Raw genomic sequence first — 72089 nt, forward strand, 5'->3', positions numbered from 1 at the left:
AACTGGATTGTCAAGGTCCTGTAGTAGCATAAGGGGAGGGGGGACCACTAGTGGATTGATGAACTAAGCATGGTGCTTTGCTTGTTTTCCCTGCCATAGTAAAGGGAGGATAATGACTGAAATGAAAGACACTGAACAGGTAGTCAACCACCATCAGATTTTGGTTGATTCATCATGTAGGAAGACCACTATCAGATACTTTGTGACTTTGCTATTTTGTATATATTTTTGGTGGTTATTTTATTTAGATTGTTGCAGTGACCCATGTAAACATGGTTGCACGCAAGTGGGATGTGCATAAGTGTGTGGGGGGGGAAGAGTGCCTGTAAATGCTCACAACCTTTGCATCTACCTATATATTATTCACAGATGTGAGCACATCCATATGCTTGCACACACAAAACATGCATTAATTATCCTACAAAAATTGTAAAGGTATAGGCTTTGATATTACAGGCCCCTATTTTCCCTCACCTGAAAACACATTCTTACAAACCACTCCATAGTGTTCTTGAATCCTCTCTCTCTCACATACACGCACAGACACGCACAGACACACAGGTACACACACCATTTAAAGAAAACAGTTTAGGGATTTGGTTCAAAAAATAAGGACAATTAGGAAAGAACGACTCTCAAGTTCAATCTCAATTTGAAGTTAGAGAAGCTCATGGAGACAGTTGGGTCAATTTTTTGTCCAGTCAGCTCTCTGTACTACTCAACCAATCCTGATCCAAAAGTATTGCTATGGCAAACAGGTCCCCTCCATGTGTCTCCAGGCCAACAACAACAACAAACAGAAGTAAAAATTTTATATTGCTAGGACTGCTAGCTACTTAGCCTCAGTTGTGCAGATTCCTACTCCCTCCTGTTATCATGAGGTCAATCCAACCAGAGGATATAGCCATCGGTGGTATACCAGCTTCTGATATCCTTTCGGAATCAATACATCTGTTCTGGGGGATATTCAGAGCAGTTTCCATTGATATGGCTTAATTTCTTTTTCTTTTTCTTTAAATCTTATTCTTTCCATAGATGTGTTTTTTCATGAGGAGACAATGCCACTCTGCATGTGTGTAATGGCACACTTTCTTAAATAAGTGTTGTACTTGTGATGAAAACAGCAAGGTTAAACTTTTCAGCCCTACCAAGTCGAAATGTTGCCAGCCAGGAGTGGGAAGAAATGTGCATTCATTTCCCCGGTGAATTTCTGCTTATCTGTGTTGACACATAAAAGGGCATTAAGGCCTTTGAAACGTAACATGAGAAGTGGACAGAATTCTTGCAGACAAATTTGAGGAGCAACTGATAGTAATTTCAAACCTGATCACACTTGGAGTGCGGGGGTCATAATTCACCATGATGAAAAGGCTTTAATTTTATTTAAGGAGTATGCAAAAGTATGTAATCAATATACAAGCATTATCCTAAAGTGGATTCAGTGCCAGTGTATTTCTCCTTATACCTCTTATGAAGATGGACTTCAGCATCTGAAGGATTGGATGATGTGGACCTTTTCAGCTTAGAAAAAGGGTGAGTAGGGGAGACATGATGGAGGTGCTTAAAATTATTCATGGTACAGAAAATGTGGACAGAGAAAGGTTTTCCTCCCTATTAGAAACTAGGTTCATTCCAATGAAGTTGAAGGTTGGAAGAGGCAACACAGACTGTGTTTTTTAAAACTATGGAATACATTGCCATCAGTAGAGGTCCTGGGGGTCTCAAATTTCAGTCACACCTTGTGAGACACCAAAATTCGGTGCCCCCACCTCCCACCTTTCATTCTATGTCATAGTTGTGGTGTTGCCTGTGGCATCTTTGAGTCTCTCAATCTGATCGCGCTCCCCTAAATCCGCCTCTGTTTCCACAAGTTGTGGTGATGGTCACCAACTTGGATGGCTTTCAAAAAGGAATTAGACAAATTCATGAAGGATAAATCTTATCAATGGCTATTAGTGCTACCGTCAGTATGGTAAGCCTCTGAATTCTAATTTCTGGGAATCACAAGTGGGAGAAGGCCATTGATCTCCTGTCCTGCTTATGGGCTTCCCAAAGGCACCTCATTAGTCGCTGTGAGAACATAATGGTGGAGTAGATGGGCCTTTGGTCTGTCAGCGCAGAGCTCCTGTTATGTTCTTATGGGGGCAATGTGGTAATCATGGATTTGACAGGATTCAGTCTGTCAACACAACTGATCAAGGCATCTGACACAATACATTTGTTTCTCCAGAATACTTCCAGCAATTTGTCAGAAAAGTATTTCCAAAGCTGAACTCAAACTGCTAAACTCATTTTACCTTTTAGAGAAAGCGGTCCACAGTGCTACGGCAAAATTGAAGCTGCTGCTTAGAAACAACAGCAGGGGACATTAAACACAATTTTATAGTCTGGTTATTGCTGGACATAACTATGATTAGTTGGGACCATCAGCACAGACTGTCTCGCAACCTGAGGTATTGCTGTCTCAGGCAGCCAGGTACCAGGGAAAACAAATACCTCCGCCTCCTTTGGGAGGAAATGTAGCATCAAGTTAAATTTCTTTCCCTGAGCTAACAAAGCCAGGAAAATGCAGGTTGGAGCAGAGGAGGGAATCCACATAATTCTACAGGAGGGTTTTCTTTTAAAAGCTGTGTGCCAAGGAGTTAAGTCTTGTCTAGGCGTATGAATATTCATGGGGATTCAAATTAAAATACAATTAAAACAATCCTGCTGCAGGTTATCACTGTTGTTGACTGACTGGCAGTCAGTGTGGACAATCCTTACATAATTGGACCAGTGGTCTAACTTAGTATAAGACAGCTTCCTATTTAGCACTAATTCAGCTATTTGCTTCAGACTCCTATTTGACTTGTTTCCTTCAGACTCCACTGAGGGTTTACCCTCACCAGAACCCGGACAAACACTTTTTTATGCTACTGCTTGAACTTCCTAAATGTGTGTTTTTAAAGACTTAAAAATCCATGCCAGAAGTATTAATTCAAAGCATGTTCACTTGTCTTTCTAAAGTCCGATTTTATTTCAGGTAGAACACTCTGAAGTGTTTGTGCAAAATGCACCTAAACAAGTCTATTTCTGATTTCCTGCTTATGCTTACTTTGCAGCTGAATTTTTTAACACCTCTCTGAGCTTATTGTATGCATGTGGCCAGGAAAAACTGGTGTTTAAAATTCTGTCTAAAATAACCAGAGTAATAATATTCTTCAAGCTTTATGTCAGAACTTGCAGAACACATGAAAGGGCACGGGCATCAACTGCAGGGGGCCCTGGGTGCCTGGGCATGTACAAAATGGTAACTGTGGGAGCCTGGCCTCTGTCCATTGCCCGCAGCCCATTGCCCTACCTCATGGCAGTGACTGAGCTGGGGCTTCCATTGGGGCTTGCTGTGGCCGCGGACATGCACCCATGGTACCCTGCCCCTGCCTGGAAGCCTAGAAGCGGCAGCGGAGAGCATCATCATTGTGCATCATGGTATGATGTCATCACATTGCACTATGGTGTAACGTCATCAGGTCATCATGTCGTGCTGCACTGTGATGTCATCACCTCACATTGCAGCACGCAGCGCTAGGTACCCACGATCTGGGGCCCAAGCTGATGCCTCTGGGAGACACTGGGGTACGAAGGGGGACGGGGGGAGCATGCTGCACCAGGTACCATTTGGGGAAAGGGTCTATCGTGGCCACTCCCTCCCAGGATGCTACGTCCTGTGCAACCTTGGGACACGTGCCACGCCCCCGCCTGTTTTCCGCTCCGGGGGCTGCAGCATGTTGCTCCGCCACTGCTGGGAAGGAGCCAGAATACACTGTGATTTTGCCACACTGAGAATGATTTTCTGAGAATGAAGGGTTTCCTGAAAGGATGGTCTCTCAGTTTAAACTGCTATGCTGTTCACTGGTTTTGAATGTGCCTGGCCTGATTAGAAAAATGATTTTTCAGAATTTCAAAGTAGTCCTTCATTCCAAAGATTAACTTGTAGGAGAGAAAATACCTAGCTTGTTGATAGAAGAGTTTCCACGGTCTTTCAAATGAGGAACCCTTTTATTAACTTCACAATAACGATGAAACAACTGTCTTCTAGGGCTTTTCACTGTATGCTTATGTCACTGTAAATAGCAATTATCACATGTGTGGTATCATGCATACTGAACAATAGCTTGAAAGGGTACATTTGCCTGAATGCAACACCTACTCATGAGAATTGAATGTTATCACTGATGTTTATTAATTAATTCATGGTGTGCTCTGGTCCATGGGGTCACAAAGAGTCGGGCACGACTAAACAACTAAACAACAACAACAAATGGTATCTACAGATGGAATCTCATTTACTGCAGTTGATTAACTAATGTATAATATCACTGCTTCCCAATGAAAGGCCATCCCACATTATTGCCAGTAATTCTACATCTGAATTGGCTCCCAGCTGTGGTGAGTCGCTACTAGAGAAAGGACCTTGAAAGTCATAGGATTTGAGAGAGAGGGGAAATGACATTCCCAGGGGATGGCAAAATAAAGCATCCTGTAACATCATCATCCCAACCAGAAGTTGAGCTGGCAGATATATATCTCTCCAATGCCACCACATGAGATGGAATATCTATCCAACCGTTTGTTCCTGCCAAGGCTTGCCAAAACGTCTGGTTTCTGATAGAATAAAAAAAACCTGTGCATCTTGCATCTGCTGTCCTCTCCCTAGTTGACACACAATGACAATTCAGGGTCCTGTGGATTGAAATGATAGATTAAATAATTTGAACAGAGCTCACATCGCACAGTGCCAAACCTTACTCACTGTTTTTCATTTACCTCAATAGTCAGGCTTCCTGCAGAAAAGTCCATACCCCCAAACCAAGTCCTCATCTCCAAATGAGTCAAATGTCATGCCAATGAGACACAAAAAGTGTCTTCACTTTATATTTATGTCCTCTCACTTGCATATAAGAAGAAACAATTATTTCTTACCAGTCCCTACTTCCACACTCCAAACCGGCACCTGGCTAAATACAAATGAGAACATATTTCATAGTAAGTACAGGTGCAGGCAAGATGATTTTTTTTCTTAAACAAAGCAATTTTAGACTCCAGATGGTCCAGGAGGCAACACTAATGGACTTGTTTGAAGCAATTAGGTGCTTTTGACCAAATCGCTGGGAGATGATTCTCCATGCCAGGAGGGAAATATATTTTGACATCCTAAGCCTTTTCTTTCCCTTCATTCTCATATGTGAGCTTCCAATCTGCTGGCCTCAAAATATATACCTGCAAACCCACAAGCCACCTTCTTGACAGCTGCTCAAATAACAGAGAGGAGGTGATGGAGAGGGAGGGGGGAGAGAAAGATGCCCTGTTCTGCATTATCACCCACCCGGCAGTTTTGAAAGCCTGGTAAGTTACTCATACAGTGTAGGGGGGGAAATGCCTGTCAGAGAGGGAGGGGGCGGATGGACGGAGAGAAGTGGAGAGGAGGGAGAAAAAAAAGAATGGCTCTTAAAAGTGCAACATTTGCAACATGCGCCTACAAACTAAAGGGCCAATTAGGATAATAGGTTTGAAATTGTTTCAGTGCAGTCCTAAAGACCAAAAAAAGAAAAAGAAAAGGGAAAAAAATGTCCTTCAGCAATGGGCTTGGCATTGTTAGGAAGAGTCTCTGGATAAGGAACAATGCATTCTCTCCGACCACATTCCTCTCCTTCTTCCGACTGGACCATACATTATTAATGAGCCCCATTTTCCGCTGTGAAAGGCCTGTTTGAAAAGCATTAACATAGACTATTGGATGTGATTGACACTGTCATCCCTTTCATTTTTTGCTGTTGGCAAGAGGTATCCCTGTAGATTTATGTGCATCTGGACATTGCTAATATTCTCCTTGTTATGCTCTCTGGGCAGCTGTGATATAGACGTTTTTGGCAGGGATTTTTTTTTTTTTAAAGCTACCATATTGTCATTCAGGTAAAGAAGGCAGGGTTTTATTTATTTTTATTTTCTCTTTATCAAATATATTAATACCTAATGGGCAAAGCGTGTGATGAAAACACACACTTTGTTAGCTGCTGTTTCATCAGGATCCATAGCTATTTCCATTGGCTCTTTCCTTCCAAGCAGGAAAGAGAGTGAAGACATGAACTTACAGTTAGTCCCTCAACTCTGGAATGAGCTTGGGCTCCTCCCAGTTTTGCAAATGACAGGTGTGCACATCTGTGAATTGAACACCATACACCCATCAATCTTGCCTTTTCATTATGTTTTATGTTGGCTGCTCAGTTTTGATTTTCTTTTTAAGTACTCATTGTAACTTTATACCAAGATAGGTTCATTTATTACCTTAATTTTTAAAAATCAGAGAGACCTTTTAAAAGTAGCAAATTGTCCTAGGGTCTTGGGAGTGGGGAGAGGGTTTGTGTGTGTGTGAAATTGCAATCACCGGCCAAGGAGTAATGTGCAGAGATTCCCTAAAGATGCAGGCTTTTTTCTGGTAGACTTTGACTTTGAAAATGAAATGTTTGTTTGCCTTAAGTGTGACAAAGGCACTTTGAAATAGAGCTCAGTGATCTGAAAACATTTAATCAGTCTTCATCCTTTGAATAATACGTATTTTAAATGTATTATTTTTAAAGGGACCAACTAACCTTTCTTTTCTTACCTGCAAATTGCAAGATTGATATTAAAATTTTACAGGTATAGATTGCAATCTAGCCCAAGATGGTTATGACTAAGTAGAATTAGACTTCATCATGACAAAGTCCTATCCCAATGCTTTGAATGCAAATTAATTATGACTATGGCCCGAATCAGAGGTTTGCTCCATGGATTCAGAAGGTGCATGGAGGGGGGTGTCTAAGGATTCAGACACAGCTGGCTGACTGTTCAGCAACATTCACCAACTTCCTTAATAATCTGGGGGGGGGGGAATATAATGCTCAACTAAAAATAGACATTGAATGAATACTCTGAGCTAGGCCTGTATTGCTGAAGTCTTTGCAGACCCTAATTATGTGACCTGTACAACTTTTCTTCTCTTTGTTAGCTCTGTTATTGCTATTCTCTCCCTTTCCTACCTTATTTTTCTTACTGTCTTTCTGATACATCTCCTACCTCTGACAGGTAGCATTAGTAGCCATTAGAAACTTCCACTAAACTTCCAGGTGTTGAAAGAAGTACACACAGCATGGCTGTTCTGGTCATATTAGGGACACATTATTCATTTGTGCAATGGATGTACCAGCCCTGTGTTTGGGCACATCAAACTCTTTGTTGGAACAAACATATTCAACTCCACCAGTTCCATAATAACCTATCCAGAGACTCTGGCACAAGTGAATATGGCTGTATGCTGCCTATAATGAAGAAAACCAAGGGATTGTCTGTTGTTGCAAATAACCAAGTGTGTTAAATTGCCAAGATAATTGATTTGGTTCTTGTGACTTAACAAAAATGATTTGGCACTGTAAATGTTGCAATGGAAGTCTTTCATCCCCCAAAGAGATTATGTGAAAGAATGCAACTGTTCCACCATTTCGTGTTCAGCTTCATTGATATGAAATGATTGGCTTCGCTTTTAGGATCTCTTCATCTAGGAAGTTCACAATTTTGGACACATTTCTGCAGAGCCATTTGCCCAGGCCACATTATCCAAAACACTTTATTTCATCTTTATATTAATGGACAGTGTCCCATTATTTCTCTCTCTGTGTTATGTTTAGCTCTTCTTAGGCTTTATTATTCCTTATGACTAGTAGAGGCAGCAGAGTAGCTGACAGTCAGCAGGTTTGCACTTTTAGTGACACATTGTTCACTACCTTCTTGAGAGGTCAAGCCCGTCTTACCCATGGCAAACCCATTGTCACCCAGGCCTGGCAGGCAGCATTCAAAAGCCCAGACCTCTCCTCCTTGGAAGCAACAAGGCATTGCCGCCACTCCTCTAGACGCCTAATTACACCAATCAATCATGCAAAAACGGTTCTCATGGCTTTAAATGGAGAGGTTAAATCTCAGGAAGATACTACCAAAAGAGAGGGAAGGGGAAGAACTGGAGCTGACTTAGAATTTCACACAAGAAAAAAAGGGTGGGGATTTATAAACAGAATCCCAGTCATAGAATAAAACAATAATTATATTTCTCTTCTTAACATCACCTTATCCTGCCCTCATACAGTGGCTGGGTTTACGCTGGCTCCCTGATAGGTTGTGATATTAATTTAACTCCCCATGTTTGAACCTTGGACTGCTTCTTGTGTTGCCTCTAGGTCCAGACTTTGGACTGCTGAAAGATTGCGATTCTAGGACCACTGCTGTTACCTGTGAACTGCTCTGCCTGTGCACTACCTGAAGCAGGATGCATAGTTGGGTGTTATGTGTTGTCAATCCATGATTTTGTACCATAGTAGTGCTAGAAATAACTTGGTCCATAGTTTTAATGGCTCAGTCAATGGACACAGGAGTTATCTGTGATTTAATAGTAGTTAGGGTGGGGTCCATTGAGGGGGAAATATGCATTTTCTAGAAGATCCATTTTGGATCCTTGTGTGTTTAGAACAATTGTGTTTTTTTGGATCCTTGTGTGTTTAGAACCTGTGGCTATATTGGGCAAATTGCATTTAAAAATGTGTATCTTAGGAGATATCTTCAAAAAATGCTCATGATTTTTCATGAGCACTTTTAAAAAAAAATAACAAACTGATGTGGAAATGTGGAGAAGTGACGTTAAAATTGAAAAAATAAGAAAGGGAGCAAAAGGAACATTGACTGAATTGTCCATCCCTAACCACAACCTTTTGTTCGTGAATTTAAACAGTCCTTGAGAAGCCTGTGGTCGTCTAGATGTTGTTCAGCTTCAATCCCTTTTATAGCCAGGCAAGATAAGCAATGGTCAGGAATGATGGGAACTGTAGTACAACCACATCTGGAGGGCTGTAGATTGCCCGTCCCTGGATGAAAGCTTGTAACTTCACTGACTTCCTCAGATCTAAACATCAATAGCTTCTGAGCAAGATGTGTTCACATGATGAGTTCATTCACATCTTCCCCCACTTCCATTCATGTATAACATGTCTGCGTCTTAGCAGTGGGCATCTTACAATACTAGTAAAAGGAGAATGCAGGTTCTTAATTCTCCACCACACCTTTCTTCCTAACACTAAGCAATTCAAAATTCCAAAATCTTAAAGTAAAAACTTTAAAAACAAAACTGCAAAGTGTCATGTGAGAGATAGCAGCTTTTTAAAAAACAACAACAACACATGCACACACAGAGAGACAGACAGACAAAGAGTGATGAAATGGTTTCTGTTTCTTTTTCCAGCCTGCTGAGTAGAAACATTCTAAATATCTGAAGCAAGCTCTAAACGGTTCACCATGAGGCTTCTCTCGATGACTTGGCTATGAAGCAGTAAATACAGCATGCCAGAGAGGTATTCCTGTGGCACTTACCTTATTTCACTGCATGGTTAGTCTTTGTGATGTCTGTAATCGATATGGCACTGTTGACAATTTGGATTGAAGTGGAATAAGAAAAAGAATATTTCCCTCAAGACCCTCCAGAAAAAGTAATGTTTGAAGGTGTATGAGGTGTGCCGGATGATTGCAGTCATATGCCTGAGGAGATCTCTAGGAATGGCAAAGCCTGGGAGCAGAAGTATTCTAAAGGCTGTGAAAAGAAAATTAAGGGGAAAGAGCTGTTGTAATCATAATAAAAAAGCAGCTACTTGCCTGCTATTTCTCTCTCTCTCTTGACTATTCAGTTTCTTTTTAGAAGAAGTAGGGGTAGGAACAGAAAGAAATAGAGTGAAAAGCGCTAACTGTTGTCTACTGTTATTTATTTTAAGCAGTCATTTGCAGGTCATGTGAGTGGAATAAAAAATATCACTCTGCCAATCCATGCCTGCTTTCCTCTTGCCAGAGATAAGTTTTTTACTTTTTAGTGTGTGATTGAAGTCTCTACTTTTTGGCAACAGATGAAATAGTCACATACAAGTAGCTACTCTGATATTTAAATTGCAAGTATAAGCTGTTTGCAATTTAAATATCAGAGTATGATACTGAAACAGTGCTGGTACTGCGTACTCCTAAGTACCCCAAAAGGGACTGCATAGGCGATCCAATTGACATTGTGTCCAGTTGACTTTCTAAAAGCAGTTGATGATATTCCTTACCAAACAGTAAGCTTAATACGAGCAGAAGAGGTCCTCTTATGGAGCAGGACTAGCTGGAAGCAAAGAATAGGATTAAATTGACAGTTCTCTCAATGGAGGGATGTAGAAAGTGGAGTCCCAACGGTTCAGCACAGAGACCTTTTGCATAAATGATCTAGAATAAGAGGTGAACAGTGAGGTAGCCAAATACGCTGGTGAGATTAAATTACCCCTGCTTATAAATGGAATATACTCTAACATGGTGGAAAGGGTGAAATGGCTGCTGAGTAATACTGATGACTTTGTAACTTATAAAGTAGCATTATATGCGCTGGCAGCTAAAAAGATCAGGAGAAAAGAGCTAGATAAAATAGCAGTCAACTGCAAAGGAGATTTGGACATTTAAGCTGGCATATTTTACCTGCGATTTCCCTGCTATTCTAGTTTATGCAACAAATAATCTCTAGGAGACTTGATGTGGTAGTGCTAAATGTTTTTTTAAAATGTCTTTATGGTTATTGTTGTTTTTCCTTTTGTTCCCCCATGGCCTTTGGCTAGTACAATAAAGTTTATGAATTGAATTGATATTAAATTGTTTAGGGTGGCTAAAACAAAAAAAGATTGTGATGAGCTTTGAAGGAATCTCTTCAGATTGGGTGAATGGACAGGTGGCAGATGCAATTCAGTGTATGCAGACATAGGCTGATGTGCATTGGGCCATTTTTTTTTTTCTAATTTCACATATACACTTGTGGAGTCTGAGACGCGCCATCAGGGACAACTCTTTGGGTCAAGCACTCGGACACCCACCCACACCTGCACTTACTGTCCTTTTGTCATCAGGTGACATACTGTAAGTGGTTACCTTAGATGGCTCCTCTGCCATGGACTCTCCGCTGAAATACATACCCTGCCTTACGGCCACCACAAGCACAATTTCCCAGTGGGAATGATGAGTTGTTATGAGTTTCAAAGCAACATTTTCAAAGATTCTTCAAAGTAACATTTTCTCAACACTAGTCTACTCCTATCAGAAATATTTACTATTCTTCACAAAGATGATTCCTCCTCATTTCATTCTGCTTTATCAGACTTGTATGTCTTTTTTTAAAAAAAAATGTTTAAAAATGATGTTCCATCTTCATTGTCCTTATTTTTTCAATTCTGTATGGTGCAGGCTGACAAACAATTTTTTTCCACACAATGTTTCATGTTCCATTAATTGATGGCCTAGGCTTCTTCCTTTACAATATATTTCAATTATTTCCCCTCTAACTGTGGCTGATAATCAGTACATCATCTCTTTAATTTTGGCTCAATGCCAAGTCACACATTATGGGTAACACTGATGTTTGTGGGTTTTCCCCCTCTAATGAAAAGTAGTGACCTTAAGTTCAGCAGAGTAGCTGCCTAACTCTTTCGCCTCCAATTGGCTTTGTTTTGTTTTTTGTATTGCAAATTATGCTTCTACAAGCTGCATTTATCTCTGAAGAGGAAGAAATACTCAGACCTGTATTGTTTCTGCTGCTGTGGGGAAAGCATTGTGGGGGTGATGTTGAGTGAATAATGGTTTGGAAGGACCTGCCCTTTACCTGCTCCTGACTGTAACCTGCCCTAGCTGCTATTTAAGAAGCTCTTCCCTAAGAAGGTTGGAGAAAAGCTAGACATGACTCCTTATAATGTGCAACTACATTCAGAACAGATCTCTAGGCAACAGATGTGCTTCTCCATTGGTTTGTCTGGGGCATGGATGTTGTTATGCTGTTGGATCTTGAATGGCCAGAGTCACCCAGTGATCTTCAAGGTTAAGTGAGGATTCGAACTCTGATCTCCTAGCCCAACACATTGACCACTACACAGCACTGGCTGTCTCTCCAAGTTACACTGTGCCTCTGTACAGTATTGGTGAGAAAGGAATTAGGCCAGAAGCTCCACCTGCTTCTCATATTTGGTAACAGTCTTGATCTTCTGTTTCAATTAGCACTGCAGCAAGAGCACTGTGGGATTTGATTTGATTTACTAGTTGCCCTTCATCATAAGGTCCCAGGGTGGGTTATAACAATAGAATATGCAATTATTGGTTTTTTAATAAAAAAACCCATTACAGTTTATAAAACATGTAAAATTGTCCCAATTCAGCAAAAGAGGTGGGTCCCACAAAACACATTGTCTCAAAGGCAAAGATGTACATTTTCAGCATATGGCAATAGCTGTGCAATGAAGATACTTGAGGCACCTCTCCTGTGATTTACTTGATTCACCTCTCCTGAAAGCCCTCTTCTGTGCCACAAATTACCAAGAGAGTCCATTCTGCAAATCTTAGTACCCGAAAAGGTCTATAGGGATGGAGACAGTCTTCCAGCTATTTGTGGCCTAACGTGTATTTTTATTAAACCGGTTTACTTTCAGGTTCACCCCCTAGAATAGGCTCAGATGTGTTCCTGATGACATCATTAGCTGATTGATAGGAATTAAAGGGCAGGGCCAGTAGTTACGCTGCAAGGTCGCTTTCTGCAAACTTACATGAGTGGACCTAACAAAATATGCATGGAATTTTGGAACAATGTTACAAGCAGTACTATCATGAATAGATACTAAAATATTCGGGAGAACAATCTAAATAATTTGTGCCAACTCTTTTGCATTTGCATCTCACATGCAGAAGAAGGGAAAGCTGCCTAAACCAGTTAAGCTGAAATGCTTGGATTTATAGTTCATTCACCCTGTTTGACTTCACCGGGGTTAAATCATTATAGCCGAAGGCATGCCAAGTTATAATTGTCAGTTGACGTGTTGATCAGGCCTTTCGGTTTTCTTTACTAATCCACAAAAAGCTGATTAAAAATTAAATGGAAAAGAAACAACCCTGCAGAATTTCACAAATGAGAGTGGGTTCACTGTATTGTAAAGTGTTGTGGGAACCAAATGAATGAAAAAAGGAAGAAGGACGGGGCTGTCACTTCATATTTATAGATGCTGTCACAGCATTTGCAGTCAGAATAATGATATCACTGGGCATGATTACAATGACACCAGAAAGATGGTAATAGCTTTTGTGGTCCCTGATGAGAAGGAAAAGGCGAGCAACTCCTCATCTCCAGGGAGGAAGATGTTTTCCCTTCATTGACTTGCCAGGTTGAAGAGACAGAAGATCCGCCTCATCAGTAGATGTAATTGTTACTTTGGATGCGCTTGTTGTTGTTCATTGCAGCCTACACCATCCCATCTGTCTTTTCCCCTCCTTTGTCTTAGTTGCTCTCTTTCTTTCCCCTTTTTGCCTCAATAGCACAACACCATCTCTATCCTGCTTATGGATGGTTATGAAAAGTGGTTTGACAAAATGAAACAATCAGTTAAAGGTTTCCTCTACCTTTCAAGGGGAGGGGTGAAAGACCAATGCAAAATAGGATTATGTGACCTCTCCAAGCCTTCCTTCAATACTCTGTGATATAATTAGCCGTCAGATGTCTTTAGACTGTACACATACCCTTATACGATGGGTTGGATCCAACTTCTTATAATGCACTTTGCCACATTCTGTAGGGGAAAGTACCTCACACCATTTTTCTTTCTAAGAGAATACTCCTGCCTCATGCCTGTCATGGATCTTAAACAAATAACAATTTGTTATGCTGGCTGTGTGGCTGATCAGAACTGGAGTCCAGGAGAAAAAAAAGAGGATTACTGGTTCCTTATCTTTGCCAGGTTTCCTGCTCTTTGATTATGCATATCTGCTGCTATATATATAAATAACCACGATCGTCAGGAGAAGTAGCACACTGGTGGCTGCAAACCCGACATCTACACAAGGCTAGGGAGGAAAAGAATGAAACCTCCCTCCCTGTCTGCTTTGATCCCAATAATATTCAAGCCCTGCATCGATAACTAATTAAAGAAAAAAATGTAACTGTGGAGTTTCACATGCTGGTGCAACCCACAGCCTCTGGGCATGTTTCATGATCAGAAAGGTGGCACAGGAAAGGTAGTATGGAAGGATTATTTTAGAAGACATTATTATAGTATGTTCAACACTGGAATGTTTTACTGAAGTGAGAATTGAGTGGCTAGACTATGGTGGGTGTAAGAGAATTGAGTAATTATGTATGTGAGCATTGTGTGTTGAAATTAATTTTGTGTAGTGTGAACATGTATATAAATGATTTGGGTTATTGTATTATGTACTTTTTGTAATATATATGAAAGTTTTATGATGCTTTCAGTTGCATTTTGGTGGTTCATAGTAGGTTTTTATGTTTTGTATATGATTTGTTTTTGTGGTACTTAACTGTTTTACATTGTTTCATAGAATTACAGAGCTGCCAAGTTGGAAGGGAGGTGCATTTAATTGTGTTACTTAAAATATGGAATTTGTAGTAATAGTAGTAGTTGTAGTAGTGTTCAGTTTTGAAAGTGGAATTTGTTTTGTATGTCTTTTATTGATTCCATATTGGCGGGATTGTAAATTGCATAGAGAAGTCTGTTGTAACATGAAATGGTATATAAATTCACTAACCAACGAAATATATGTTGGACTCCAACTCTCATTAACCAAAACCAACATAGCCAGTGATCAGGGAAGATGAGAATTGTAGTCCAACAACTTCTGGGGGGCCACAGATTCCCTAGTCCTGTGGTAGGGCAATCCATACGCAGATGGCAGGGGAGTAGAGCCAGCCAGTGCCTGGTTATATTGTGCTTTAAGCAGAACATGGAGCTTGGTTCATAGAGTACCAGGAAGTGTTGGAGTCAAGGCTTTGTCCTATATTAAGTATCCTTAATTGTGCACAGACTGCATCTAGCAAAGCCTGCCCTCATGTGCAGAATGCACTTATTTGGCTCTGAAATGAACTAACAAAGTGATGGCAAGGAGTCAAAAGAAGCAGAGATGCAGTAAAGCAAGACAAGACAAGACAAGAAAGGAATAATGCACTGCATGCACCATATTATGATAAAAGTACAGTACCAATCCAGGCTCACTTTTGGATGCATGATGCACACAAAAGAGAAGCAGCAGTCTTAAGAAGCCTCTGAAAAGAAACTTCAGTCTTATGAAGTGGTATAAATGCCACATTTACATAAGTGAACTGATCCTGCCTCCACAAAAAGTTGCTGACTTGAAGTCTTTCTTAAAAAGCATTTTGCTTTTAAATTAGATCTTGTATTGAGTACTAATGTGCTGCTGTGCATTTGTATAACACTGCCAGCAGTGTATTTATACATGAGGAGCTAAATTAAAATTTAATACTGCTAATGTTAAGAGGCCTAATTTCAGACCTTTTCAGGTTAATTTGGGATTATATGTGGGGGCAAAACACAGGCGTGCACACACCGCCACATTTTCCTGCAAATATTCAGTGTACATTCGTATCCACATGGTTTCCCCCACAACTTGTAGTGCACCTGCTACATTCTGGCAAAATCTCAAATCCTGAGGATAAAGGTGGATACATCAAAAGAACAATTTTCTGCAATGCCAGATATTTGTCTCCACTCCCACACCCACCCACATTTTCTTCTGAAATGCACTTAAACAGTGGTCCTCTCCAGATATTGTTGGGCTATAGCTTCCATCATCTCTGACAGTTGCTGAGCTGATTTTTAATTATTCATATCAGCAGCTTAGACGTGGTTTAGAAAATAATAAAATAAAATAAAATGGCATATAAATCTTGTTAAATAGAAAAGAAATAAAATAAATAACTTCCCCCAAAGAAGTGCGTCCTACCATGCAGGTCTGGTGGCCCTTGTATATCATCTCATTCCTGTGGTTAAATACAATTAGACAGTGTTAATACAGTTTTGGTGCCTTTTCATATCTCATTCTTATCCTGCTACATTAGCATGATTAAGCTCAAAACGTGTGCAGCAATCTGACTGGAATCATTGCTTTGTTTTGTTTTTCTCCTTAAATATCTAATAGTTACATTTATGGGAATTAGTTAAAATATGTTTTAAAATGTATGCAGAGACATTATTTTGTGGAATATCAGCAATTTGCAATTTCATCCTCATTTTAGAGGTTTTGAAATGACTTTTTGCTTCATAGCGCATCCTTATCTCTGTCCTCATTTAAATTGTCCTAGATCTACAATTTTACTGTTGGCAGGAGTGTGTGTGTGTGTGTGTGTGTGTGTGTGTGTGTGTGTGTGTAAACTGCTAATAGCACACTTGCTGTGCAACATTTTAAGAAGCACCTCACATTTTAAAACCAGAAACCTCCCCCCTAAATAAATTCACACTTGACTCAAATTTTAGGTTTGGTTTTTGGCAGAATTTAGGCCACAACTTTATTGATTACAGAAAGTGACTGGTTGCATAGGCTCTGGTTCAACTAGCTCCCTGCCATGCAGGTAGCGCTGACCCAGGGCACCAGCATAGGTCAGCCAAGGGTGAACACCTGGATAAGCGGAAAGCCGGGCACGGGCTATCTCCACCACACAAATGTCCCCCTGGACTCAGGCACGGGCACAACCCCTTCTCAGGAGTTGACCAAACCATCGAATCCCTGGATTTCTTTAACAGAATACCGTTCACATAGGGATGGCGAGAGCGTTCTCCCATCCCTATCACCTGAACCAGAACCTATCCGCAACCTTACAAGTTGTGACGATTTGCTACGCAGCAGGCGAAACCCAAATGGCAACAACCAATCAGCCAAGTGGGGAAAATTCCTGCCGTGCCCCTGTCCCAACGACAGATGACACACAATGGCATAGCAAGGTCAAGCGCAACAAACCCTAAAAATAGGGAGAGGTGGGCGGGTGTTCCGAATGCACGTGCCGAAAGAGGAAGCTCTGGGGCACATGCATGGGCATAAATAGGTCCTTCGAACCATTTAGACTGCGTCCCATTGGCCAGATTGCACCCAGCTTCGAGGGACCTACCAATTGGGTGTTGTGGCTGTCCAAACATACCCACCCACAACACAGGGTGTCGGTTGTCCAGGTCTCACCGCAATACGTGCCCTCTTTAAGGGAGGACCCTTTATTACTTATACTGTACAACAGAGTCAAGAAGCAGACAAAATAGTAGTCACATGAACCTAACAGTGAATATCTTTTTCTCTTTTTTACCATTTCTTTATAGAATTAATTTTAAAATGATATCAGGTTGTATTATCTGAGTTATTATTTATAGCAGGGAGGGGGAAGCTGTGGCCTTTCATTGCTTGACTACAGCTCTCATTATTCATGACTGGTGGCCGTTCTGGCTGTGGCTGATGGGAGTTGAAGTCCAACAAAATCTGGGAGGTCACAGATTCTCTATTCCTGATTTATAAGAAGCTTCAACTATTCTAAGAATGCATGGGCATGAGGGTGGAAATCTCAAATACCTAAGACTACTTCCCATATTTAAGCTTTCAGAAATATTTACACTGTCTTTATTTAAAAAGAGAAAGCATTAACTAAGGTCTTTTAACTAACATTCTTGCAGTTCTCTTTTCCCCCGGTCAAAATTATTTATGCTTTACTTCTAGAATATCGGTTATTGGTTAGCTCTCCCTTTCTTTATGTGTTTGTGCATTTTCTCTCTCTTTTACCAGCAAATATATTTAACGGAAATATAACTTTTACTTCATTGCTTCCTTTTGGGGCTTTGGCATGGAACACATTTCCTTACATTCCTCAGCTTTTTTATTATCTTCTTGATAGCCATCGTGCTTTTATTTAAGCCTGAAAGGATTAATTTTGATTCCTTTTCAGGAGCTTAAAACTGAGGATGGCTTTTTTCTTCTTCTTTTAAGCCTATTTGAGGTGGAAAGTAACAACAGACTTCTTTCATCAGAAATGTTGTGATTTGTTCCTTACCAATCTATGATGATCCTGAGCAATTTAATCTAAATAGACTTTACTACTTTCACACATGAATGGGCAACAATTGCCTCTGAGGTGCAAATGTGATGAACCGTTGACCGTGTCAGTCAAAGGCAAAGGATGCTATAACATATGCAGCGAATGTAGAGCTAAAGGGTTACTGGCATTTATAAAGATATTGGATGTTTTTTTAAAAAATAAATAAATACATAAACTGTACATGCACCATGATCTTTTCTGTAAACCAGATAGTGAAAAGAGACATAAAGGTAATTATTGAAAACCAATTGCATAGAACTGCAGAACAAAAGCCATTTCCTTTTATGATGATAATTGAACAGGCTGCCTCAGCTTAGTCGGATAAAATGATTTCAAGCCTCTTACTTTGCCTTGATTAGGAGTTTCAAGATGTGATGTCTTAATAAAACATAATGTACAGACCTAACAAAATGCAGCTCCCCTCACCACATTCAGTATGCAAATGCTTTGTTTCTTTGGAATTTCACACCAAACTGTCTCCACTGAGCTTTTGAAATGGCCTCCTTCTCAGTTGCATTTTTTTGGGGGGAGTGTAACACTCAGTAGGCATTTCAGATAAATTCAAGAATCAAAATTATTTTTAGGAAAAAATACGGCTGTTCAAATGTGTGTGCCAAAGCCTTTTAACATTAACTGCAAAAATGACAGCCGCTGAAGGCCGAAGTAGTAGTAGCAGTAGAAGAAGGAGAACAAGAAGAGTTTGGATTTGATATCCCGCTTTATCACTACCCGAAGGAGTCTCAAAGTGGTTAACAATCTCCTTTCCCTGAGGCTGAGAGACTTCAGAGAAGTGTGACTAACCCAAGGTCACCCAGCAGCTGCATGTGGAGGAGCAGGGAATCAAACCAGTTCACCAGATTACGAGACTACCGCTCCTAACCACTACACCATATTGGCTCCCTGCAATATTGCAAGTACTGCAATATCTTCCCAAAATTTGTTGGCTTTGATGGGCTTCCTTTGTAGGAAGCTTTGTCATTGGGGCTGTCACTGTTTTTAACTATTACAGGATCTTCTGTAATTTACATAGACCAGTAAAAGGACCCCCAGAAGCTCTTTTACTGATAACTCCGAACCATTATGAGGTATAAAAAGACGTCACAAGAATTAACTCTTAAAATACATTTTTTTTTAGCACCACACAGTACAATCCTTTGCTCACAAGCAAGTCCCATTGAGTTCAGGGAAGTGGGCAAAGTGTTTCAGCCTTAGAGTATAATTGAAGCCCTACCTAAAAGCCAGATGAAGGGCTTTAGAAAGCAGCAGAAATGCTACAGGGCTAGAAAAGATGGAGGTCCACCTACAGAGCACCCACATTTATGCAACCAGAGTGCTCCTGGTACGCAGGCATCAAGGGCTTAATGTTGTGGGAAGCTAGGCATCTTGAAGACAGATTGGGGATGGGGATGGATCTGCCAAACCCAAAGCCCCTCGCTTACCTCTCACACACACAAATGGAAATGCAAGGATGCTACACAAGTAGCTTAATTAATCCCCTTCTATTTTAGTCAATGGGAGAGGAAAAGGAGGAAAAAACCCTACTGTGTGCCATGGCGACAACAAAATGGGAAGGTGATGGCATTGATTTCCTCACCACCACCACCACCAGTGCCATGAAAAGGTAGGATTGCTCTGTTCATCTTGACTATTTACAAGAGCAGGGCTGTGAAATTTCCTGTGAAGTCTGTCCCTGTCCCTGTCCCTGTCCCTCAGTGGGATCTCCCTTTCTCAATCTCCCTTCCATCATTAAAGTAGTATTTGAGTAGGAAATTATGTAGGAAGGCCTTCTGTCAGGTATGGAGGACTTTCATCATCATTGCCAATGACTTGGAAGGACAAGTAAATTGGAAACCAGAGGAGTTGACTGGTCTGACCGGCTTCTCACCACCTCATATGAATGGGTTGCCACACTTTCCATTACTTAAAGTTGTGTCAGTCATGTGTTGTAATACTGCCATATAAATATTTCCCTGATTGCAATTGCAAAAATATTTCCTTAACAATAAAGCACTAGAGAAGCACCTTTGGGTACCATGTGAACACATTCACTCATGGTTGTGACTTGGATAATCATTTTCGTTTGGCCAATTTCTGCTACCAGTTTTCAGCTGAGGGGATCATGATTATAGAGGCAGAAGTGGAGAGTTCATATAAATAGTAAAGCATATATACCATAGATAAGAAATTTGACATTTATTTTAATATGCAATTTTATTTTTACTACATACAGTATTTCTAAAATTCCTTTTTAAGCTTTTTTTAAAAAATAGACTTAATTTGTTTTTAATATTTGGTTTCATTGGTATTTTAATGTATATTTTATGTTTTACATATTTTACATAAGCCATAATTCTAATATGTATTTTATATTTTATATACAGCAAGGTTTACAATGCTAAAAATCAAGGTGCTACTGCACTGATCAACTATCCCCCCCCCCCACTATTGAGGTTTTGTTATGGTTGAAGGATTCAGGCTTAAAAATTAAATGAAAACCCAAATTCAAAACTTTGTATTTCCTGCCAAACCAGAATATAGAGATATTGAGAAAGAGAGTATCCCTTTTGGTTCACCCTGCTTTGTTTTTGCCTAAATAACAATGATTTGGAGCATCCATTGGCTTCATAAAAATGGTTACTTTCTATGCCATCCTCAGGGGATTTCTGATCCAGATACCATTTAATCCCTACTTAAAACCTACTTATATGGGAGATGCAGAACACTAGTATCATGCAGGATGGTACTGCACAGATGTTGGCTACCGATAATGATACTACTTTATGCAACAATGGCATCACAGCTAAAATGAACACATTTCCCTTTTTGTATTAGAAATAGTCCTCTTTTTTCACACAGCTAGATGTGTGTATTTTAAAAAAACAAATCTTTTTTTCTCATTTTTTTTACAAAATTACCAGTATCTGCATATGAACCGAGTTATATTTTTAACTTTTTTGTTACAAATATCTGTTGATGTGTTCATGTCATTTTGATACTTTTGTAAAACTGAATAAAAACATTTAAACTTAAACATTCCCATTAAATTCTATACAATTTATTTGTTTTTATTTGCTAAAAAAATGGGAAAGAAAAAATGAGCCTATACCTTCTTTCACTTCTTATTTTTTACCTCACCTGGAGTACTGTGTCCAGTTCTGGGCACCACAGTTCAAGAAGGACACTGACAAACTGGAACGTGTCCAGAGGAGGGCAACCAAAATGGTCAAAGGCCTGGAAACGATGCCTTATGAGGAACGGCTAAGGGAGCTGGGCATGTTTAGCCTGGAGAAGAGGAGGTTAAGGGGTGATATGATAGCCATGTTCAAATATATAAAAGGATGTCACATAGAGGAGGGAGAAAGGTTGTTTTCTGCTGCTCCAGAGAAGCGGACACGGAGCAATGGTTCCAAACTACAAGAAAGAAGATTCCACCTAAACATTAGGAAGAACTTCCTGACAGTAAGAGCTGTTCGACAGTGGAATTTGCTGCCAAGGAGTGTGGTGGAGTCTCCTTCTTTGGATGTCTTTAAGCAGAGGCTTGACAACCATATGTCAGGAGTGTTCTGATGGTGTTTCCTGCTTGGCAGGGGGTTGGACTCGATGGCCCTTGTGGTCTCTTCCAACTCTATGATTCTATGATTCTATGATCCAAAATTATTTCATCCATTTCATTTTAAAGGCTCCTATATTTGTAACTGCTTCCAGTCTTTTCCTTTGCTACTGGGCCAGGTTCACAGTTCTGGCACTAGTGTACAAAGCCATAAATACCTAAGCCTTGGCCTAAACCCAGGATATATTAAGGCCGCCTTACCCTGATATCATCCAGGGGAGCACTATTAGTGTTCCCCCATGGGCCATTAACATGAGGAGCTGTGCCTTCATTGTAGTGGACCTAACTATTTGGAACTTTATCCCACTGCTGATTTTTTAAATTTTGAGTTGTTAAATATTTGAGGTTTGATCTCTGTTTTAAATTTTGTATGTTGTATAATTTATATTGTTGTTTTCCTCTTCGAAACCTAGCCGGTGAATAGTGGCATGTAACTGTTTAAAGACCTAAATAATCCACAAAAAATTCCACTAATATATTTATTTTTATGCATAATTCCATCTAAAATGTGCCCTTTTTGCACTGCGAAATTCAGAGAAGTGTGAATTTTGAATGATGGGTGTATTTCAGTTCTCATATTGTTTTGGAAAGTGCAGTTGAAAAGAGTTTGGAGGGCAGTCTATGTGAGTGATGGTTGGGAGAATGGGTGCTTGTCATAGTACTGCTGTGGGTATTTCTATTTGACCAGGGTCTTGTTGTATGTTGGCTCTGAATCTGAATGGATTGAGTTGACAAAATTATTATTGAATTATTGTGTGTGTGTGTGTGTGAGAGAGAGAGAGAGAGAGAGAGACAGAGGGAGGGCGAGAGAGAATGTAATAATGTTTGACTTACTTTTTAGCTGATGTTCTGCCAGTATTGTTCTACTGAATGTAATTTATAATTGTTTTATTGACTTTTTAATTATATGACTTATGCTGTCACTACGATGTGCTGTTGCTTATTGCCTGTAAGCCACTTAGGGATTCGTTAAGTGGGATGTGGCATACAAATACATTCAATAAATTAAAGATGGAAATTAGAAATGGGAGGGAGGGTCTGGATTGCTTAGACTCTAGTTGACACTGAGTTACTTAGCATTCACAAACTTTACAGGAAATTACACAACTCTTGCTCCTTTGAGCAACTCAATTCTCTTTTGCAGGATCTTGGCAGCATGGATGAAAAGTAGGGAGTTGCCCTGTCCTCAGCTAGTTGTGAAATAACTGTAAAGATCCTCTCATGAGGCTCACTGCTGTTTCCTTTGGAATCTTTGCCACTGGTGGAGAGAAGAACTATTTGAGTGAGCAGAATACATGGGACTTTAAATATATATTTACTATACCTTTCTATAAGATATTGCCACTTCAGCTCAACAGCATACAGTCAGATTGCACCCTGAATCAAGTGTCATCTTCATTATTATTAATTTGCTCCTTAAAATATTTGAATAAAGCTAGATAGAGGTTCACCTTTAAACGTGAAATGTGAACTGAATCCAGATCTTACACAACACGGATGTTTATTCAGAAAAATATTTAGAAGTGGTTTAAACTGGTACTTGTTGAAAGCAAAATTTTGCCTAAAAACACAGAGATATCAGTAGCAGAAGACACATATCTTTCTAAATATATAAACAACTTGAGAACAATGATCTGCTCCATTTCCTCTAGTGGGATCTTAAGATTAATTGGGACAATAAAACTCTTAACTGTTTTACTGCATGAAAAAAAAAGATGTTCAAACCTCAACAACATCAAAGCGATAGAAACTGGGCTATGAGATCGTATCATCTTTCTGGTGTTCTTTTCCTTTGTACTGCTGACCAAAATATATATGGAAGATGAAGAAAAAAATCAACAATGTTGCTTCCTATTTCAGTGCTTTGTGAAATATTAGTTAATATTGCACTGCGGTATACTTCCCAAATGGATTAAACAACATTAAGCTTCTTCCGAAAGCAATCATTTCACAGAGGTTCAAAAAGTAATGCTGGCAGTAGCAGAATCTGCTAACTTCAGAATCAGTTTGCCTTTCTGCTTATAAAACAGTTCTCTTATATGTTGTGGATAGGCTCTGGGACCATTAAGATATAGCTGACGGTCCAGAAATTGATTGGTAATGCTCTAGATTAGTACCAGTCAGCTAGCAGACAAAGGTCCAGTTCTACAGCTTCAGCCATGGAACTATCTTCAATAGGATCTTTCTAGGATCTAATGATAGTATGTCCCCCTACCACAGTATAAAGATACAAGACAGTACTTGAATGGAAGGGGTACAACCATAAGAATCTACAGTGAGCATCATATTCATGTGCAGGTCTCCCTCTGCCTCTCTGTTGGACAATAACAAAGTGCTTCAATGGATTGGCCAAAGGGTCATTGCAACCAACTGGCCGAACCATGGCTTTCATTGTCTGCTCATGCTAGATCCCTCATTGTCTTACTCTTAGGATGAGCAGACAAGAAAAATATGAGCATGGGTACGGGATAGAGTCCACGATGAAAGGTCAGTTCTCTTCTTCCTACCCCACCACCAGGAGCCAGCCAGCAATGTCATGTAGGTTGGGTAACCAGGGTGTTCACCAGGGTATCTAAGTTATCTTCTTCCCTGCCTGTTGTCCTTGTTTGCTGTGACCAAGGTAAAGAAGAATAAGGTAGGATTTTATTGCCAGTTAGCCTAACCAAATTAATGTCACACCCTCACATGTCATGGTATGGGTGAAAAAAAGTGAGCCCCAAAGGTCTATTAGGGAAGCAATCCAAACCAATCCTCCATATGCAAATGATGACTGACTAATCTCATGCTGTTACATTTGTATGGGGGTATGGTTTCTACCACTACTTAGAAAGGTATGTGACTATCCCCCTGCTTGTTCAGTTGTCCCTTGCCACTGGCAAGATGCTGGAGTGCTTCCTCCACATGCTCCCATTATGGCTTCAAAAGAGCACATGGCAAATTCAGCCCCTTAATGACTGAAGAATTGCCCATGCCTGCACATGACACCATATATTCATCCCACTCTGCACACAATTTTCCCCAATTTCTCAAAAGACAAAGCAATACAATTTAACAGATAACACCAAATTTGTTTCATTTCATTTCATGGCTTGCTTTCCAAGTGCCCCAAGTGTTTATGCTTAGGAAGAATAATGAAATTGCTCTAGATGCCATAATTTCATTTGTCATCTTAAATGGAAGCTCAAGTGTTTAAGTCAATAATTGCAATGTGGCTTAAACATATGTATTCCGGTCCTTGTCACATTACTTGACATTTTAGCAGGTTGCCTGTAATTATCAAGATATAACCTTTAAGATCTATATTAAGATTGTGAGATTTGCAGCATTTCCACTTTTGTTTTTTTTTTGTTTTTTAAAAAGACATGTCATTTAGCCTGCACTTCCCAGCCAACATTTCAGAAACAAGAAGATTTAATAAATGTTGAAGATATACTGATTTACACAAGTTGATGGCTTGGCAGTTAATCTCTGCCTTATCAATTCTGTATACGTTCTGTTATCTAAATCTTTCCTTTTCTTCTTTAAAATTATTTATTTAGTTTTCTTTAAAAATTAAAAGAAAGAAGAAGCTTGCAGTGAACACAGTTAACAAACATGGAGTGTTAAATATGTATTTTAAAAAAGCAAAGAGAAAGGGACAATAAAGGATTTTAAAACGTGTCTGATACACAGCAACTATTATTATTTTGTAGTGGGGCATCTTACAAAATATTGCCATTGTTCGGAGAAAGCAATGAAGTCTTCTTTAGTACCATTGCCCTCCATTGCCCAGGCAGGCACATTATGTGACCCATGAGAGCAGCAAAATAACCAGTCTGTAGAATGGTAGTGGGATAAAATCAGACCAAATTTTTATTGACAGCAGCAGGCAGGGCAAGGGTTGGCATGGCATTGAGACCCAGGATCAGTTCATCATTCCACAAGCCCCATGTTGATGGAATGCATCTGCTGGTTTTGGATCACTCCAAACCTCTATAATGAGAACTAGCCAATGTTGAACCTTGCCATGGTGCAAGCCAAGCTTAGGTTTGCCTTATGGGGCCCTCCTATACTATGTTGATCCTGACCAATGCCATTTCTGTCCTCATACAATGTTCTTCTGCCTAACAAAGGAAAACCATAATTTCACTGAGGGAAAGGTGGAAAAAAACCCCAACCAAGTGCCAATCAAGTTGGGGGGGGTCATTTGCAGCCCTGTCAACCAACGACCCAAAATTGCTCAGTAAACTCACTAACCCATAAGTGGACAGGCGGGAAGCTCTCAAAACAAAATGGCTGTGAGCTCCAGGGGAAGCAGCCTTATATAGACTTCCCCTTCCCTCTTCAGCAAGAGCTCATGGGACAGATTTTTCCCACAAACCCATCACACAGAGAAGATATTGGGCGAAACCTTGCCCAATATTTTGCTGCAATCTATGGGCCACAGTGCTGCCAGACAAAGGTGTCTCGTGCTTATTGGCCATGGAACGGGCCTTAAAATGTTAGTTTTCCAACTTCTGCAACTTGCTAGACATTAATCAATCACGCTTTTGGGCTCCATATCCCTTCCCCATTATTCAGCACATACATTTATTGGCTGCTGCAGAACATTCCTTTCCAACACGATAGGTTGGATCCCAAGTAGAATTTTTTTTTTTTTAATATTTTTATTAAACAGTTTTTATAGCCACACAAACAAAACATAACAACGACAAATACATAAACAAACAATAACAGAAACAAAACAAAAAACAAGTATCATTTCATATCCTAATTTCTTAAACCTTTCTTCCTCGACTTCCTCATGCCTCCCTTTTCTGTATTCCAAATTCTAATCAATTACTCAGCAAATCTTCCCTTATTTTACTTTAAATTTAAGCTAATCTTCCTTATTCTCCTTGTCTTAACCATTGCTAATAGTAACCATTTACTTTCCAGTCCAACATCATTCTAACTTTCATTAATTTTGTAGTATTTCTTTAGATAGTCCTTAAACTTTTTCCATTCTTCTTCCGCTGCTTCTCTTCCCTGGTTTCGGATTCTGCTCGTCATTTCTGCCAAGCCCATGTAGTCCATCACCTTCATCTGCCATTCTTCCAGTGTGGGTAGATCCTGTGTCTTCCAGTACTTTGCAATGAGTATTCTAGCTGCTGTTGTAGCATACATAAAGAAAGTTATATCCGTCTTTAACACCCCTTGGCCGACAATGCCCAAGAGAAAGGCCTCTGGTTTCTTAGTGAAGGTATATTTAAATACCTTTTTAAGTTCATTATAGATCATTTCCCAGAATGCCTTAATCTTCGGGCACGTCCACCAAAGGTGAAAAAATGTACCTTCCTTTTCTTTACATTTCCAACATTTATTATCAGGCAAATGGTAAATCTTTGCAAGCTTGACTGGGGTTATGTACCACCTGTAAATCATTTTCATAATATTTTCTCTTAAGGCATTACATGCCGTGAATTTCATCCCGGTGGTCCACAACTTTTCCCAGTCAGCAAACAAAATATTATGACCAATGTCCTGAGCCCATTTAATCATAGTTGATTTAACCGTTTCATCTTGTGTATTCCATTTCAGCAGCAAATTGTACATTTTTGACAGATTCTTAGTACTGGATTCTAACAATTCAGTCTCCAATTTTGATTTTTCCACCTGGAAGCCAATTTTACTGTCCAATTTAAACACTTCATTTATTTGGTGATAGTGCAACCAATCTCTCACCTTCTCTTTTAATTTCTCAAAACTCTGCAATCTCAGTTTGTCCCCTTCCTTTTCCAGAATTTCCCAATATCTTGGCCACTTCGACTCCATATTTAACTTTTTAACTGCCTTAGCTTCCATTGGCGACAGCCACCTTGGGGTTTTGTTTTCCAGCAAATCTTTATATCTGACCCAGACATTTAATAGTGCTTTTCTGACAATATGGTTTTTAAAACTTTTGTGTGCTTTAACCTTGTCATACCACAAATATGCATGCCACCCAAAAATATTGTTAAAACCTTCCAAATCCAAAATGTCTGTGTTTTCAAGAAGCAGCCAATCTTTTAGCCAGCAGAAAGCTGCCGCTTCATAGTACAGTTTAAAGTCTGGCAGGGCAAACCCCCCTCTTTCCTTTGAATCCGTTAATATCTTAAATTTTATTCTGGGCTTCTTGCCCTGCCAGACAAATTTAGATATGTCTTTCTGCCACTTCTTGAAACAATCCATTTTATCCATTATTTGTAATGCTTGAAACAAGAACAACATTCTTGGCAATACATTTTTATAACAATTTCATTTTTATAACTGCAATTCGACCTAACAAGGAAAGCTTCAAATTTGACCAAATCTCCAAATCTTTTTTCACTTCTGTCCAAGTTTTTTCATAATTGTCTTTAAATAGGTTCACATTCTTAGCTGTCATATTTATACCCAGGTATTTCACTTTTTTAACCACAGTCAACCCCGTCTCATTCTGAAACCTTTCTTTTTCAACCTGTGTTAAATTTTTCTCCAATACCTTAGTCTTTAACTTATTCAATTTAAATCCTGCCATTTGACCAAACTCTTGAATTATTTCCAAAACTCTTTTCGTACTAGCTTCTGGCTCTTGTAATGTAAGTACTAGGTCATCTGCAAATGCTCTCAATTTGTATTGTTTAGCTCCGACCTGGATCCCTTTAACCAACTGGTCCCTCCTAATCATATTAAGCAAAACCTCCAGGACCGATATAAAAAGTAGTGGGGAGATAGGACACCCCTGACGTGTCCCTTTTTCAATCTTGAACTCTTCTGTAACCACATTGTTTACAATTAATTTTGCTTTCTGTTCAGAGTATATTGCACCTATACCATTTTCAAACCCTTGGCCTACCCCCATCCCCCGGAGGTTCTTCAACATGAAACTCCAAGATATATTGTCAAAGGCTTTCTCAGCGTCCACAAATATCAAAACAGCCTTAGTGTTTATATTCACTTCCAACTTCTCCAAAATGTCAATTATATTCCTTACGTTATCCGACAAATGCCTTTTTGGGAGAAAGCCCGCTTGGTCCCCATGAATCTCCTCCATCAAAACTCTTTTCAATCTCTTTGCTAAAATGTCAGCAAAGATTTTGTAATCCACATTTAGTAAGGGGATGGGTCGGTAGTTCTTAAGTTGGGTCTTTTCAGTCTCTGTCTTTGGTATAAGTGTAATGTAGGCCTCCCTCCACGTATCGGGTGCCTTCCTCCCCTCCATGATCTCGTTGCAGACTTCCTTCAAAGGTTGTATCAACCCTTCCTTCAAAACTTTGTAATATTTGGAAGTCAGTCCATCAGGTCCAGGTGATTTGCCCAACGTCATGCTTTGAATGGCATCTTCTATTTCCTGTGCTGATATCTCCTGGTTCAAAATAGTCTTACTTTCCTGCGAAATCTTTTTCAGCCCATTTTTCTCGAGGAATTATTGTATGTCCATTTCTTTCTGCGGCCCTTGTGTGTACAGTTGTCTAAAGTAGCTCTGAAAACAGTTCCTAATTTCCACTGGGTTACATATGTTCTTTCCCTCCACTTCTATGTTTGTTACCGTGTTGAGTTTTTGTCTCTTCTTTATTTGCCAAGCCAATAACTTGCCACATTTGTCTGCAGATTCAAAGGTCTTTTGTCTCATTTGTTTAATTTTCCATTCTATTTCTTGATTCATCAGTTCCATGTATTGTGTTTGATACAATTTAATTTCTCTTAAAATCTCTTGCGATTTTGGCTTCAATCTTAGTTTCCTTTCCCCTTCTTTTATCTTTTCCAAGATTTTCTCTTTCCTCTCATTTTGCTTTCTTTTCTTTAATGTGTTTTGTTGTATCAAGAACCCTCTCATCACGGCTTTACTTGCGTCCCATACTATTCTTTTTTCTACTTTAGTCCTTAAGTTGATTTCAAAATAATCTTTCAAAGTTTTTTGGGCCTTCTTACAAATCTCCTGGTCTCTAAATAAGGTGTCATTCATTCTCCATCTGAAGGAGCCAGTTGTTGTTTGCTTCATCACCATCTTTACTGCATTATGGTCGGAAAAGGTTTTTGGGCAGATTTCCACTTTCTTTATATTCGACGCCATACTGCTAGTCACCCAAATTTGGTCAATCCGTGTCCATGTCATTTTGGCTTCAGAAAAGAAGGTTCCCTCTCTTTCTAATGGGTGTTTTGTTCTCCAAATGTCAATCAAGTCCATATTGTCAGTCATTTCAAAGAAAGTTTTTGGTAGTCTTCCATCTTTTGTAACTACCTGTCTTTGTGCTTTATCCATATTTGTTGAAACTACTCCATTCATGTCACCCATCATAATTAAATTGTAATCCATATAGTCCATCAAAGTCTCATGCAACTTCTTAAAAAATTCTGCTTTCCCTTCAAGTAGAAAATTGCATTCTTCGCAGGAATAATCTGGTGAGTAGAGGGATATGCTCAATCCAACCCTCTACCTATCAAATTAATACTTTCAAAGTCCAGTTTGATTTCCTACACTTATAACCATATGCTAATATCTAATCACTGTGAGGCAGTCAAATTCTGTCAGATGAACAGCATCCACCATTCCCCATTTTGAACTGCCTTATGTAGCTGGAATCACAACTATGTTGCAGAGGAAGATGGATTTCAAAATGTTTAACTAAACAGTGTTAAACCTATCTGTTTAGTTATTTGCTTATTGTCAGGGAACTGCCATCGGAAGAACAGGAGGTGAAAGGGCTCACAGAGGTTGGGAGAGACTTATCAGCTGAGGAGGGAACCAGCAGGGGGAGAGAAGGAGCTCCAAGGGAAAGTGAGTCGGAGGGATGGCTCAGAGACACTTCCAGCGAAAACAGTGGGGAGGTTTCAGGACCTCCTATAGGGACACCCACTCCTCGCCGGAAACTGTCGCGCCGAGAGTCCAGAAGGCGCGTTTCCGTTAAGGAGCTTTTATGCTGGAAGAAATTCCGTAAACGCCCACTGTCGGATTCTACCAGCGACTGACGGAGCCATGCTTAAGGAGCTCCGTTACAGACAGAGGTTTGTGGACTTAGCCAAACTCTGAGGGACTTGGAATTTCACACACAAGCAGCTCATCATCCCATCACACTTATTTACATATATTACACTTTAGGGCTTGACAGTGTGCTTCTAGAATACAGAGCCCCCTCCTCTCTAGTGTAGTTTCCTTGCTGCCAAGATTAAATATACTCTATCAATCCCTGTGAGTGCATTCTAGAAAGAACATTCTACTCACACATTGCTTATTCTTCCTTTCCTGGAACAGAAGCAAAAGACCTAAAGCTGACAATGGACACTCTGGCGTATGTGCATAGGGCTCTTCCATGTGAGGGGGAATCCTATTTGGGCCAGGAATCCCCTTCATGTGGAAGAGCACTGCAGATATACTTCAGTACTCTTGAATGTGCATCTCTGGGAGCAACAGTGATCAGTGGCAGATACACTCACTTGACCACCGCTTTGTCTCACCCCTCCATTTCTCTCTCTCTACAAACCACAGAGATGGTGGTAGTAGTTCAGGTAAGCACCCTTGCCCCACCAACCAGTACTGTCTGGGAGGCACATTGTTGGTGAGTGGTGGAGGTAGACAGTGTGACCCTGTGAACTTCTCACATGTGCCTTGAACATGTGAGGGTGAGGGTGTGCGATTATGCCATGGTTTCTGTAGAGTGTGGTGGTTACAGGGTTAATCTTCTGGTGCTTCGTGTCTGAGGGAGGGACTTCTACGGGAAGTCAGGATGTCACGTCACAGTTCTTTGTTCTGTGAATCTGGTTTCGATTTCAGTCGGAGTGTGTTTGAGCAAGGAGAAAGATGTCTGAAAGTTCGGACGGTGTAATTTACTGCTTGTAAATAATAAAGCTTCTAGACTAGAAGAATCTGTCTCTGGACTATTTCACTCCCTCTTCTCCCACACAACAGCAACACCGCTGCATCTCTGCTATTTCTGCCTCAGGTGAAGTTTTTCCCAGAAGATTGCACTGAGAGAAAAGCAGTGTTTTTACACAGGGAAGCACACTGGACAGGCAGAAGTCCAAAAGTTTCTTTTCTTTGTTGTAGCATCTCTTGTTTTTCTCATTGGTCACTTCCCTAGGGCCATTTTGTATGTGTCATTTCATTTTAGGTGCACAATTTTAATAGTCTCATTTTTGTAACTATTAAAAGAATAAGATCTTTAACTGGACCTTTTTCTAAGGATCATCATATGGAAAGCATGTGCCTGGCTAATTTAGCTTCTAATAGATTTTAGTCTGAAATGTTGATTTCATCTGATTTGATACAAAACCGGTTCCAGAGGTGAAATGTCTGGAACAATATTTAAATAGGGTTGGATCCAGCATTGTGAAAGTTAAGGTTTGAGTGGGGGAGGGGGCCTTTTCTCCTCCTCCTACAATCCACTATATCTCCATAGCCTTTCTTCAATGTAAAAGAGCCACAGCAAAGGCCTGCAATGTAACAAAGTGGTAGAGAAGATTGGCAATGCCCCCCTCTGAGGGGAAAAACCCACAGATGGAGGCACCTTGCATCACTCTCAACATTATTTTTTTTGGAAACTTTACAAAACCAATTGATTTCTGAACACATTGGATTATTTCCAAGAGTTACACAAACAGGAAGTTGCCTCCTCCCTGTTCTCAGGAATTCCACAGCAGGTCCCTGTGTGACATCTCAGACTGTTCTGGGAACTGAAATGAGGAATATGATATGGGAGAAGCCCTGTTGCATGAACAGATTTCTGCTCATGCCATTTTTGGACGAGAATCATGATGTTTTAATTTATCCCATGTTTTCATGTTTGTTTGTTTTCCCCCAAAATATATTACCTTACCTTGCACCAGCTGTTTCATCTTCTTTTAATTATTCATTGGAGAAGTTCCAATAAAATACAAATATCTTGTTGCTCCAGTTTATACCAAGGATCACTTGCCAATACATCTTCTCATCTAAGTAAGTTGAGCAGCTTCAAAGGGAAATGAAATGTTGACACAGGAGGGACACTATTTTATCCTTTGACATCATTTGATAAATGCTCTTTGGGGGTGCTTGCATGATTTCACAATACATATAAGTATGAATACGAACATTGCTCATTACTGCATATGCCTAATGAAATGAGTAAAAGTCTCTCTAGGGAAGATTCATTTAAGAGCTAAATCTGTGGACACAAGTCTCCCTCAGCCTCTTATCCTGAGAGTCCTCCATGAGGGGTGAAGGGTTGCCCCTTCCAGCAGCAGTCTTCAGCAGGGCCTGAAATATTCTCCTTTCATTGCTGGCTGTTGTTTCATCATTGCCTTTGCAGTCAAAGGTAAGGAGTTTGTGCTTTTTCACCTTCCCTTTACCTTAGCTTGTTAGTGTGGGACTGGGGATATTATGACCATTGGAATTTTTGGACCTGAAAATTTTGCCATTACATGAAGGGAATGTCCACCCATACCTTTTTGTTTTGAAAGTGAACACAATATCTTTGCCTATCTCTAATTGTACAAAATAATGCTACACTTTGCCCATTGGCTGCTGCTGATCAGTTTCACTGGAGGACCGAGTTTTATTCTTGTGAGGCAGGGAGCAGGGTGCCTCTTTCTATTCTTAAAACTTGTGTTATTTGATACTTTCCAAACCTCTAGTAAGGAGGATGACTTCAATTATATTTTATATTTTTGTTAAAAATAACTGTATCGCTACATTTGAGTTCTTATAATAATTTTTGACTGAATGCCACCCATCCCTAATGACAATGTGTAATTAATAAGTTAGTTTAAACCATTGTTGTCACCCACCCTGAGCCTGGCTTTGGCTGGTGAGGGCAGGATATAAATATTTTTTTAATATTATTATTATTATTATTATTATTATTATTATTATTATTATTTTCTATCCTGGCTTAAAATTGCTCCTGATGCTCTTTAAAAGCACACACCAAGGGATTAGATCAGCCTTTGCCAATTTGGTGCTTTAGACTACAACTCACATGATCTCCAACCAACATGGCCAGACTGGCTCAGACTGATGGGAGATGTAGTCCAAAACCAGGTTGCCAATGACTGGTTAAGATGTTTTCATCTCACCAACACTTTCCATGCTGAAGGCCAACATTCCCACAGTTAACCACTTTTGAATCCCCTTGCCCCCCTTCAATGTTCCTTTCACATCTTTGACTTCTCAGTGCCACACTTCCTCCTGCTTCCAATGTCTTTAAAGTCTTGTTCATAGTCTTTAGCAAATTGCTCTTCAAGTTTCTCCTCTCCTTTTTTTGCCTTAACATCCGCTTTTCCAGAAAATATATTCTGTTGCAGGCAGACGTCATGCCTGGGACTCTAACAAATTTCTTTTCTAAGATGGATCTGATTCCGCTGGCATTTCAGACAGATGTTTGAAGGTATGTAATCCACCAAGCACTGAAGCCTTGCTACATCCATTCATTTAAATAATGAAAGCTGTAAAACAGTGGTATGTGGTAGATTGCACCCAAAGACATTAATCTTCGATAGCAAACCTTCTATTTTAGTGGGCTGAACACACACACACACACACAAAAAAATGAATTTGAGAGAGTTTAATGGGTTCTATGTGGGATGTCCATAAGGGAAAGGAGAGGTGCATATGTGTACATGGAATCCCTATTTAGGGAGAGATATCCCAATTTCTGAGAAAGATAAGAGGAAGGGTTAAAAAGAAAGCATCGGGGAGAAGAAAACCAGATAATAAGTTCGGAGTATGAAAGCCCAGCGGCCAGCCAAAAAGAGAGGACTGGAGGATAGCACAGATGGGTGGGGGGAATAAATAGACAGGGGCGTAGTTAGGGAGCAATGCAAAATCGAAAATAATTTGATATATTCCTATGATGAGAAGGGAACCCAGAAAGAAGACTGAACAAAGTGGAGGCTAAGATATATCTAGTGTAGAAAAGCTCCTAATGGGCATTAGCTCTAAAAAAGAGGGCTGAGTGGAAGGGATGCTAAATGACAAACAGCAGGGATCTATCAGCAGATATCAAAACACACTTCTCCCACTGCAGAAAGGCAGGGTGGTCATCAGGGGTCTCTGGCCAATCAGGACACACTGACAAGTGACTGAGGATGTTTCCCATAAAATGCAAATGTAGACTTAATCCAACTACTGGTGGAAACTTTCTGAAGCAAATCTACCCTTTGTTACCCCAAGCTAATGAATAGGTAAATAGACATGTGGGTGTCAATGTCTGCATTAGCTATCACAAGCATTCTGGGTATTAGTATTGGGTTTGCACATGCTATTCAAAGATTCATTATGCACCTCTGCTGTTGTGGGGAACATATTGTATACTGCAGTTACTATAGAAAGTATTAACTTAAAACAAACATTGCTTTCTCTGATTTCTTGACAGTGGCACTATACTCATTGCTCAGAGCAAAGGCAAAATTGATACGTCATTTTGGCACAGATTTCCAGCTGAATCAAATTTTTCTGTAACAGTACGGTATTGTTACCAGACAGGCATTCAGCAGCTGTTATGTGGCTGGGACATGCAGTGCTGTGGCAGGGCTGCAGTATGCAACCCCACAACTCCATCAGACATACTTTCCTTGGTGAAGGAGGTCCCCATGAACCCCACTAACGAAAGCAAAATTGCATACTGGCAGATGGTCCAAAAACTGATGCCAACATTGTGTGAAGCACCCATGGTGAAGAGCTTATCATGACTGTGAAAGGAGTTTCTCAAAACTGGAACATATGAGTCCATAGAAGGTAAAATGTCATGATGAGACCACCACCAGGACTTTAATAGAAGAGTATTCTTAGTGGTGCTAAGAGGCTCTTGAAAGAATGTGTGAAAAATAATCAGAGTATGTTTTGATTTCAAAGCAACAATTTTTATATAGGCTCTCAAACACTTTAATTTACAGCAGCATGAAACATCCCTAATTTGTACTTTTAATTTGATACATTTTGTTCCATATGTGCTCTTTTGTTATTTTGCTAAAGAACAGTACAGTCTTATTAGTTAGACTTCCAATTAAAATAAGTTAATGTGATTATTTACAACTGCCTGTTCCCTTTATGCTAGTGCTGTGATATATTTATGAAAAATGTCCTCTGTGTGCATAATTATGCTACCAATTTTCCATATATATATGTGGTCCAGTATTTACTTGCCTACAATTTAGTAAGCGTATTACTTTCCTAAATACTTCAGATTTACTGACAAGCTGTCTTTTTTCTTTTGTGTGGAAAGTGAAAATATAAATTAAATATTTCCAGTAACGTTTTAAGTCTCATTGCCTTTTTACTGCTAAGTAAATGTGCCATGGTTGTAAAACTTCTAAACATGTTGGCCAGGAAGAAATCATACTGGTAAATGCAGTGCTTTTTTCGGGGGGGGTACCCCTAAACATTTTGTGAATCTAAGTTTGGCCTCGTTGAGGGGCAGTATTTCAATATGAGTAGGAAAATGAGAGTACTCCTAAACATTTTTTTAGAAAAAAGCACTGGGTAAACAAGTTGCCCTCCCTAATATTTGTAACACAGCAAGTTGTGAAATACTGTTACCCAGCTTCCATTTTTGTTGTAAACCCAAACTCTTGATAATATCTTATTTGCACCAGTGATGCATCCTTCATCACTTGCTACAAGAGATGGGGGACAAATTGTTAATTCAGGTTGCATTTAAAAGTCAACCTACCCAATTCACACTTGCCAGAACAATATGATAACCGAAACACAGCCACCCTTCAAAATTCACACATTTTTGCCAAATTTTGCAGAAATGCATTGTATTGGAGGGAATGTGTTTTGCAAAAACATGTGCATTAGGCAAAACTGTATACAAAAATTTCTATATTAGGAGAAATCTACACTAAAATGCTGATGAATCTTCATAAGGATATTTTAAACATACAAACAAACAAATAAATGTAGAAAACTGAATTTGACGACTGGAAAAAAGGAAAAAAAGGAGAGAAAAAGGGGAATTGACAGGTGTGCCCATCCTTACATTGCTACTGTCAAAAAAGAAGGAAAGGAGAATATGATATTTGATTAATAAGCTTGGATGTCAACGCAGGAGCCTTTTGCAAATGAGCCCACCTTTCACTGCTGTGTCTAACTTCTTCTTCTCCTCCCTGACTGAAATGGCTTGCCTGCCATTTTGGGAAGCTGCAGAGTAACACTGCCACCCACTGCCCCATTTCAAACAGGTTAAACGATTAGATCAAGGCTCAGAAGTAATCAGGCCATCACAGCTATAGCTGTGACATCTTTATTAAGCACCAACATCTCCTCTGAGGGGGTAAGGCCTGCGTCTGTTTGAGTGAGATGGAGTATGATGTTTTACTTCCTAGAGTAAATTGGCTCTGACCATACAGTACCTTCACATGTCAGATTTTTTCGCCTTCCCGCTTTCAGGCAGCATTTCTCAGCAACATCGCATTAGTGGTTTACCGTTGAACAACCCATCACCTGAGCTATCTGCGGAAACCAGGCAGCTCGCTGTGCAGAGAACAGCCACCGTAGCCAGCATACTGAGACAAGGAGAGCCACGGCGGCGGCTTGCAGTGACTCATAATCCACCACACAATAAGCATCATTGAAGGAGCCAAACTATTATGCACAGTGCCTCAGCCATTTCACTCTCTTCCCCTTCGTCATGGCATTAATGTATTTTAAATTTGTTTGATGGGGGGGGGAACCTTTGCATTTCTCTTACCACAAGGACGTTGCTTTCATTTTGCTGACGCAGGCATCATTAAAATTCCTCTCATAACTGCTGCTAGATGCAGATTATTTTATGGAATTTCTTTTAAAGGACAGGAGTGGCTTCAAAACCTAACATTTAGCACTGGGGTATTTAATTGCAATGTTTTGTTAAATGTTTATTTATTTATTTATTTTCTTTTTTAAAAAGTTTAGAATCAGAGAGTTTGGAAGAAAAAACCCCGGTGTGCTCCTTTTTCTGTGAATTGCATGGATTCCCTCTAGTCATTGACATTCAAAGTAGATGAGAAATGTGAAAGGTGTGTGCTGATGTGTCATACTGTTAGAAATTACTGCAATGTCCTCTCATTTGAACCCACACCAGCCTGCCCAGTTCTGGACCTCTTGATATTTATAAATAATAAGGGGGGGGGAGGAATTACCGGCTTTGCACTGAAATACTCAGCAAATTACTAAGCATTGCTTTCGCCCCTGTAAAATTAATTCACAAGTCTGACACTGGGCATTGCTTCCCTATAAGAAATTGCATTGTATCTCACATGCATCGAATATAGGGCTTAAGGAAAAAATCAATAAAAGAAATTAAATATAGCTAGCCTCCCTCAAACAATAAAAAATCAATGCTCTTTTAGCAGGTACCCTTAGAAGCAGGTTTATTTTCAACATTAATCTGGATACTAGTTTCATAGTAATTGATTTTTTTTATACTTAAGCTGTCAAAAAGTATAACAAGCAATGATTACTTGTTATTTTCCAGATTCATAAAACAGACTTATTCTAAGGGGATTGCTGGTTCTTTCTGCCTTTCTTTCCCCCAAGTACTGAGCTACGTTTGTCACTGAAGCAATTGCAAATCACTCATGAAATAATAGTGATATCAGAAACAGAGTCCCCAACAATGGCTGCAAGTAAACTGTTTTAAATAATTGTGATCATTTGTGTGTGTGTGTGTGTGTGTGTGTGTGTGTGCATGCTTGTACTAAACTGCATATATGCAAAGTTTGCTGTTGCGTATCAGAAAGAATATTTCAAAAGAATTAGCCCTGAGTGTAAGTGAAATATTGATGGTTCACTGGACACAAAGAAAATACTACTGGAGAAAAGATATGTCTTATGGAACTTTTATTGGAACATTAGTGCATGTAAAACTCCTAATCAGAAAGTCAATGGCTCATGCTTCATGAATCAAGTGATGTGATCCTATCCAAAACATAAAAGGCAAGGCACAATGATTCCTATTCTTCTTGAACATGTCTGAAATCATAGAAAGAATGTAAACAATACATTTGGCAGAAGAGAAGAGCAATATGCGCAATCCATACACCCTGAAGCATGGCCAGTCATGAGGCAAATGATGCTGGCAGAATACTCTCACCTTCCCTCATTTCAAGAGCACCAGAAGCAATGAAACCCAAACACACCACTAGTAAAAATTATATCTCACCTTTCTGGTGAGAAAGGAGCCAATAATAATAATAATAATAATAAATTTTATTTATATCCCGCCCTCCCCAGCCGAAGCTGGGCTCAGGGCGGCTAACAACAATAAAACAATACAAAAGTACAACACAAACAACACTCTAAAATCATTCATTATAAAATTAATTAAATTCAAGCCACTGGCCACCATTGGGCCAGAGCTCCGCGAAGATTGCCGAGGGAGGGAGTCAGGCTGTGCCCTGGCCAAAGGCCTGGCGGAACAGCTCTGTCTTGCAGGCCCTGCGGAAAGATGTCAAGTCCCGCAGGGCCCTAGTCTCTTATATAACCACCATGGGCCCTAGTCTCAATATAACCACCATGGTTCCTGCATGGAAACCCAAAAATTCAAGAGGATGTACTGCACACTCAGGAGAAGGAGGAGAGGCAGAGGGAAAGGAAGAGAGAAAGGAAGAGAGAGACAGACAGAGAGAGAAGCTGGTGCTCTCTAGTTTTGGTGCCCAAGTAGATCAGAGTTTTTCACCCTTGGACAGTAGCAGCCATTGAGGCTGGGGCTCCCTTGCTCTCCCCTGGTTTCCCCACACAGTAGGTTACTGCTGTTTACTGAGAGGGGTACATAGAGTTCAGCACAATGTGGTACATGGCAGTGGAGCCAATCTGCCACAACATGCTGAGCTCCCCATTCCTCACCCCTTCATCTCTTGGTCACCGGCAGAGACATGCTATGTTGTGAAGCTGGGAGAACAATGGAGTCTAACCCATGCCGCCTCAGCAGCTGCTACTGTGCTTTGGTCCTCAAATGTTGGACTACAGCTCCCATCATCCCTGTTGACTGTCTAAATTGGCTAGGGGTGATGGTTGTAGTCTGAGGTCCCAAATTTTTTAAAAATGAAGTAGATAATTTCCATGAAGAGCATATGAGTGTTGGGCCAAATCTTGCTCCCCCCCCACACAGAATTTTTCAGGGCCATTTGTCCCTGGTAAAAGTGAGAGTGGTCATTTTAAACAACTTTTAGGGCATTGGGTGAAATCTAAGAACTGTGTCATGTGGGCGAGGCTTGTCATTATGAGATGAGGTGACAGAAAGCTTCCTCTCCCAACAAATAATAATAATAATAATTTATTTCTACCCCGCCCATCTGGCGTCTCTATCTTCTCTTTACCCCCCCCCCACAAAGATTATTAGATCAACTCCTTTCAACACCCTTCACTTCTTCCAATCTAGCAAGAGCAGTGCACCTTATAATCATAGAAAATTCCTGGGTTTTACCAGTGCCCAGAAGCATATCCCTTGGATGATTGAATTGCACCGTAAGTCTAAGACTGAAAACCAGCATAAGAAATACCTACCGGTTGGTTTTTTTCCAAGACAACCATATGAATGCTAGGCGATTTGTAAGCATGTGGAGGTTTTATTATCATAAACTTGCTTCCCATAAATAATTGTGGCAGCTGGAGCTGAAGCCAAGCTCATCTATTACTATAACAGAGAAAGGCACACACTCCCCGCCCGTAGTATCAGCCTGGGTAATGCTATGCATTGCACCCAGATGTATGCATCATAGAAGTGCTGTGGCAATACGCAGTACAGGGAAGTTGTAGTCACTGGTAAATTGCCAAAGGCCAGCCTGGTTGTATTAAAATGCAACATGTTGGAGAAAGATTTTTAAAACAAGTTGACACACAACATCAGTTTGTAATCTCTCTTTCTGTCTCTTACACATGCACATACCCTTCACTGATAGTTTCCCAGGCCATTTCATTTGTCCTCTTCTTTTTCACTCAGGAGTTTTCCAGTACCCATTACAGTCTTTCACTTCCTTCATCAATAACAAAGCAATGATCAGGGGGTCCTCTATGTTATTACGCCCATATCAATACATCTTTACGTATCATAGGCCTAATGGAAGCAGGTTGCTGGCCCACACTGCCTCCACTGAACACAATGAAACCAACATGTTAGATGGAAGAGCCAATCGACTTAACCTACTTCCAAGTAATGAATAAACCAGATTAACAATAAGGATTTTTTGATATATCCAACAAAATCATTCTATTCACATACCATCCAACTTTTTCTGACTCAAACCAGGATGTGTGTCTTCAGGTACACGTTCCCAGGTGAGTCCCGTGACCCACACTTTGCTCTTCTCCCCTCCAAAAAAGATTTTCCCAGTGAAACCTTGTGCTTTTTTCAGGGTGAGACTGCTGCACCCAAAACGACCACCAACATCTCGCATGAAAAAATGAGATGCTCCGTTCCTTCCAGGGCACTTGCAATGACTTCCAGGGCACTTGCAATGACTTCCAGTGGAACTGCCCTCTCCTTCCCCAAGCACCCCCTGTGTCCCCCAATCTATTTCAGTGTGTTGTAGAAACCTCTCGAACAAACTTTTTGAGGGGACATGCAAGGGAAGGAGAGGTAGGGGAAGTTCTGTTGCACAAGCTGACGTCCTTGTACAAATGGCATTACTTCATTAGGTACAATCCCTCCATACCCTCCAACATTTCTCCAATGAAAATAAGGACATCCTATTCCATAATGATAATTTTACTATTTCTACCCCCCACATCTACCCCCCACATCTTACTTACCCCCCAGCCACTCTAGGCAACTCCCAACATATATAAAAACATAATAAAACATTTTTAAAAAACCTTCCCTATATAGGATTGCCTTCAGGCGGCTCGGGAGTTGAATAACTCCATACCCTCCAACATTTCTCTGATGAAAATAGGGACATCCTAAGGAATCCCAGACATCCCAGTAGTGATGTATGGAAGTGAGAGCTGGACCATAAAGAAGGCTGATCACCAAAGAATTGATGCTTTTGAATTATGGCGCTGGAGGAGACTTTTGAGAGTCCCATGGACTGCAAGAAGATCAAACCTCTCCATTCTTAAAGAAATCAGCCCTGAGTGCTCACTGGAAGGACAGATCATGAAGCTGAGACTCCAATGCTTTGGCCACCTCATGAGAAGAGAAGACTCCCTGGAAAAGACCCTGATGTTGGGAAAGATTGAGGGCACAAAGAGAAGGGGAGGACAGGGGACGAGATGGTTGGACAGTGTTCTCGAAGCTACCAGCATGAGTTTGACCAAACTGCGGGAGGCAGTGGAAGACAGGAGTGCCTGGTGTGCTCTGGTCCATGGGGTCACGAAGAGTCGGACATGACTAAATGACTAAACAACAACAACAACAACAACAAGGAAAAGTGGGACATTCTGGGTTCAAATCAAAAACTGGGACAGCTTCTCTAAATCAGGAATGTCCCGGGGAAATAGGGATGGTCTGCCCCTCGGCTTAACTGCACAGCACATTTTAAAATGGCATGATCTTGTTCATTTTTGCATGGAGTTTAATCCCATTGGTTGCTCTCCTTTTCCGCTGTAATTCTTTGGTAAAAGAATGTCTGGAACCTCCACTTCCTATAACTCTTCTTCAGGTATTCAAAAAGAACAGGCATAGGCAAACTTGGCCCTCCAGATGTTTTAGGACTACAACTCCCATCATCCCTAGCTTTCAGGACCAGTGGTCAGGGATGATGGGAATTGTAGTCCCAAAACATCTGGTGGGCCGAGTTTGCCTATGCCTGAAAAAGAACATGCAAGGCTCAAACTAGGGAAGGGGATGAACACTGGTTCTGCCTCCAGCATCCTTGCATTCAGAGTACACCTGCTCCATTCTGACCTCTTGTTGAGCAGGGAGAACTCCCCTGGGATCTACAGGTATAGGTAGTATAGAAATGTAATAATAATACTAATAATAATAATAATAATAATAATAATAATAATAATAATAATAATAATAGGGCCAGCACCTCTTGTATGCACACCCCCAGCTCATCCCCTAGTCTGAACCTTCACAATTGTGATGCCAAATAATTTTTGAATATCAAAGAAGAGTATAACAGTACTTTATCTTTGATTGTCTACATTTTCATATTAACCAAATGTCAGTGTTTTATTAATTTATATGTTATTGACATTTTATTTCTTTTCCTGACAAAATATTCTCTATTTTTAACTTGTAGATCAGAGTGAATGCCTGTAGGCAGACTTCAGGCTTGTGAGATCAACTCTCCCCCCCACACACACTTTTTTCCTTTTTATTAGAGCCCTGAGACCTACTAAATGGAGCCAGATGCAAAATGGAGGCTAAGGGGATAGAGCCAATTACCTACAGCATCTCATGATCCAGGTGCTGAGATGACTCACAAAGACAAGCGCAAACCTACATTTGAGTTACTGCAGATGAGAGATTCTACTAATCACAGGGTCTTCTCCAACTCAGTCATTGCAGAAGCTGAACAACTTTAGCTCATGCAGTGGAACTTTGCTCTCTGCATATCCCTCAGTCAAATATGCACCTCAGTTCTGATCTGGGGTTTGCCCCCAATATTCCAGAGCACAGTTAGGGGTGGTACAGAGGGTGCACAGGTAAAGGTAAGAGAGGTAAAGTCCTGCCACATGTTTTTGTGCTGGATTCAATCATAAATCAGCAGGGCAGGAGAGAGTCTTTTGGGTGTTGTGTAACAATAACAGTACATCAAAACTCTTGCTGATCTAATGAAAATAATCATTTCCATATCAATTAAGATTACTATTTACTAAGAAATAAAAAAATAAGACTCCATGAAACCTCATCAGCACTTTAATACACAATTTCTATTAAGATACACACTTGGGTATTCAATTTGACCTAATATAGAAATTCTTTCAAAGCAGTTTTCCCTATCATACTGTATTTTGTTACGTTGTTTCCCCCAGTATATGCCTTTATGTGCACACTTTGCTCAAATATATACATTTTTGTGCATATGTTGCTGGAGAAGTAAATTGAAAAATGGAGAGAATTTCAAAGGATAGCTGTGCTTCAGTCCACACACGGTTTTGGAAAGTGTATTAAGTAAGTTTGCCTTTAAATGCAAACTGAAATGAATTTCTCCACCATTCCTGCCCACTAGTAGATCCCCATCTATCTTCTGCCTGCCTATGAAATACAAGGAACGTATTTGGTTTTGAAACATTTATTTCTGAAGACAAAGGACGCCTTTCAAAGTAGCTTTCTGTTCCCAAACGTGGTTAAAGAAGAAGGTAGGATTACAGCCAATACAGGCTTATTTATAAAGGTATACAAAAATGAAGACATGAAGGGACAGTTTTAAAATAAACAAACAAACCTAAAGTAACACATGTGTGTGTGCACATTCTTCTTCTTCTTTGGCGATCACTCGTAGCCGAGTAAGGTTGTCTTCCATATACACATGCACATACACACACCTCATCTCATGGACTATTCTTAAGCAGTTGGTCCCTTACCTTTCCCGCCCCGACCTGGCCACAGTGATCCATGCGATGGTCACCTCCAGGCTTGACTACTGTAATTCGCTCTACGCGGGGCTGCCCTTGAAGCTGTCCCAGAAACTCCAGCGGGTGCAGAATGCTGCAGCGAGGCTCCTCACAGGGTCTCTGCCATGGGAGCATAGTCACCCAGTGCTTTTCCAGCTGCCCTGGCTCCCGGTGGAGTACAGGGTCAGATTTAAGGTGCTGGTTTTGACCTTTAAAGCCCTTCACGGCCTAGGACCCTCGTACCTATGGGACCGCCTCTCCTGGTATGCCCCATGGAGGACCTTAAAGTCTATATATAGCAACACCCTAAAGGTCCCAGGCCCTAAGGAAGTTAGATTAGCCTCAGCCAGAGCCAGGGCCTTTTCAACACTGGCTCCGGCCTGGTGGAACGTCTCTGTCTCATGAGACCAGGGCTCAGCAGGATCTGATTTCTTTCCGCAGGGCCTGTAAGACAGAGTTGTTCTACCTGGCCTTTGGCTTAGAATCAGTTGGAGTCCCTCCCCTTCTTTCTTTTTCCTTTCTCCTCCTGTGAAGAGGCTGCATCCTAATGTTTTAATGTTGAATCTTAATCTTTTAAATTGTATTTTAATCAACTTGTTTTTATTATTGGTTGTTAGCCGCCCTGAGCCCGGTCTTGGCTGGGGAGGGCGGGGTATAAATAAAAAATTATTATTATTATTATGGTCAAGTGACTTTTCAGAAACAGAAATTCTACCTAATGAAATGCATGAGAAATCCCTCTTTAGCGCTATGAAGTAGGGTGATTAACTGATGGATAGGCAAAACATGTGGATTTGGTCAGATGTCTGTGAGAACTGGCACACATTAGTAGTCCGTTTTAACTACACCAGGTAATTCTCCCTGAAATGAGTCTGTATTGAGCATGTTTGGGAACATCTGATCAGGATGGCATGCTGCAAAAATCCAACCAGGCAAATTTATCCTCCATCCTGAGACCTGTTTCCAAATAAACATGCATAGGTCTCAAATTCCAGTAAAGCATATTGCTTTGCTTTCTGCAGCAGAAGCATATATATTATTATGGAAGTCCTTTTGCCATGATCTAAATATATCACATTCTGAGTTAATTCTGTAGAGAAGTCACTTTGTTTCTTTTCACATCACCAATGTGCACACAGCCCAACAACACAAGTGTTGTTGCTGCCGATGCTTGTGCCTCCTTTTTGTATCCCGTTTTCCTATACAAATGAATGCCATTAGAAACCAAGACATTTGGAGAAAAAGAAATTATTGCAACTGTTGGAGCAGATGTGTGAACTACCTGCTGAAGTGACAAACTAAATGCCTCTATTCAGCCAGCAATGGCAGCATCTCCATGTTTCTACTGTTTGACACAATGATGGATTATTTATTTACTGAACAGCATTGGTGGCCAGAAAATCTGATTTTCATGCCTGCAAATCCATGAAACCTCAGCCACTGAACAGCTTCTTTTACATGTGGCAAAGGTCACCTATCAAGGGATTTTCTCACGTTTTGTGTGATTGGTCATGCCTCATTTCCTGCAAGAAAATATGATTTCCCCAAAGTGGGTGAGTTTGAAGAGACTCACAAAGACCTAGAAAATTATTTCCTTTCTGTGCGATAAGCATAAAAGTATAGAGACTAACCTAGAGGGATAGACAAGCAACTGTTTGTAGCTGGAAAGCATATTTAATCCTATCATTTAGGAAAGTCTAAGAGCTCTCCAGATATAAAAGCAATGCAAAAATTAGGCTCTTAACCTTGTCACTTAACCTGAAGCTGAGGCTCCAGTACTTTGGCCACCTCATGAGAAGAGAAGACTCCCTGGAGAAGACACTGATGCTGGGAAAGATGGAGGGCACAAGGAGAAGGGGGCGACAGAGGATGAGATGGTTGGATAGTGTTCTCGAAGCCACAAACATGAGTCTGACCAAACTGCGGGAGGTAGTGGAGGACAGAGGTGCCTGGCGTGCTCTGGTCCATGGGGTCACGAAGAGTCGGACACGACTAAACGACTAAACAACAACAACAAAAAACTATATCTTCTCTAAGTCCATTGTTTGATAGTGAACATTGATTAGTATATACATACACTGATAACTGGGAAACACTGGCCCTTGAGTGCTCCAATTGGAGAACAGCCTTTACCAAAGGTGTAATAGACTTTGAAGAAGCATGAACTCGGGGCAAAAAGGAGAAATGAGCTAAGAGGAAGGCACATTTGGCAAACCCTCACCATGATCAATTCCCAGTTTAAACCTATGCCCCCACTATGGAAGGATGTGTGGATCAGAATTGGCCTTCACAGTCACTTATGGACTCACTGTTAAGACCATTTTCATGGAAGACAATCCTATCAGCTATGAGTGATTGCCAAAGAGAGATACCTCCATAGCCATTGCTATTAGAAATCAGGAAGTTCCAATAGGACCAAGTAACCAGGGAAGGATTTTTGGTTAGTCCCACACCAAACTGGCACAACATATTCTTTTCTTCTTCTTCTTTTTTGCAGCACATTACTACCACTGGCTACTGTCAGGTACTGCACCATATCATTAATCTTATTTCTTCTTGACTTACCTTTGATAACAGGGCTGCCTACAAGGCTTTCTAAGTCCAGCATACTCCACTCTGCTTGCAAAAGTTTTGCAAAAAATTTTTTTAACATACATTGTGCTACATGCAAATCTGTCTTCAATTTTTCAGGCAGGGAGGAGGGCCCAAAAATAAATTAGGGGTGACACATGATGAATAAGATGTTTGAAAGTAGAATGTCAATAGGTGAAGCTTTTCAGACAATTGCATTTATTAAAAATTCTGAACACTCACCAGGCTACACCTCTTTCCCCAAGCCCCACACTGACATTGCTTCACACCTCAAGTGCTTTTGACTGGCTGGACTGTGTCCTTGAACACTGATGTTGCTTCTTGTAAAATTAGGAGTAAAATTAGCCTACTGGACAAAAGTAAAATTTGCATTCATTGCACCACAGCCAATTGTTTGTAGACCCAACCACTAGTGGCATGTGCTCCCTTGCACCAGGTGGTTGCCCAGAAAGGAATGAGGTCTTCAGTTTGAAGATGCTTTTTCAGCCATAGTTAGAGGAAAAGGTATTGCAGTGGAAGACAGGAGTGCCTGGCGTGCTCTGGTCCATAGGGTCATGAAGAGTTGGACACGACTAAACTACTAAACAACAACAACAAGCCACAGGCAGGGAGAGGCATGTGTAGCTGAGAGATGATGAAGAGCGAAATCCTCATGCAGGAAGTCAGCTTTGTGGTAGTGGATATTGGCCAGGATGAAGTATTCCATAAGAGCATAGAAATCTAGGTTAGGATAGAAAAACACAAGGCCCTAGAACTCTATGAGCAGCTGAACTCCAAAAATGTTTTCCTACTGTGCTTTTCATAAAGTTTCCTAATCAGAAATGTCTCCGACTAGGGAAGAGAATGGTGCCGCTTTTTTCGAGCCTGTTATACCTGTTCTGAGATCAATCAGGACATCATCCCTAGAACAGTGTGTCAAAGACTCGAGAGTTTCTGTCACTGCACATTTGATTTTCCTCCAAACCAAATGTCTCTAGGCCATCATGTCAAAATAAAGACTCTTCACTGTGTGTATTCAGAATGCTACTGGACAGTGCCTTAATATTCAGGGACAATATAATTGTTTTTTTTAAATAAAACAATACAAAAATATAAACCATTATTATTAACCTTCCTTTCTGATCTTCCTTCATCAATTTTTGTCTACCCCTTCGTCTGCTTTATTATTTGCACCTTCGGGACAATCTGCACATTCAGTTTTGCCGTACTATGGCTGCAATCCTAACCCCTTGCCTCAGTAGACACATTTAGGATTGTGCTATAAGTAATTAAAAAAAATATTTTGTTTCACCAGATTTATGTGAGGAGCATATTCTTTTGAATGGACCCCAAACTGGTGGTGATTATTGTTACCATTTACAATCCTATATATTTCATAATAGAGAGATATTATTTTCAAAGCTTTTTTGAATATATGTAAATGAATACATAAATATATAACCTGCCACATTCCAAAGGCTTGAGTCTGGTAGCAACAGTGAATGCAAAGTGAATATACTTATCCACTGTTCAAATACACAGAATGTTAAAACCTCAATCTTTTCCTGGCTCATCCCAGCCTAAGGATTCCAAAAAGATGGGACTGATCTAAAACTTTAGCATTTTTTCTTTTTCTAAATATTTATTTGTTGTTGTTTTTAAATGCACAGGGTGCTTATATAACCATGCAATAACACTTTATATTATAATTATCATATTACAATATTGTAAATATATTGTATGGCTATACATTTAATAAATAATATCCAATACTTTGGAAATGTATTGCTTTGTCCATTATTTTCTCTTCCACAGTTTGCAAGTTTTGATACTGTTGTTGTTGTTGTTTAGTCGTTTAGTTGTGTCCGACTCTTCATGACCCCATGGACCAGAGCACACCAGGCACTTCTGTCTTCCACTGCCTCCCGAAGTTTGGTCAGACTCATGTTTGTAGCTTCTAGAACACTGTCCAACCATCTCGTCCTCTGTCGTCCCCTTCTCCTTGTGCCCTCCATCTTTCCCAACATAAGGGTCTTTTCCAGGGAGTTTGATACTGTTACAACATCCCAAATTCCTTCATTCTCAAATATCCATTTAGTTAGGCTTTAGCATTTTCAGGACATTTGTGGGTGAGTAGGTAACAATTTTCCAACCATCTTCATATATGCTCCACTAAGTTTCTCAGAATTCTTACTCCTGAAATAAACTCAGCTGTATTTTTGTTTTGTTTTACACCTTCTGAATTCTTGAACTGTGAGAAGTATGTCACAGCATCATAAACTACCTTGTTAACTGACATTTATTGGTTGTTTTTCAGCTACCACCAGTTTTGTCATTGATATTTAAGCACTTCCCCTAAGGCCACAACAAATAGCTCCTTTTCTTCACCACTGCATGTGATATGCCTCAGTCTTGCAAATGGCAACCCTCGCATTGCCTTCCTCCTTACCCTCATAGAAAGCAATCTCAACCAGACTCCTGCTTACAACCATTTGTTTTAATTTGCTGCTGTGGGTCCACACAGTGTGTTTTATCAACAGTACAAAAGGAAACCTTCCGTTCCAGCAGAGTACACTAATAAAAAGCACTATCGGCTGAATACAAATCGAGATGAGTAAACTTTCCTGTTGCCTAAATCGTAGATCATGTGAACTGCTTCTTTCTCTTGGTGAGCAAAAAGTGACATTTCCGCATAAGTGCAGCACTTGTTTAAAAACACAGCAGGGAACACAAAAAGTTCTTGTTTACAACTGCTATATTCTCCAAAGTTTTGCCCGTTGTTGGAATATTTTCAAAGGAATGATTGATTTATTTTTACTGTAAAGTATGCAAATGAATGTGCCGTGTAATTTATTTCATCTGTGGCTCTTAAGAATAAACATAATTTCAAAAGGTAAAGATGAGCAGGCATTGTAGGGGGACTGCCTCGAATCCACTTTAATTAATCTGCAAGAAATGCCATGCCATGCCTGGTTCTGTATTCATAGTGCCTATAATGGATTACAAACCTCTACCACTCACTTAGTGATCTGCTGGTTGCATGGCAGGGCAGGGGGAACCCACCCTAAATTATTCTTTAAACTTCCCCTAATTGCGGGTGTGACAGTGTAGTTTAAATGATTTTAAAAGCCCACTAACTGCACTTGAGCACTCTCAAGACAGCCACAAATCTGTAACTCATCTACTATTATCCCTGTTCCGGTAATAGACAGGATAGACTACTGCAAGTGTTGTACATGCAACTACCCTTGAAGACTACCCAGAAAATGTTCCTAAATACAGCCACTGGACTATTGACTGGGACTGGATGGACACAATATATATCTCATTGATACAAAAGCAATTTCACACACACTGGGCTGCGATGACAATCTGAGATGACAACCTAATTAACTATTGTTGCCCAATGCAGACCTTTAAACTTTTCATTCAGAAATGTCTGCTGCTATTCATTAACTGTTAATGTGCTTTGCTGACAGTGGTGCAGCTAGTAATTTTAGACCTTGGACTTAAATGCCTTATGCCTACCCACTTCACTTTAAAGCACAGACCCTTCTTTGCCTCTGGACCATTCTTTATTTGAAGTATGTTGCGGCCTCTTTTAGTGGGGTGGGACTTGCAGTGCTGCCTTTCTGTTTAACGGTGTTCTTTGTCTATATTTTAATTATTGTCTTTTTAAGGCTTTTATCGTTGTCTGTGGTTTTAATGTAAGTCACTTTGAGTTACCTTGTAAGAAAAGTGATTAACCAATACAATAAATCATCATTGTCATCATAAATGGCCATATGTATTATTTCAGCTGTGATGCACACCACTGAAATTTATCTCCCTCCCCCTGTGAGCATGATTTCATGCTCTACAAGTGCTTCTACTTTCCTAATATGTTAGGGGAGGGGAGAATTTGTCAACTGTGATAAAAAGTACTTTGAGTATGGGCAAACTCCCCTGCCAGTGGTGACTGGGGTCAGACAGGGCAATGGATGTGATTTTTACCTTTGTTCAGTAGGCAGCATTCCACCTGTGTAAGAACTGGAGGTTTCTGCATGCTCACGCATAAACTTACTTCTCCATCCTCCATCCAGGCAAGCAAAAGTCATTATCAAAATTCAAGAACACATTGTAAGGAGGCAGAGCACTTGAGGAAGTGGCAGAAGAGGGCTGGTAAGGGGCATGGCTATGGAGGTGACCCAGAGAGAGTCCTGAAGGCCAACAGAGAGGATTGGATGGCTGCATTTGGATCTTACTCTGAGGTTTCCCACACTGATCTAGCCTTGCTCCTTTAATGTCTGTGTACAGCTTGAACATTTCCATGGAGTGGACCTATGTGTGGATACTTGTGTGTATGAAGGCTTCCATGAGATCTTCCTGAGTGATTGAGGGTTCCAGATTTCATGCATGAAGGCCCCTTTTTCTACATGTGCAGACATCAGGAGAGGGTCTAAGTGGAGGGTGTGATATCAAGAGAGGGACTACTCACCATGGCTCCACTCCTTTCTCCCACTCCTTTCTCCCAGGAGCTAATAACTTCTGAATAAAGGTATTGTGGACAACATTTTATTTATTTTATTTTATTTTTTAAATGAACAATTCACATATTATGCCATTACAACTGGGTTGTTTTTTTTTTTTTTAAGGGAAAAGAGCACTATAGTTGGGCTATCTACATTTTAATCTCTTATTTTAACCACTTAAAAATACCTAGAAACATCAGTGGGGCTGAACTGGCTTTTATTCCAGTACACTGGCTTAGCTGATTTGCTGATAATGTTTCTAAGTGGTTACAGAAGTAGAATAAAGTTCATCTTGCTGCATAGCTGGGGGCTACAAACCAATGGCTGTCATGTAGTTAAATATGCCACATTCTCTTTCATGCCTGGTTCATATTTCATTATCTCATCAGTATAGAGTCGCATTATCAGTTGGAAGCATTGCCCACATGATTCAAGATACGGTCCTTATGCCAGGGGAACCATGCATTATGTAAGACACATAATAGCCTTTTTTCAGACTTTCTTTGAACATAAGCAAAAGGTAGAGGAGGGCAGGATTGCATGTGGTGTCTCCTACTCTCAACCTCCACACATTTATTTGAAGGTTAGAATACAGATTGTAACTTTCTCTATGTGATCAGAAAATAACAGATAGCCTCACACCCATATTTTAATACCACTAGGCTCTGTTCCAACTTTCAGATGAACATATGGTGGTCAGGTGCTTGTAATTTTATTCCCCCATCCCTTTTCAGCTCAAACATTATCTGAAGACAGTTAAATCATGCAACATATCCATGCAACATAGGTCTGGAGGTACAGTATTCAGCATGACCTTGCCTTGCTGTTGCTTGCTGTGACTCAGGGCTCAAGTGCAGCTGACAGAATGCCCTCCTAGGTGATCGAGCTCAGGAGGTCAGATGATTTAGTTCCAAAGGGGAACCTGTGGGGTACAGACATGGTTCAGTAAGGCAGGAGATATAGTTCTTTATAAGCAACTGCTTCAACAATGACTTGGACCAAACTAAAGCCTTTTATGCAGTGTCATCAGTTTCCCCTTCTCATGCTCCATCCCTTTCTTGAAAAGCAGAAAGTCTTGAAAGGGCAGGCCTTGGGAATGGAGCCCAGCATTCCATCCTTTCTAAAGGAGCGAATGACGGCACACTTCCTGTGGTGATGCAGTGACTCTATGGACTGTAGAGTCACTGCATCACCACAGGATGCAGGCTTGGAGTCAAGTATACCAGACTCTTGATAGACTTAGGCTCCTTGGAGGCTACTCTATCTTATCCAGGCTCAGGAATCTCTGGTTCAGGGGTCTCCAACATTTTAGTTGTAGAGGTCTCTAACATCTTGGGTTCAGCTATCTCCACTTCAGTTGCGGTGCTCATGCCTTTTCCATTGGCATCACTGGTCCCTAAGGCTCTGTGTTTGTATACAGGTCACTGATGAAAGGTATGGTGTGGTGGGACAGCACTGTTCAACTGCTGCTGCTTACTGGGAGCTGGAGGAGCAGCTGCAAGGTTGGAATGGTGCAAATGGCAGGAACACCGCCAGTACATTTGTACCATACTGTCCCAACTGCAGCCTCTTCACTCCTCACCTTAGTAAGCAAAAGTGACATGACTGACAGATAATAATAATAATAATAATAATAATAATAATAATAATAATGCCAATCAGATTCCTTGGATGACCGTGAATTCTGATTCTTTGCAGCAGGAATTCTTCATTCATTCTGCCATCCCAGATCATTAATAATATTATAAACTAATTAGTTTTCTTTCTAAATAAAAAAGTCCTCAATATTTTAGCCTTATTATGACACCCTAGCTTCCTGATCATTGTTTTCCTTCTGTTCACATCTTTTCTATTGTCATGACATTCTTTTTTGCGATAGAAAAATTAAAACTGCACACAGTATTCCAGCGGCGAGATCACCATAGATTTATATAAAATATAGACTTCAAGATGCTGGAAATTTTATTTTTAATCCCTTTCCTAGTAATTCCGAACATCATACTTGCCTTGTGCATTACTGTTGCACATGGAGAGGATGATTTGAGAGAGCTGGCCACCATGATCCAAATAGATCTTTCCTGATTAGTCACAGCCCTTTAAGAACCTCGTTTGTTCTTTGATTATCCATCTACTCAGTTTGAAGAGGTTTTTTTCTGGAGCTCCTCATAGTATTTCACCATTCTGAATCAACATGGTACTCTCCTATCTGTACACTTCCTGCCAACAAGTCCTTTCCATGTAGGAAAGACATAACATTTGAAGTAGCCCTAATAAACACTCCAATACCCTTGAAGATGAAGGGCCGTAGATTGATTCGCAAAGGGAAAATACTTTGAAATGAATCCAATGTCACGTTATTGAAAAACTTTAATGGGAAAAGATTAACTTTTGAAAGTCTGCAGTGGTTTACAAAGCTTCAAATGCCCAGAAATCTACTAAGCCAGCCCATTTAAAGAATCTAAATACGCTTGCACATTTTTAAGCTTCCCGACTTTGAATATTAGCTTTGAAGTTGTGCCAAAAATGGAGCTGCCTTGAAAATGAATTCATGACACTGGAATTAGTGTTGGGTGTGTGGCATGCCTAATGATAATCTTGACCACGCTTGCCGTTGACAGCCAGCGCATATGGCGCTTCTGAGTCAATAATTCTTCAAAGATAAGATGCGCAGCATCTTGGCTCTTTTTATCTTTGCACACTGATGATTTGGACACTGTGCAGTGTCCAAAGACAGCCTGTTTAATGACAGATGGCATTTTTCCACAGCATAGAAAGATTGCCTGCAGATTTCCTGAGTCACACTGTCCATCCAGGAAATATACAGCAGGAGCCTAAGTGAAATATGCTGAATGAAAGATTCTTTTGTTGAGATGCCAAAGGATTTCACAGGTTTTCAAGAACCAAAGAACAACCTATGCTATGTGTGAGGCCAGGCCAGAAAATGAGCAAATCATTGAAACGTTGCCACTTAATGCTGTCACCTTCGTTGAGGCTTAAGTGGTCTACCATTCTGCCTCAACCAATTGTGTATTAGGACAACAGACAAGGGGCTCTTCTACATGAAACACACAGCACAGTTGGCTGAGTATCACCCATTTCTCCCCCGCCCCCACCCCCCTGGTAGTCTACAGATTTAGTTTGTCAGAGAACAAGGACTTCTCTGCTAAAGGATTAACTTCCCCAGTCCCTCTTAAACTTAATTTGAAAATACTGTACTCAGTTTCTACAGAGGCTTATTCATCCCAAATGGATGACTTCATTTTATCCTGCTATGTTATGAGTCAGCTTGATATAGCGCTTCACAACCATATACACACCAAGCTACATTCACACTGCAGTTTGTCCCATTTTGCTGACATTTCCCTAACTGTTAGTTCTTGCATTATATTTGAGCTTTCTCACAACGTAAAAGCCACTCGTGGAAAAACTAATGGAATGGAATATAGCACACGTTTAGTGCCCATTTCTGTGTTATTTGATTGTAGGAGGGAAATCTTTTGCAGTCCCCTTAACCCGGAAAATCACAAGAATTTTGAGTGACAGTTTCCCTCCCCCCTTTCTTACGGGTTCATGCTGCAGCCACTCATGTGATGAGCCATGAGGCAACACACCTTCACATGCTACATTCCCTGCCCATTTCAAGGCTCACACCGCATCCTCCTTCTTTTTGCCTGACAAGAAAGCATGCTGGTACTTCAGCACAGAAAGTCATGTCAAAAATGTAAAGCCTACAATAATGGCAGAATGTAGAGCAAGAGGGACGGCATAGAGGAATGATATGTGTGAATGACATTCACCACAACATGGAGAAATAGCAGTCAGGATGTGACAGAACAGGAAAGAAGCGCCAGCCCTGAAATCACTTAAACTACCGTAATACAATAAATCCATGAATACAGCACAAGTTTCTAAGATAATAAATTATTTTGCAGCCTCCAAATTTCACATATGGTTTTGATATTCATGGGTAGCACAACAAAATAGCTAAGTGCATGGCTGCGTCAACAGATCTACTTGTGAGTAGTTTGTAAACTCCATGCCCTGTTCTGGCTACTCCACTTCATCTTGTATAGTGCCTAAATTTTTACTTTCTAAAGCAGGTGCTTGTTTTACCATCTTGTCCTTTAACACCATGGATGTTATTTGTCCCTTCAGTGCTCTCCCTTTCTCCTCTATCAATGATTTCTTTCTTTCATTCTTTCTTACATGCTTGTTCATCTATCTACACATTTTCCCTAGAGACCTATCTCTCCTTTGGTGTTGCACAGCCAGTAGCTATTCCCCCCACCAAGACAGAAGATGGTTAATCACATTCCTACATGCACAGGCACATACATATACTGAAAATAAAATAAAAAAGGAGCCCAATCCATTAATGGCTACAATTCACCAGTGTAGCTTCAAGTCACACCTACACCATGTCTTGATAGCATTCATCATGCCCATTTAATAGTAGTTAATTATTGAAACTGTGAGGGACACGGGTGGCACAGTGGTCTAAGAAGGTCGGCAGTTCGAATCCCCACAACGGGGTGAACTCCAGTTGCTCAGTCCCTGCTCCTGCCAACCTATCAGTTCGAAAGCACCTCAAAGTACAAGTAGATAAATAGGTACCGCTCCGGTGGGAAGGTAAATGGTGTTTCCATGCACTGCTCTGGTTCGCCAGAAGCGGCTTAGTCATGCTGGCCACATGTCCACATGTCCACATGCTGGCCAGAAAAACTGTCTGCGGACAAATGTCAGCTCCCTCGGCCAGTAAAGCGAGATGAGCGCCTCAACCCCAGAGTCGTCTACGACTGGACCTGATGGTCAGGGGTCCCTTTACCTTTATTGGAACTGCGAGGAGCCGTGCATGGCAGAGATGCTTCACTGCCAGGTGGAGTTGCTGCAGTAGGGGGCACGGTAGCCCACCGGCAGGCTCTCTTGCTCCCCCTTGGCCTCCAGGGTTAAGAGTTAAGGGTTGTTAACGGTGCTGGTAACTGTAGTTCTGTTAGGGGTGTCTGCACAACTCTCAGTGCTCTTCACCAAGTACAGTTATCAGGATTCTTTGCGGGGGAAGCCATGGGTATTAGAGTGCTTTCAATGTACTGGGTGGATGTGATGTCAAAAGTCAGGATCTCCTATTGTTTGTTGTTTTAAGAGAAAGCTGTTTGTGCCTTCCTTGTTCTAGTATAGTTTATAATGGGCATCTCATGCTTAATGGAGATGCATATCAGATGCCAGTACCATGATTCAGCAAGGGTGAGCCACCCATGGACACATTGATGGAAACATGATTTGGGCTGCAATCTTAAACACGTTGACTGAATAAGTCCCAATGGGTACAGTGGGGCATGCATCTGAGTTGACACACACAGGTGTTCACTGTGAATTCCTTGTAATGCTACACATGCAGATCATGGTTGCATGGGGGAAAATACCCTCATGCAGCTCCTACAACAAGGCAGGTGGGCATCCATAGATTCTTCTACTTACACTATGATGTGTGGCATATATGCCATAAATATTCAATCCTAATTCTACCTGAACGGGGGGGGCAATCAAATATTCTAAAACCATGATTTTAATTCTCAATATCAGTTTTCATTAATGGTTTTCAAAAAAAATATTTTATGGGAAATGAAATTGAACTGGGAAAATGGGTGTGAGGGGGTTCTAGTGTTTTAAACTCCTCCCCAGCCATTTATTTATTTGCTGATTGCATATCCCACCTTTTTATCCAAGGAATTCAAGGTGGTACACATGGTTCTCCCCATCCTCATTTAATCCTCACAACATCCCTTTGAGGTAGGTTAGGCTGAGAGGCAGTGCCTGGCCCAAGGTCACCCTGTTGGCTTTGTGGCTGTGTGGGGATTTGAACCCTAGTCTCCCAGATCCAAGTCTGACACTTTAACCCCTAAATCTCATTTGCATTATTTTCTCCAATAACTTGAGCAAATCAGATACCAAGCCCTAACCCTTTGCATCCCCAGAGAAACAAGCTTCTCAAAGTGTCTTTTCTACTCAATCTCAAGTACTAGGAAATGTCTCCTAGTACCATTAGTTAAAACTTTTGTGGTGTGAACAGGCAAGTGATTTCTATCAAAGGCAACAGAAAAGTAGTTATTCAGCTTTCAAGTTTGGGAATCCCTTCCCTTGAGATACCACCATCCTGCTTGGAGAGTTTTCATCTCCCCCTCTCCTGAAAGTATGTTGAAAACCTATATATCATAGTCTGCAAAGAGTGACACACTTTTAAATTTTCTTTTAATGTGTTTGTTTAATTGATTTCTTTTGAGGCAAATGGAAATTTGTCACTCGGCAACAGCTGCCACAGCTCCCCCCCTTCTTTTTCTGGAGTCTGCTAAGCATCAGCGTTCCAAATGAGCCTGAATCTCCAGAGGAAGGAGAACGGAATCAGAACACACATTGTGTCTCTTTAGTCAGAATTCTGTTCCCAGCCACCTCCATGCCTCCCCTCTCTGCTAATGTATGCCTGCCTCTGAGGCGAAAACAGATCTACGGCTCCTGTCCTTGTTCTGAATGAGAATACATTATTCGCCAGCTCTGTTTCATTAAAATTATTCCACTCAGCTGTGAAAACAGACTTGCAATGGATTGAATGAGTCGCCTCTCTACCCCAGATGCTGAGGAGGTGGGCTATTTAAATGTCATGGAATAAATAAATAAACAATCTGCATTTGGCACTGGGAATATATCTATGCAGAGAAATATATTGAGAAAACTGAAGGCTATATATATATAGCCTTCAGTTTTCTCAATATATTTCCCTGCATCCTATTTTAAATCAGATTAATTAATTATATCTGATTACCTGTAATACAACAGTTGCATTGACAAATGAGTTATCTGTGCCTTTGAATAATTTGGATGCTTTTTTCTCTCCAAACATATATCTGTTCACAGATGGCACTTTAGAGTCATTTCAGACTTCCATGAAGAGGAGAAAGCAATCTTATCCAGTCCCCTCTTCCAACTGCAGCCACCCACACAACCTCAATGTTTTAGCACAGGAGTATTTAGGCTTTCCAGACCTGGGACCCACCTTTAACCCCAAAATGCATTTCTTAATCTTTTGCCATATATTTGTATGGTGATGGTGCTGCTGTTGTGATCCTGCCTTAGATCAGGCCATGAGCTGATAGCGCTTGCCCACCAGTATTCCAAGAGGGCAGCGGTTTTGGTCTTGTATGGTTTACTCTGGGGCATGGAAGAAACATTTACCCTTGCAACCAGCTGTTGAAATCATCCTTAGCCAGCCACAAAGGCTTGTGGGATTGCCTGCTGAAAACACACACTTAAATTGGCTTTTAAATCATGGCCTTTGAAAGGGCAGGGCAAGAGCAATGGACCGGAGTTAAGAATTCTTCACTCTGGACCACCTCCAAAATATTTAAGCCCATCAGTTGAAGACCAGTGTTTCAGAGGGTATCCCAACCATCCAATGCAGACTTAGGGACTACTGGGAGATTTTAGGTAAAGTGGAGGTTGGCTAGATGATGGCTATTCTCTGCCTTGGAGTCAGAGGCAGTATATGTTTGAATACCAGCTCCCTGAAAAATCCAGGGGAGGAGATAGTGCTATTGTGGGTTGGCCACACATATCCAGTTGGCCACTGTGAGAACAGGATGTTGGACAAGATGGGCCATTGGATGCTGGACGAGATGAGCCCTGATCCAGCAGGGCTCTTCCTATGTTCTTATAAACAATGCCTCACCCATTTCATTTGCAGGCACCTCCACTGGATTGAAGGAGCCTTCCATACATGAAGCAACACCATCAGAAACAACCTATTATTTTTATTTTATATATTTAAAACTTTTTCACAAGGAGCATCCATCATAATTCCCAATTGGCAATTGATGGGAAGAGAGGCCAACTGAAGCACAGTCTGGCTGTCTTGTACCTCATGTCTGCCCAGGAGCATCTAATCACCTGGAAATGAAAGCCTGGGGGCTTGTCTCAGCGTAAAAAAAGGTTGCCATTGGTCTTTTTCCACTTTCCCTGATAAACTGCACATCTAACATTACCAAATAAACACTACCATGTATTTTACATGTTTATAAACACTCTCCTCCTTCTTTCATTTTTCTATAAAACAGGTTCAGACTTATGGATACTGCTGACGAATTTCAGCAGGGTTTTGAATTCTGTGAGTGATTCTTCTGTGACCTTTCTAAATTAAATGTGTTTTCTGGACTGAAGGGCATTTGTACATTGCTGAGGAAGGCTAAGTTTAAAGGAGTGAGACTCTACATTATGCTGTAAAGGAGGTGAGGCTATTTTACAGTCACCCCCAATGCCTTTGGGGAATGAGTTCTGGACTTATATGCCAGCTGCTGTCTTCAGCAAATGCAAGACGAACTCCTGTGGTTGACATTTCCATTAGTACAATGGCATATAGCTGTTCCAAAGAGTCAGCCACACATTGAGATAGACAGACTCTTGTAAAGCTCAGGCCAGTCCTAGGGGCACCTTTGAAGACAAGGACCAAAAACTTGAATTTGACCTACTATTGTGTGGTCAGTCAGCCAAGTCAGATGAGTGCTAAGATGATGGGATGGTGCTTTAAAAGTGCCCCTCAGCTTTGAAGCAGGTAAGCAGGCAGGCAAGAGCATTACCCTTATACTTCAGTTTTATAAGTCAAGCTGATTTCTATGGAAACTGGAAAGAAAAGTTTTGTATAGGGCTAGTCCAAAGAGTCCTTGAGCTCAAGCCACCATAGCCTGACTTCATGTGAAGGGAAGTCCCTAACTGAACCAAGGGTTTGAGAACCATAAGCTACCTTCACCTAGTTTAGCCAGCCAGTTGAAGCAGTTTCCCGGGGTGTGGCCTGGGTAGGAGCCATAGGTGAGAGCTGAGTGCAGAGTGGGGACCAAATGTGGACAAACTACCCCAGAAAAAACATGACATGTCTCCCACCAGAGGTACTACCCTTCCCCTGGCACCCCTAAGCAGTGTATAGGATACACAATACAAAATGACTGAACTTGAGTAAGAATTATTAAACCAGATTTCAGTGAAAAAGCCTGCTGGAATAATAATAATAATGTGCCAGAAATTCAACTTGGGGAAGGGGAGGGAGGAGAGACGTCCGACCTCAATTGCACAGGAGTTTCACAAAATTCAGCCCACAATAATGAATGTATGGCTCCTTGGGTGTATGAGGCCTACACCAGAGCAAGGGGGAGCACTTACAGTGGCTCCCCTGAAGACGTCATTTATTGGAGAGGAATAGGGGCCCAGAACATCTCTGACATGGGCCCCTTTCGACTTCCAGGCTTTCTTCAGAGGCACCATAGGATTATACAGAACTCTATATTTTTGGTGTAGCCACTTCTGACCTGGTCCTGATAGTACTCTAGAATACATTCTTCTGAAGTGTATATAAATTACACTGCAATTCAGGACAATGGCTCTGTTGCCCTTTGAATAATATATTACCATCTTTTGTGTAGCAGGTGGTTGAACTCAGCTTTTTACTTAAGGTATAGGTAACCTTAACTTTGTCTAATGTGTTGAAATGGTATTCAGCTGTAGTAAGAGGAGAGAGAGAGAGACCAAGCAGCAAAGGGCATTTTTAGCAGTGAACTTTATGATACATGCTCATATTTTAAGATGAATCAGTGAGCCTAAAATGCGATTTGAAGGGAAATATTTCATTCTGCTCTCTTTGCCATCATTTAATATGTTTCCAACACCCTTTGGGTCTATGAGCATTGACCTTTGCACTGTATTTAAAATGTACTGGCAGTGCTGGTGGCTGAAGGAAAGGAAAAGTGCCTTTATTTCACATTTAAAATGGCAAGCTAATGCTGATAATATAGGTAATGATCCAGAAAGGGAGGGGTGGAATCAGCACTTTCCACTCCCAATGAGAGCATTATGCACACCCTGGAGAGATTCTTTGTCTTGTGCATTGTGGTTTATATTAGTGTTGAAATGAACCTTTTGCCTTTATGGTTTTTTTTTCCTGTGTCCAGGGCAGCTGTTTATCAGCTCCATCTGGTATGCAGGCTGAGACCCTACCTGCCAGCAGACTGTCTCACCAGAGTGGTGCATGTTCTAGTTATCTCTCGCTTGGACTACTGCAATGCGCTCTATGTGGGGCTACCTTTGAAGGTGACCTGGAAACTACAACTAATCCAGAATGTGGCAGCTAGGCTGGTGATTGGGAGCGGCCACTGAGACCATATAACATCGGTCTTGAAAGACCTACATTGGCTCCCAGTACGTTTCCAAGCACAATTCAAAGTGTTGGTGCTGACCTTTAAAACCCTAAACGGCCTCATTCCAGTATACCTGAAGGAACATCTCCACCCCCATCATTCTGCCCAGACACTGAGGTCCATCACCGAGGGCCTTCTGGCCGTTTCCTCACTGCGAGGAAGCCAAGTTACAGGGAACCAGGCAGAGGGCCTTCTCGGTAGTGCACCTGCCATTTCCCATCAGATGTCAAAGAGAAAAACAACTACTAGACTTTTAGAAGACATCTGAAGGCAGCCCTATTTAGGGAAGCTTTTAATGTTTAATAGACTATTGTATTTTAATATTCTGTTGGAAGCTGCCCAGAGTGGCTGGAGAAACCCAGCCCAATGGGTGGGGTATAAATAATAAATTATCATTATCATTATTATTATTTTGTCATGGAGGAGGAGAAGTGAACTGTGAAAGAACTTTGACAAACTCATGCATTATGTGGCAGTGCTGTGGGTCGCTGTTGTGCTGCTGTGGCTTGTTTTTCTTCTCTGACACAGCAGCACTGGTGGCGCTGGCGCTGGTGAAGGTGCTCCAGACCCCACTGTGGCGCTCCCTCTTCCAGGGCACAGGACCCTCCCTTGCATGCACATGCCCCTCAAAAACAACTAACCCCCCCCCCAAAAAAAAACCTGGACATTTCATGTCAAATGCAAAAATCTGCCCAGGCAGGCATGCTGGCCCCCCAAAAGAGGACATGTCCAGGAAAACCTGGACATATGGACATATGGCAACCCTAAGGAATGTCTGTTTAAGCAAAAGGAAGTCCCTGTTGGTTCAATGGCACTTTAAAGGTACCCCTGCCCGTACGGGCCAGTCTTGACAGACTCTAGGGTTGTGCGCCCATCTCACTCAAGAGGCCGGGGGCCAGCGCTGTCCGGAGACACTTCCGGGTCACGTGGCCAGTGTGACATCGCTGCTCTGGCGAGCCAGAGCCGCACACGGAAACGCCGTTTACCTTCCCGCTAGTAAGCGGTCCCTATTTATCTACTTGCACCCGGGAGTGCTTTCGAACTGCTAGGTTGGCAGGCGCTGGGACCGAACAACGGGAGCGCACCCCGCCGCGGGGATTCGAACCGCCGACCTTTCGATCGGCAAGCCCTAGGCGCTGAGGCTTTTACCCACAGCGCCACCCGCATCCCTCAATGGCACTTACTCCTACCCTAAGTCAGTGAGCACAAGGCTTCAGCCTTAGTGAAGCAAAGGCTCGGTTTTGATGGTGCAGTAAAAAACATTACACCACTGATAATTCTAACATTTAAGAACATTTTCAATAATTAATTTGGTAATTAATTCATTATAATCCATTTAGATGCAGGTTTTTAGATAGCCGTTGTGGAAAGTAGATTGTTCTGGCAATTAAGAGCATCAAGTACAGTAAGCAGTGAAAAAAAGCATGCTTCATTTAAAATACACACACACAAACACATGCAACCACAAATATAGATCTTGCCATCTGGCCTAAATAAATTTCACTACACCATTTTATTTTTATGGAATCAGGGGAACTGTCTGCAATTAGCAATTATAGGAGGGTAGTCAAAAAACTTCGGGGGGGGCAGGCAGGCAGGCTCTCCCAGTTATATTTGTACAGTTATTACCAAGGGCTAGTATATGGATAGCACTACGGGTGCACTTTCCCCATGCCTCTATAGGACACGTTGTAAGTGTACACATTGTCTGTACATTGTTGTGTCTGAGCACAATTGTCATCGAGCAGCATCTGTTCCACCTACCTGCAGCAAAAAGGGGAGGTGAGATAGCATTGGCTAAGCTAGGATCAATGGTCATTTGGCTGCTCCTTACCCAGAACACCTCCCTAGGAGAACATTTCTCCTTGTCTTTAGATCTGTGTATATAGCTTTATGAAGATTCAGCATCCATTTTTCCTTCCTTTCATTTGAATTAGGATGAATGTGTAACTCTTACTGATGGGATCATCATAGAGATGCCAACTCCCTAATCAACTGCTTGTGCCTCCATAGGGAAGGAGTCCCACACTTCCAGCATCATGAGGTGCGCACCTTTTTGCTGGGCACCATTGTGTTTCAGGTAAGCCAAACCCACTGAGGAAGACACAGTTGCCTTGATTCAGCAACTATCTTTTAAGTTACTGCAAAAGCACATTAGTTGGAAACATATGGCAATCATGATTTCAAAGAGGCCTACCATATTTGCAGCGTGCAAACAACATTGGTGTGTGTTTCTCTGCTTTGATCTGCTGGAAGACTTTAGTGAGAGATGTGAGCATCAGCGGAGCAATAGCCAGAGCAATGTTTTCAATGAACGTTTGGTTCTTCCAGAAATGCCGTCAGCTGCTGAGGCTGGCTACTTCTTACGATCCATGCCTGCAATTCAGACATCATTTGTGGTGGGGAATAATCTAGTCTATGAGGGCTTGTCTACAAATATGTCACTGTCTGTTTACCTTGCTGCGCATCAAATGGATTAGAGGCACCCCTACCTCAATACTTATTAGAGGAAAGGCGTGACGGAATCCAACTTTACAGATTCCCTGCTGCCCTGCCTAGCTTTGCCTCTGGCTAGGAAAATGGTAAAGAGTGAAAAGCCGACTTAGGATGCAATAATATGGATTTTGCTAGACTAGTCTAGAAGCAGCTAGTAAGTGTCAGGGGCTAGGCCTTGATGAGGACTATTCTCAGCTGGTTGCTCAGGGTTAGATCTTTTGCACCCAGCTGCTTAAGCCCTTGTGGAATTTTAATAGACCACCAATTACACACACACACACACACACACACACACACACACACACACACAAGGGACTGAATAAAGTTTGGGTGACTTCACCCCCCTCCCCTTCCCAAGAGGCACACAACTTCCTTCCTTGCAAACAGCTGATGCTAGCATAAAACCTGGATCAAACAGAAAGCTTATTCAGCAATGGAGAGATACCCGGGAGCAAAAAAGGAAGAAAGAAAAGAAAATTAAAAAGTACACTTCCTTTGGATGTGTCAGCTTCTATTATCCATTATGATAAATCATCCTTCCTAAAGTGCTTAATATTATAATGAGGGAGGACTGTCAATATGAAGGTGGTGGCTGACTCTTTCATATGCAAATAACAATCATTTGCATGGAACCACACCTCACTCCTGAACTCTTGAACTCCGCATATGTAAAATAAGCTGCTTAGAGGGTCCCTGGATTATTTAGACACATCCTAATATTGCTTTTGTGCGCTTGTATGACAAATGATAAATGTTCCTTGTTGTAAGTGACAGCTCTAGTGCAACAAAAACAGAATCACTAATGATGGGCACACTTCATAGATGAGTTTGTACACATTTCATTCAATATGTAGGGATAAACGTGCAGAAGCATTATGTACTATGAATAATAAAGGATAACTCTTATGATATAATGGTTTAGCTTTTTTCCGAAGGACCATAAAGGCCTTGACTTCTCCACCCCCAGGTATGACTTGTGTTTCTTACAGCCATTTCTTCCATTCTACTTGCATTAGACTTCTTTCTGAAATGAATCCATATTTATGAAATAACAGAAAACGATGAAATGGGAAAGGCAAGCAGGTCTTATATAGCACTATTTCACTTGGAGATCTGATCTTGTTTTTCTTTAGGGAATTGGTGAAACTGTTCATTGGCTTAATGAGATTAAACTCTGCCCCTACGTAATATATTGGTGAGGAAAATAAATGCTTCATGGTGATTGTGGAAGGTGGTGGATTCTCCTGTATTGGAAGATTTTGAGCAGAAGTTGGATGGCCATCTGTCACGGATGCTTCATTTGAGATTCCTGCATTGCTGGGGGCTGGACTAGATGAACATTGAGGGTCATTTTCAACTCTACAATTCTATGATCCTATGGTTAGTACAACAATTAACTCATTGTCAGGTGTGAGGTTTTTTTGTTTGCTTTAGAAGTCAGGTTGAATAGGCTTCACACACAATATGATAGGAGTTGTGGTGCAATGTCATATGGGGACCCAAGGTTGAAGAAAACTGGCCTAGAACAATATTTGATGTTATGGCTCCCAGTACGTTTCCGAGCACAATTCAAAGTGTTGGTGCTGACCTTTAAAGCCCTAAACGGCCTCGGTCCAGTATACCTGAAGGAGCGTCTCCACCCCCATCATTCTGCCCGGACGCTGAGGTCCAGCGCCGAGGGCCTTCTGGCGGTTCCCTCATTGCGAGAAGCAAAGCTACAGGGAACCAGGCAGAGGGCCTTCTCGGTAGTGGCGCCCGCCCTGTGGAACGCCCTTCCAGCAGATGTCAAAGAGATAAACAACTACATGACATTCAGAAGACATCTTAAGGCAGCCCTGTTCAGGGAAGTTTTTAACGTGTGATATTTTACTGTATTTTTGGTTTTTATGGAAGCCGCCCAGAGTGGCTGGGGAGGCCCAGCCAGATGGGCAGGGTATAAATAATAAATTATTATTATTATTATTATTATTATTATTATTAGGGTATATGAACTTGTGGATCTTCATTCCCATGGGAGATAAAGGGATCTCTCATGAAGTCATCAACTTTGGTCACATGTCTTCTACTTACATCTTAGTTTAAGAATATTCAAATTACCTAACAATGACAATAGAGATTCACCACAATTGTCTTCAATGCATCATTGAGCTTTTCTGCAATAATTTTAAGCCTCTTTGGATATTCCTTTCATACACCAATCATCTGATGAGCCCACCTCATCTCTTGAATCCTTCCTACTTCTATTGTACTAAAATAAATCCATTTTGTGAGCTTTTGTGCACTTACACAATTGCGTCCTTAAATTCCACGTTGTTCGGGCTTTATTATGGCTTTCCATTTAATATACCCTACGTGATGTTGCGTTTTCTCATTTGGGCTTGGCTTCCACTGTTTAAGATTCCTTTTCACTTTAAAAATATTTTCACCACTGCTTCTTACTGATCATTCCTTCTCTGATTGAGCCTTTGATCTGAAGTGTCTGTTTATTCTAGGGCAAGTGGTGTGGCCAGCTCTGCTACTAAGCAGAGTGAGATGACCACCTTGGGCACCTGATTCTGAGTGTCATGAAAGGGCAGCAACTTGTGAGTTGCTAAATTTATTATTATTGCATTTTTTCCACCTGGCGTGGGGAGGTGTATTTGCAGGAATTCCTGCCAAAAATAACCTGACTGGCCGAAGCTCATTGACCATAGGAGAGGGGCATTTTCTGCTCAACTCCAAGCAGCAAATTATCTTGGGTTTGCCCTGAACAGAAGGAACCAAAGCCCAGGAGCAGGAATAAAGGAGAAATGCAGTTCAGTTTACCCTTTCATGTGAACATACTTAATCCACACTTTCCAAAACAATACAGAAACACCACTACTCCCCAGATCTTGTGGTGTCATTCTTCAACCAAACAACATATACAAAACCGTGTGCATTATAAGTATGCATAAAAATGCATATATTTGTAGGAATAACATACAAACCTACCTTGAGCTCATGAAAATTGCTTCCAAAAATGTGTGTTTGGGGAGAAATTTGCACCCAAATGCTGGCAAATTCCCATGAAGCCTTTGAAGAAAAATAGCACCACAAACTGATGTGATCCTGTGGACAACTGAATTTAAAGATTGGGAACTGAGAGTCACTGACATTGGCAAGTTTGTCCATCCCTAGTCAGGAGCTGAGGACATGATGGACGAAAAAGTCAAGGAGCAGAGAAGCAGAGAACTGAGGAAAGGAGCACATGAAGAGGGAGAGGCAGAGCAAAAAAGCATGGGATGGAAGAAATATTAATCAAGTAGACATGGGCAATGGAGGCTAGCTTCAACATATTGATTTATAAATGATATTCTATTCCTAAGCCTGATTAATAAATCTACACAATAGCAAACAAATAATAAATAAATCATTTACCCCTCATGTGTTCCAACTTTGGCCATTATGTTCCATTACAAGATGCCTCCAAGTAGTGCTCTGTGCTCGTCTTTTGATTCCTATTGGAGAGAGGATTTCAAATTTGCATATAAATCAAAACGAAGGTAATGTGATAATAGCTTCAGTTAAAATGTTTCCTTTTTAAAGAATTAATTCATTTTTAATAGGAACAGTAAATATTTTCAGTTGATACAGAGCTTTCTTTTTTTCATATATAAAACGACAAAAACCAACAGTCTTCTTGTTGTTATCTGCTGTGTCAGAAACCCTCATTAGAGGAGCCTGTCATTTTCAGTGACTTACAGAACCTTTCCTCCCCTCACCCCACAAATGTTTGTCACCAGCAAAGGGAAAACAACATCAACCACACAGTTACTTGAAAAGTGTAGAGGCATCATACTGGGTTGTAAATAAAATGAATCGTATGCCGCTGTGAGCTTAAGAAATGCAGTCACTTGTAAAAATAACTAAGTTCAGCTTATTACTACTACTTTCCCTCCCTAATTCTACTGCACATCTACCTACAATGGTTTATATCAAAGACAGAGCAATCAACACCAGCAGATCCACAGTGGTCCAATATTGCTTCAGGGAGCCGAACAAATGAATAATCCTCCTTGTGACTCATGGCTTTCATTTGAGGATCAGGCAGTCAAACTGCTTCCACACTGTGACTACTTCCTCTGCTGTCATGCTCAGCATGGTTTGGCACATGATTCCATCATAGAAATATGGGTAACTTCCATAGCAGATATGAAATTTTGGCAAGAAAATATTGGGATGGAGAGTAACCGTGCAGCATTTTTTAAATTGTTATTCTTGTACCTCTCTCACCACCAAAGGAACACAAGTGTACAGCAAAGAACCTGCACAAGCAACGCTGACACCAAACCCTACATATATTAAGTAAAATAGAAACATCGTCACCCAACCCGACCCCACCCCATCTCCCTCCACCTCTTTCCCCCGTTTCTTCCTAATGTCTCAACAAATGAAACTGATTTGTAAAAATGTTACATGGGGGCGGGGGGGAGAGAATACAAAAGAGAGAGAGATTGCACATACTTTTGTAAATCAAGAAATAATAATAATAAAATAAATAATAATAATAATATATTTTAAAATATTGCTGTTCTTGTTTTTATTGCTTTCATCAGTCACCGAATAACAACAGTTCTCTGGCCAATGCACTTCTGAATAACAATGTGTTCATGCATTGCTCCCCTCCATGTGGACATTGCAGCTTATAACCAGAAATATAGTAGGAGGGTTCATGAAGTGCAATTATCAACACTATGATACCTCTGGTACTGTTGCTGTAGGTATTAAACAAGAAGAGTCTTGCTGGTTCAGACCAAAAACCTATCTATTCTAGCATCTTGTCTCCACAAGGACCAAACAGATGCCTATGGAAAGCCCACAACCAGGACATGAGCACCATAGTCCTAGGAACATAAGAATTTATATTCAATTAGAACATTAATCTATCCAGCTAAGTGCTATCTACATTGACAGGCAATGGAACTCTAGCATTTTAGAAAGCCTATCCAAGCCCTACCCAGAGGTGCCAAGGGTTGGAGCTGGGAACTTCAGCATACAAATTATATACTTGTTGCTGAGGTGCATCCCTCTGCTGGGGTTGTTCACCAGTGACTAATATCCGAAGGCATGATACCTATGACTGTGGAGGTTGTATATAGTCATTGTGACTCTTAGCCATTGATAGTCTTATAATACATTCATTTGCCTAATGTCCTTTTGAAGGCATCTAAACTGGTGTGTGATCAAGGTTCTGAATCATGCAGGGTAAGTCCATGAGCACAGCTGGCTCCTGCTGCAGATGTTCAGCCTCAACCTGTGAAGGTCCAGAACATCCAGGGCATGGTTGAAGGAGTAGGGCCAGCAAGCTGCCCTCATGCTCTTCCCACACATACAGTGGGAAATGAATGATGGAAAACTATTGAACAGGGCTAAAGTTTTAATTGCCCTGCATACGTGCACAGTGACCAGGGCTTATGCCCTTTCTTCATCACATGATAGCAACCACACATCCATGGTGGGTACTTACCTGTCTGAGCATCTGAAACCAGAGCTATGAAAATTCATCTCTTTCCGTTTATGATAACGAACCAGCAGGGGGTTTCTTCTGCCGGAACTCACTGAAGCTCAGTTTCGGCACCTCTCAGGTGGACGCCATTCTAAGAGAACAAGGGAGACATTCATGTTGAGTTCCACCACCATTTTCCCCTAGAAAAACAGCCATCTGTGATAAAATGGCAGTAATAAGATAGGGTTTGTAATATTTCCCTACTGTGTGTGTGTGTGTGTGTGTAATCATCTTTCCCAAAATGTTTCCCACTCCATTTCTGCCCCCCCCACTCCTCACATAGAGTTACCATTTAAACTCTCTTCCATTAGTAATATCCGTTTGGGTTGCATTCCACCCCTTCCTCTTAGTTTTCTGAAATAATTTGTAGCCGTAATTACTTCTCTATTACCCACTTACTTTAGCTATGTCGCCTCATTTGTTAACATTTCTGCCAAGTACTGTTGCTTTATTTTTTTAAAAAAGAAACTCAAGTGATTGTGTGATTGTTGTTGCTGGTTTTCTTTTTTATATATAAAAAAGTGCAGACACAATTTGCTGTGGGTATTCTTTTCATTGGGGATGTCGCTGTAAGCATTTTAAAAAGAACCCAAGCATTTAATTAGTATGTACTTGCTTCCCTGCTAGCAGGACATCGGCTAGTGAGTAAATGGATTAAGTTACTTGTATTGCCAGATAGGAGTCATCTTGACAGTTGTGTTTTTCATTCTCAGGTGTCTAGTTAAGAGAAACACAGGGGTCCAATTCAATCTTTAAAAACTTTATCTTTGCCTAGAATGATTATGGCTTGGAACACAATGTGATTTTCCACAGTAAACTTAGCAAGGGATTATGCTTCTCCCTCCCCTTCTTCTCCTCCTGGTTCAACGATGAAAGGAATGAATGCAAAATACAAATAGAAGCTGTTCTGTAGGAAACAGTAGGTTAGCTGATATATCTTCCACTGGTTGCAACCTGAAATTCACAAATATTATATCAAACACTATAAATGGATTAGTGTCTTCTTTCTTTTATCCACTGATGGATAAGAGTGTTGTGACTGTGGTTCTTGGGTGTGTAAGAAAATATTTTAAAAGACTCCAGTTTACCTTATTTGCTCGAGATTGTATTTTAATTAACTATTTGATGTTGTTTCCTAATCTGATAGTTCAGAAAAGAAAGTAGTGTTTGCATTTGAAGCAGATAAGCCAAGGTTTGTACCAAAGGCTGAAAAAAATTCTGTGACAAGTTAATCTGTCCCAGCGGCATGGTAAATAAAGGAACAGATGGTGATATCTCCCCCTAGAGTTTCTTAGCAGGGGAGAACAAATACCTCTTCAAATTTGTGAGGCTGCTATTAGTGCTGCAACTGAAGTTTCTTCTCTTTATCTGTTTCCCAAAAGGTGGATCAGTTGATTTCACCCACCCCATGAAGTGTATTCATTCATACAACTCTCAGTAAAAATCCATGAGTCTGTGGTCAGAGAAGTGAATAAAGAGGCAAGACACAAGACAACTAGGTAGAAGAAGCAGGGCCAGGTGGGGTATGTGTGTGAAAGATCCACACTATTCATTTAAAGCACATCCAACAAATATTGAAAGAGCATGACTTCCCCCAAATAAACCTGGGAAGTGTAGTTTCCCATCACAGACCCACAATTTCCAGCATCATTAACAAACTGAAGTTCTCAAGATTCTTTGGGGATGTCATGTCCTTTAAATGTGTGGTGTGGTTTTCCCTGCTCTCTCAGCTAAGAGAGATGTGATTTGGCAAAACTCCTTGTTAACTGGTACAGATTTTGCTATATTAAAGATCTACAGATAAAGGATGGTATACAGGTATTAATATTTATAAACAAAAATATTTCAGTCTTGGTGGCACAAGTTTAGATCATGATTATATAAAGAAACCACCTCTAGTGACTAGGGCTCACAAGCTGGAAGTGGCCTTGGTTTTCTCTGGATCTCTGAGAGGACCTGAGTGGATGTTGATAGTGAAATAAGCTAGGCCTTAGCACTCCCTCTCTTCTTAAGTCCCACCAATTCACATTGAGTTGGGAAGCTTTTTCTAAGAAAGGTAGTCCGGCCTCAAAGACAGATCCGGGCTGATGTACTGGTAAGAATAAAGGTTAATGGATGAACTTCATCTTGCAACCTAAGCTGTCTCACAGAGTTATTGTAAGGATATAGAGGGATAAAAGTGCTGTACTGAGTTCCTTGTTGGAAGGGTGTGATAGATAGGTCAATAGACAGACATACAGGCAGACAGACAGCTAGAAAAACATGCATTTGAGGGTATATATGAGGATAGCGAGACAAATATAAATAGGAATGTTCAGTGGAGCTAGGTAGAGTTGGCTGTACAGCAGAATAACCTCCCAGGCATTTAACCTCACCTGGTTAAGAGCTCAGCATCCATTACAGGCTTGCTTAACATCCATTAGGGGTTTCTGAGTGTTCACTGAGATTTACGGGTAATGCAAATCAGTTAATGGTAAAGAAAATCCTTCCTGAAATTGTGCACAACCTCTTTCGCCCTCCATTGGTCTGACTCCGCCTTTATGATTAGCAAATGTTAAACAGCATTTAGGCCTTCTGGCCACACATCCCTTCTTGATATGATTCCTCCAGAGGTTGCTGGAGCTACTCCTCTGTGTTTGTTTTTTAAAAAAATCTATTTCCTTTGGTTGTTCTTGTCTCTTTTCGTCGCTGTTGTTGCTAGTTATTTATATTAAGATA

This window comes from Podarcis raffonei, chromosome 3 (assembly GCF_027172205.1).
Source record: "Podarcis raffonei isolate rPodRaf1 chromosome 3, rPodRaf1.pri, whole genome shotgun sequence".
Lineage (NCBI taxonomy): Eukaryota > Metazoa > Chordata > Lepidosauria > Squamata > Lacertidae > Podarcis > Podarcis raffonei.